Source organism: Lissotriton vulgaris, chromosome 3_1 (assembly GCF_964263255.1).
Source record: "Lissotriton vulgaris chromosome 3_1, aLisVul1.2, whole genome shotgun sequence".
Lineage (NCBI taxonomy): Eukaryota > Metazoa > Chordata > Amphibia > Caudata > Salamandridae > Lissotriton > Lissotriton vulgaris.
The window spans coordinates 2030594245-2030666333 of record NC_141689.1 but is presented as its reverse complement, the minus strand read 5'-3'; positions in this window follow the sequence as shown (position 1 = coordinate 2030666333).

Here is a 72089-nt window from a genome sequence, read left to right as displayed (position 1 = left end):
GGAGATATGGATGTTGACGCCTGGACTCGAGACTGAGGGGCTACTGACTTTCACACTTCCCATACCCCCTTACCTGAGTCGGATCAAAGATCTAGTGCTAAATCGATTACAGTTTCCGACTTTTGGTCATCAAATACCAGAAGAAGAAGAAAAAGTCATTCGTTTTGAATTATTGGAACATGTTATTAAAGCTGCAGGTACGAGAATAATTGTAGATGCATAAAGACTTTTGTGTTTAAGCCATAAAGAAGAAGATAACCTAGAGCCGAGTGGAAAGAAGAATAAAATTAGGGATTACATTTAGAGGACGGAGAAGGGTTAGGGTTGTCTGTTGCAAAAAGAAAAAGACATTGTTGCGAAAAAGAGACTTTGTTGATAAAGAGCACTTTACAGACTGAGAAAGCAAACAGCAAACAAAGACCTGAAGAAGAAAACTTTTCTCGCTAAGGAAGGAGTGACGCTGTTTGATAACATGGAGAACGGCAACCCAAACCGAAAAGCAAAATGCATAATAAGTACACTAATAGCATTAGTAATTTTTCTCATAATTACAGTAGTAACCATATCATACATAGTAGGACATGAAAGTGAAAAAGAAACAGCAGATGTAAAGCCTGTAACGACTTTAAAACCTGCTCTTGTTGGGAAGAAGGAGGGGAGCAATGTCATCCGTGAAAAAGCGTTACTGGCAGATGAAGCTCGTAGGTTACACGTAGACGAGTCACAGGGAAATTTTAGATCAAATGCATATGCCAAGCTATTGTATGAGTATATTGATGCCATGGAGGCCAAAGAATGTTATGTTTGTATGCAATTGCCGGCTTCCGTAGACGAAGGTATCAGATATCATCATCTCCCATTGACTTATGGGATAACATGTAGTTTACTGCTTAGTATATTTTATGGTAGAGAAGGATTCGAGTACTACTTTTCAAATTATGATTCGGTACTGCCTGAAGTCCCGAATTATAAACAAATGAATAAGTGGGACTATCACAAAAACTAACTTGCAAAGTGTCAGAAATTGAGAAAAAGTTCATAGGACAAGTAGATGACCGATACAGAAGGCAGAAGATTCTAAAAATGTCAGGACAGTGGAAAACAGATTGGACCGAAGAAGAAAAGGCACATAAAAAGAAAGGTAGCAATGGTCCAATAGCTTTGGATAGAACGCAGAAAGGAAAGTTATGTTTAACTCGAAGCAAGACGTATTATGAGAGTGTATTTGTAGGTGAAGTAAATTGCGAACATGCTTTTCGATTAGAGTATTATACGAAAGATTTTATGAAAGGGATGCAAGCTATTCCTAATGTATATTTTGTATGTGGAAGAAATGCCTATGTAAAACTGCCTGACAATTGGTATGGTTCGTGTTACTTGGCAATTGTCTTCCCCAAAATATATCATGCAAAGGATTTAGCGATCATAGAAGGAAAGGCTTCGATAAGAACGAAAAGGGAAATAGGAGATGCTGAAGTAGTTGGAGACATATTTGGAGCAATGTTTCCTATGTTAGGTTTAATACTTAACGATGTTAAGATCAGGAGACTAGCTACAGTTGTAGATAGATTATCTGCAAGTACTGCAAGGTCATTAATGCTAGTAGAAGGAGAGATGCAGTCGATTAGAGCAATGGTTCTTCAGAACCGTCTTGCTTTAGATGTTCTGCTAGCAAAAGAGGGCGGAGTCTGCAAGGCTTTGAAGGTCCAAGAATGTTGTACTTACATTCCAGACAATTCAAAACCACTTGAGAAAGTCATACGGAATATTACACAGATACATACAGAAATCGAAGATTTAACAAAAATAAATGTTTGGGAAAAAGTAGGTCATGGAGTAGGAAAGGTTGGAAGTTGGTTCGCCAATCTTGGTAAAAGCGTTATATGGTACATATTAAAGCCTGTATTAATAGTATTAATTTGCATAATCACATTGTTAGGTTTAGAGAAATTGTATAAATGGTATAGGTCGAACTGGTTACAAAGGTCCATCAGAGAGCAAGAAAGGAGATTAGCTGCTTTACAAGACCAACAGTATAAGAGTTTAAGAGCTCTCGAAACGATAAAAAGAGGGAATCTTGTAACTAGTTCTGTGTGAAGTGTTATTCACATTGCATTTTAGTGATGACTCCTAAAAGTCATCAAAGGGGGGAACTGAGAGAGCGTAATTTGAATAAAAAATATGTATGAACCATATTTACAAGCATATGACGCAAACGTAGAATCTATAACGTGAAGTTAACACTTGTAGCGTAAAGTTAGCCGATGTAACATGAATAATAGGAAATGTATTCTGTATTCACTTTAGAATGTATTAGGATTTAGAAGGCCCGTATACATAGTGGGCTAATGTAGTAATGTGTAGAAATGCTTACGAACAGAAGAACGTGCAAACAGAATCCATGTACGTGTAATTATCAAACGGAGAAAGAAGACGACGAAAACGTAAAGCGAAGAAATGTGTAGAATATGTATAACACGGTGTAAGCACGAGAATATAACTTTGTATTCTATGTAAAATGTATTCACTTATAATCATTGCTTTGCTAAATGCGATTATATATAGAAATGTGTGTTAAAGGTTATAATGTGTAGAAGAGTTTGTAGGAATGTTAGAGAATGTTTAGGTCATGTGTGATTTTAACCTGACTGACCAAGGGTTCGCAGGAGTGTAGTCCGCTGTATGTAATTTAGTGGGCTCACAGGAGTCGTGAATAGCTTGATCTGAATGTGCGAGCCGAGAGTCAAAAGGTCTAGTTAGATTTAAGGTGACAATGTTGGACGAAGTTTATGGCCTGAACGTGATAGGAGACGCTTGGAATTTGAGTCTTGTTTTGAAATGACCATTCACAGGACCAAAGAAGGTTACGAATACAGTCGTAAAGAGTAGAGTTCTGCTGAGGTGATAGACTTTTGCTCTGAAAGTGTCAAATGGAATGTCAATGAAGTCACCAGCAAGAAGACGAAGATGGCGCCGGAGAAGAGGGGTCAACTTAACGGACGAAGCGAAGAGATGAAGTAATGGAAAAACCCAAGATGTGTAAATGTACACGTGGTGGGCGTCACGGGGCGTTCCACCCATACTGTGATTGTGTATTTAGGGACAGCAGCCTGGGGAGGAGAAGTTAGGAGCGAGCGCTGAGAGAGATCAGAGCGCAAGAGAGCAGTAGGCCGAGGACCCTTAGAGAGCGGATGGGTAGGCAGAGAGGGTACTGCTTCTTGATATAAGTTACCATTAGAGGCTAAGAGAGTTTGAACTTCTTTGGAAGTCAAACTGCTGACACCTTTTAGGTAAGGAACTTGCGAAGTAGGGATGTCACCTAGCATAGAGTAGGGACAGATTTAACTTGTTTATTCTCTCTCTGTAGATGACGCAACGGAACCACATTGTGTCTATGCTTTAATCTGTAAATTCTGGAAATTGATATTGATCGTATACTTGTTGATTTTATCCTGAGAGGATTGTAAATGCCCATAACTCTGATTTTATATAAAATCTTAAAACTTCATCAGTTGTAAGTGGTTCTTCAGAGTTGTGTCCGTTATTGGGGTTTATTTGACCTATGCGGGGTTTGTCTTTTACTCAATGACAGAAAACAATCGATCCAAATTTGACGAATGAGATAGGTATCAAAGTGATCAAAAAAGGGTATCAAAATCTCATTCCCAGCACCTGTACAATTGTTTAACGTCACCTTATAAGACCAAACAGCTTTCTGTATCTCCAATTTCCAATTTAAATTCTTGTTGTTAGCCACCTGCAAAATGCCTTTAATCACCCTGTTAAAGCGTTCTACAGTTCCATTTCCGCTAGGATTGTACAAGGAGGTTGTTTTATGTGTGATACCACACTTCTCAAAATATTCTTTAGCCGCATGAGACAGAAATTGTACTCCGTTGTCCGTTAGAATATTCACTGGTAACCCTTCTACCACGAAAATCTTATCCAGGAATTTTAACACTGCTTGAGTGTCCACTTTATCTACAAATTTAACCACTGGCCACTTGGTGAAAAGATCAATAGCAACCAAACCGTATTCTTTCGCATCACCAAACGGACCAAAAACTGTCCACAGCGATAGTTTCCCAAGGCATACTTGGAATAAGTCCCTCACTCATCGTTGGTCTCAAAGTCCTCAAGGATTTATCTGCAGAGTTACAAACAGAACAACCCTTAACAAAGGTTTCTACTTCTTTATCAACCTTCGGCCACCAAAACAAATTCTTGACAGACAACTTAGTCCTCACTATACCAAAATGTCCTTCATGACACATTTGTAAAATCTTTTCCCTTAACCCAACAGGTGGAACAATCCTGTCCCCCCTCAACAAAACCTCTTTCTCAAAAGACAACTCCGACCGTACCTCCCAAAATGATTTCAACCCATTTGACAAGAATTTTTCTTTGGGCCATCAAATAAACTTTGAAACTTCCACTAACTCCTTGTCCATATCATGCTCCTTTAACCAATCCTCCCTGCTGATGGCTGGAACACCAGAATCGTGTACAAACGCTACCCTGAAATTCCCCCATGGGTCATCTACACATTCTTCTAGTGGGGAAGGAAGTCTTGATAAACAATCGGCTACTACATTGTCTTTCCCTGGTACATAAGCGATACTGTATATGTATTCCTTCATACGCATAGAAATCCTTGCCAGCCTAGCAGAAGCAGTTGCAGTACCATCAGTAGATAAGATGTTAACTAATGGTTTATGATCTGTCCTGATGTTCACCATCTTACCCCATACAAATGCACGAAAATGTTCTAATGCCCAAGCACAGGCTAAAGCTTCCCTTTCTATGATAGGATATCTGCTTTCTGCTGGTGACAAAGCTCTAGACGCAAACAAAATAATTCTTTCTTTCCCATTTTCTCCAACTTGCGACAATACTGCGCCTAAGCCTTTATCGCTTGCATCAGTAGTTAGAAGACAATCCAAATTGGGATCAAAACTAGATAAGGATTTAACTTTTTGCAGTTCCCATTTAATCTCAGCAAACTCTCTTTCACACTCCTTGGTCCATTCAAACTTCACATTTTTCTTTAACAAAGACCTGATGTTATACACCTTGGAAGCAAAATTCTTAATGAATTTGGCACAGTATTCTGCCATTCCCAAAAAGGATTTGATTTCTTCCTTAGACTCAGGTGCAGGCGAAGCAACAATGCTTTCAATCAGCGACACTTTTGGCCTGACACCCTCCTCACTAATGATATGGCCAAGGTATGAGACGCTTCTCTCACCAAATTTGCATTTGGATAATTCAACCGTCAAACCTGCTGAATTAAGTGTGTCAAATACCTTCCAGAGTTTAGCATCATGATCTTCTTTGTCAGTACCTGCAATTAAGACATCATCTTGGAAAAAACAAATGCCATTCATATCACCAAACAGTTTGTGCATTAAAAGCTGAAACACAGCTGCGGCCGACGCAGGGCCAAATGGCATCCTTATAAACTGGAAACAGCCAAACGGCGTGATGAAGGCTGTTAGATGTCGTGACTCTGGTTCCAAAACCACCTGGTGGTCGGCAGCAGAAAGGTCTATGGTAGAAAACCAAGTCGCCCCTCTTAAGGAAGAAACCATCTCGTTAATTTTAGGCAACGGAAATCGCTCAATTACAATATTTTTGTTAAGATGGCGTAAATCAATACATAACCGAATTTTGCCATTGGATTTCCTTGCTACGACCACTGGACTAATTCACTCAGAAGAATCTACTTCTTCAATAACACCTTTAGCCAAAAGACCTTGAATTTCTTTTTTAACTTCGTCCCTTATTAACAGAGGAAAAGGTCTGACCTTGTGTACTTTAGGTTGCGCATCACTCTTGAGCATAATTCTATGCTCAAAACCTTTCAACTCGCCTAACTGTCCACTCACAACACTGGTGAACTTACTTTTTAAAGCGTCTTCTATTCTGCTACACTCATCTAAGACTAGCACCTTCTCCTTGCTGTTAGGGTCTAAGATGATGTGAAGATTCTTCTGGTCATACCAGCCTAGGGCAGATGGTCCCGTTTTGGCTATGTATTATTTGCCTCTAGTTATTCTACCTTTAAAAAGGAAAGTGAGCTATCTGAAACCCAACAAACCTATTCTTTCCCCAGTGTAACTCACAGGATTAACATCTGAGGCATTCAACTTGTCCCCTATTTTATGTGTAAATTTCTTCCTCCATACCTCTTCATTAACAATCGTGTATGGAGATCCAGAATCCGCATACACATTCACTTTAATGCCACCTAAAGATACTTCGCAAATTGGTTTACCCTCCATTGCTTCATCAGTAATATTTAGCATATAGTTCCCTCTCACATTTTTCACACAACCATCCTCATCTTCACCGCTTTCACAAGGACTCACATCTTCATTCCAGATGCATTTAACATTACTGCGTTTGCGACAAAATTTGCTAAAATGACCCATTAATCCACACACACTACATTTTTTCCTCAAGACAGGACACGATTTGCAGTAAGCCATATGTTCCTTGCTACCGCAACGGTAACACCTTCTGTCATCTACTCTGTTGTCCCTTCCTTGATTCCTGAAAGGTTGACTAAAAGTTTTGTTCTGAAACTGTTTAGTCTGAGTTTCCGTTGTTCCTTGAATCTTGAAAACAGCAGATGACGCTTTGTCTGATTCCTTTACCGTGTCCTTGACAACAGTAGCACACCTCCCTGACATTTCCGACTTCCTCATAATAGCCAGTACGTCATCTAAAGGTGCGTCACCATTTACCCAAAGACGATCCTGAATGGGTGAATTGTCATTGTGCATAACCAGTTGGTCTCGAATGAGGTCATCGTGCAAATTTCCAAACTTACAGTCTATGACCAGTTTTTTTAAGTCATCTAACCATTCATCAACCAATTCTTCTTTCTTAAAAAATAAAAGTACAACATAACAGTGCCCTGTCTTCCCCATGTGCTTCCTTCGCTCTGCCCCACTGTCAAGTCACTTCAGGCTATTCCCATGAACCCCGCCACATGCATCCCCAATGGCGCCTTACACTCACTATGCCTTTCTAAATTTGCATCCCCGTTCTGCCTCCTGTGTCTCCATTGCCACGCCCCCTGCGTCTCCATGACTGTGCCACTGTGCCTGTTATTTTCTCTTATCCCAACTATTCCTTGAAACAGTCCTTTCAGCGACCCCTGGTATTTTCCCTGCCACCATACACCTCCCTGAGCTAATCACTGACCCTCGACATTCGGGGTCCATGTGACCTGTTCTAAGAAATTGTGTTGTTGGTTGAGGGGGGAGAGGCGGGGAGGAACCCTATGCAAGCAGCAGCCACAATCCTTCTCAGCGTGAACCACAAAAAGTCCCTAAATTAATCCGTGCTCCACCCTGTGGTAGCTTGGCTAAAAAGCAGTCAGGCTTAACGTTGAGGTAATGTGTTAAGCATTTATACAGCACACAAATGGTAATGAAGTAAAACATAACAAAAATCCCACACCAATTTAGAAAAATAGAGTAACATTTAATAAATGATTTCACATTAAAACAACAAAAATCCAATTAATAGAACCAGAGATATGCAAGGGTTATGTACATACAGTGCTTAAAAGCACCAAGCAGCAACTGTGGTTAACTGGTTGTGCTGGATCTGGAAAAATTCACCGGTTTAGGCAGACCTTGGTGACGAGTAGGCTGGATACAGGGACCAGGACAGCCTCGCTGAGAATTATACATTATATCCTAGATGTGAGGCATTGTGCAGCAGCGATTCAGAGGAGCAATGCAGGGTCCTGCTGTAGTAGTGGGCCTTAGCAAGGTCTACCAGTGCTAGGGGTTCTCCCTGCTCTGCACAGTGTCCTCAGACCAATAGAAAGAAATTGGCACAGAAGCTGGAATAGAAAATACAGAGTTTATTAAACCTCATGATGTGGAACTACATTCACACAGCACCCTTTGGTAATGTATGAAGTAGCACACTGAATGGAAGGAGCTTGGTCCTTTTATACCCACATAGGGGCTCAAATGAAGGCGGTACAAGTACAAAATGCTGGTTTTAGGTACATATAAGGTCATACAGAAAATGCACAGTCAACAAGTGGGAGGAGCTAACAGTTGCTAATTCTAGTGAACACATCCTGACAGTTACAGACTGGGGACAGCTGCAAGGACAGCTGCAAGCTCAACTGAGCATGTGGGGAGCAGAAAAGGCTAAATATATATCGTCTCTAGGCAGATTTCAAGAGCAGTTAACAGGAAGGTAGGACAGAGCACATGGTGAGCACATGGTAGCACATGGCAAACAAAATGGCTGACAGAAATACAAAATGGATTCCACAAAACGGACAAGATAGTCTCTAAATACAGGATGGCTTCTGCTAATGCTAACCCCATCGCTGCCAAATTACAACACTGCATCGAGGAAAAATTGTTCCGATAAGCAATCCACTCGTTTAACTCATTAACAAGTTATTAATAAAGTTTGTGAAAACTAATATGCAAATTACATGAACATGTGTGTTAGTGAAGCTTGCGTATGCATGTACTAAAGTGAATAACAATGAAGTAGGGCTAATACCGCTTTAAACAGAAAAACTGTTTTGCGCATGCGTCAACTACATCTCCGTAGGATGACGAGGTAATGCTTGGAGAGAAATTCTTGCACATGAGCAGAAGCTATTAAAATGGAGTCCTGAAGACTCACGTGCAAGGTACCTGCTTAGTTGAAAATAAAAGTTAGCTATTCTATTAATGCTAATGCGGGAAAAGTATTATTAAATAAAATGGGATAGAGTAGAGGTGGGTGGTATACAGTGCAAACATTTTCTTTGAGAAATTAACATTTGTCTTCTGACTTTATCATTAGTGCGTATTTGGGCCTTTCTTGCATAACTGAATTGAGCTGAGTGACAAAAAGTCTGGCTTGCCATACAATTGTAGAGACTGATAATTCTGAGATGCCAATTGTACAACCAGTAAGTCTCTGAAAGTCCAGTGACATGGTGTCTGCATTTAAGGCACAAGGCTTTTGCTTTTAGTATGGGGCTTGATCATTGATAGGGTCCTTGCTTAGTTTGAATCTCTGAATGCTTTCCAGGTTTTTCATGTTACGAGGAAGGAATCTCCAGACGCTGGTAAGAAACCGTATCCATTTTGGTCTACATAGTTCCACCAACATACAGCTTAAAGTCAATCAATCAATCAATCAATCAATCAATCAAAGACATTTATATAGCGCACTACTTACCCGGAGGGTCTCAAGGCGCTTGGGGGCGGGGGGGGGTGCTGCTACTGCTCGAACAGCCAGGTCTTGAGCTTCTTCCTGAAGGAGAGGTGGTCTTGGGTCAGGCGCAGGTCGGTCGGTCGGGAGTTCCAGGTCTTGGCGGCCAGGTAGGAGAAGGACCTTCCTCCTGTTGTCGTTCTTCAGATGCGGGGGACGGCGGCGAGGGCGTGACTGGCTGATCGAAGATGGCGTTTGGGAGCGTAGAAGTTGATGCGGTTGTTGAGGTAGCTCGGGCCTTGATCGTGTAGGGCTTTGTGTGCGTGGGTGAGGAGACGGAAGGTGATTCTTTTGTTGACGGGGAGCCAATGCAGGTCTCTCAGATGTCCGGAGATGTGGCTGTGTCGTGGGATGTCGAGGATGAGTCTGGCTGAGGTGTTCTGGATCCGCTGGAGTCTCTTCTGGAGCTTGGCGGTGGTTCCGGCGTAGAGGGCGTTGCCGTAGTCCAGTCGGCTGGTGACGAGGGCCTGGGTGACCGTCTTCCTGATCTCGGTGGGGATCCACCGGAAGATCTTCCGTAGCATGCGCAGGATGTTGAAACACGACGAGGAGACGGCGTTGACTTGTCTGGTCATGGAGAGGGAGGAGTCCAGGATGACGCCCAGGTTCCGTGCGTGGTCTGTCGGTTTGGGTGCGGTGCCCAGGGCGGGGGGCCACCAGGAGTCGTCCCAGGCGGAGGGCGAGGAGCCCAGGATGAGGACTTCCGTCTTGTCTGAGTTCAGTTTCAGGCGGCTGGTCGTCATCCACTCGGCTACGTGTGTCATCCCTTCGTGAAGGTCGGCTCTGGCGGCGGCGGGGTCGTTGGTCAGGGAGAGGATCAGCTGGGTGTCGTCAGCGTAGGAGATGATGTTGAGGTTGTGCTGGCGTGCGATGGCCGCGAGGGGGCTCATGTAGACGTTGAAGAGGGTGGGGCTCAGCGAGGATCCTTGAGGGACGCCGCAGATGACTTTGGTGGCCTCTGACTTGTACGGTGGTAGTCGGACTCTCTGTGTTCTTCCGTCGAGGAAGGAGATGATCCACTCCAGTGCCCTCTCCTGGATTCCGACATTTCTGAGGCGCTGCACTAGGGTGCGGTGGCAGACAGTGTCGAATGCCGCGGAGAGGTCTAGGAGGATGAGGGCCGCTGTTTCTCCGTTGTCCATCAGGGCTCGGATGTCATCGGTGGCAGCGAAGAGGGCGGTCTCGGTGCTGTGGTTGGCTCGGAAGCCAGACTGTGAGGGTCAAGGGATCCGTTCGTCTCGAGGAAGGCGGCCAGCTGCTTGTTGACGGTCTTCTCGATGACTTTGGCTGGAAAAGGGAGGAGCGAGATGGGGTGGTAATTCTTGAGTTCGGTGGGGTCTGCTGTAGGTTTCTTGAGTAGGGCGCGGAGTTCGGCATGCTTCCAGTTCTCCGGGAAGGTGGCGGTGTCAAAGGAGGTGTTGATGATGTCCCGCAGGTGGGGTGCGATGATGGCGTCGACCTTGTTGAAGACGTGGTGAGGGCAGGGGTCGGTTGGCGATCCGGAGTGGATGGAGTTCATCATGCGGACGGTGTCTTCGGTGCTGATCGGAGTCCAGGCGCGGAGGGTGGTGGTGGGGGGCGGTGGTTCGGTCGTGGCGTGCGTCGGTTGAGTGCTGAAGCTGTTGTGTATGTCCGCGATCTTCTTGTGGAAGTAGGAGGCGAGGGAGTTGCAGAGGTCTTGCGATGGGGTGATGTTGTTGCCGGCGTTGGGGTTGGAGAGCTCTTTCATGATGTTGAAGAGTTCCTTGCAGTTGTGTGCGTTGTTGTCCAGCCGGTCCTTGAATGCAGTTTTCTTGGTGGCGCGGATCAGTTGGTGGTGCTTCCAGGTGGCAAGCTTGAGGGTGGTCATGTTGTCCGGTGTTGGTTCCCTTCTCCAGGCTTTCTCGAGGGCTCGGCAGTTCTTCTTGGAGCTCTTGAGTTCGTCGGTGAACCATGGGGCGTTCTTGCTGCCGGGTCTGCTGGGCGGGGTCCTCAGTGGGGCGAGTTCGTCCGCGCAGTTGCTGATCCACTTCGTGAGGTTGTCGGGGGCCTGGCTGGGGTTCGCTGAGCTGGCGGGAGGGTGCTGGCTCAGGGAAGCGGCGAGCTGGTCGGCTGTGATCTTGTTCCAGCTTCTTCGAGCAACCTGTTGCTGGTGGTGGTGGATTGTCGTTCTTTTGAAGGTGAAGTGGACGCAGCTGTGGTCCGTCCAGTGGAGTCCGGTGGCGTGGCTGAAGACGATGTCTTTGCAGGATGAGAAGACTGCGTCGAGTGTGTGTCCGGCGAGGTGGGTGGGGGTGGACACCAGCTGCTTGAGACAGGACCACTGCGTTATCTCTCTCGATTCCCAGTGTCCGGCTCCCAACATTCTAAGGCAGCCTCACGGCCAACAGAAGGGCAATACCAAAGAGGGATAGGAGGAGGGGGGGAGAAAGAGAGGGAGTAGGAACACATGGAAAAGAAATACTATATTGATAACGAAAATATGAGGAAGCAGAGAATAATAATAACAACATTAGGTAAGGGAATATAACACATCTTCCTCCCATAAACTTGAGGAAGAAATGTACTAGGTTTGTTTCATAACAAAGTCTTCGTGCCTTTTAGGTGTTACAACTAGTCTCTTTGTTGCCCCTTGGTGGTAGATAGGGCAACCTAGTGGAAGACTTTTGGATGAGGAGCTTCCAGATGGGTCATCATCCTGGCCCGCAGCTCTCGCTAGTCTGTCCATGCTCCAGTTTTGACCATTCTCAAGGATCATGGTGTTATGTTTGATTTTTACTAGCTTCTTGGGAACATATAACTTGAATTCATTTTCCCCACCATGTGTTGGTCTATGTATGCATACCCAGTCTCCTATGGGCCACTTCTGAGGTTTGGCCACATGCTTGCAATCATAGTAACGCATGTACTTGGCTTGATGTGCAGGAACCTTGGTTCTTACCGCTCTGGCGTTATGCTCCACTACTTCCCCCCCACCAATCCAGTTAGGGTATAATTTGGTGCTTGGTTTCCTCCCTTTGAGGGATGAGAATGGGGTGATACTCATGACTTGGTTGAGAGTAGTATGGTATGCCCACAACATGTCTAGTAGAAGCTGTTCCACAGTTAAGTGTTTGATACATGCAAGTTGAATGTTCTCTTTGATCATTCTGTTCACTCTATTGACTAGTCAGTGGCCGGAGGACAGTAAAGTGCAGTTTTGAGATGTATTTTTTTTTTTTTAAACATATTTATTAAATTTTTCCAAAATTTTTTCCACATATTCCACCGTATGTATTACAGCACATTCCAATTTCTCAGGTGGTTATATAGTACATATACATTTCATTGTTTTATACAAATTTTCATATCATAAGCAGATATAATAAACCAAAAAACAGCCCTCTAAAACAAATCAAATCAAACTTCTCTTGCACTATTCTAGATTTATCCTACTAGTTTTCCACGTCGTAATTGGTTGCCATATTTTTTTGCCTAAGGCCTTAGCCCTTCTACCTTTCCTGTCGTATATTGCCTTTTCTAAATTATAAATAGTGAGGAGGCTAGCAATCCAATCTGAAAATAGTGGAGGAGCCTTATTCAGCCAATTCCTTGCTATACAGATACGGAGCACTGCTATTGAAACAAAAATAAACTCTACTGGCATAGCTTCTATCGTGCTTACCACCCCTAAAATGATTAATTCATCTAGAAGCTTAATCTTAATCCTAAGCGTTTTATCAAAAAATTCTTCAATCGCCATTTTCAAAGTAAATAGTTGTGGGCACTGCGCAAACATATGTACAATATCTGCTCCACTCGCATTACATCGTGGGCAAGTTATTCCTGTTGTTCCACCCCACTGGGCGATTCTAGCCGGTGTATGGTAAAGTGAAAATAATGTTTTGAAGTGTTGCGATTGAAGGGTTGCCGAGCATAGCACCGTTCTACCCAGATCTAATGACTCCTGAAAAATTTCTGAGCCTGACCCCAATTTTTCCATCCATTTTTGTGAGAATTTTGCCCTTTCATCTGACTTAGTTCCTTTCAATTCTGCATAAAGATATCTTATTGTACATTTGGTGGTTGTTTCTATATAATCAATAATTTTGCATTGCACCAACCCAAGCGGGCCGCCTTGTTTTTGTGTTAAGAAACTCCTCACTTGCAAGTATTTATAAAAACTATTGTGCTCTAATCCAAACTTTGTTTTGAGTGCTCCAAACTGCATGATATTGCCCTGCACGTCCAGTAAGTTCCCTATCTGCATTATGCCTTTATTGTACCAATCATACATAGTGGCATCCTTAAAGATCTCCCTCGGCATTGAGCTATTTGTATACAATCTTGTATAGTTATTAAATCTGCCTAGTCCTAATTTTTTAGCAACTCCTTTCCACACCCTATATACTGCTTTCAGAGTCTTAAATCTCGTATGTTTAAAATACGTGAAATCAGTTGTATTAAAAAACCCATTCTCAGCTTCCTCCCCCAGCAATACGGCATACACATTAGGTAAGCCCACCTCACTATCCGTTGGGTGCTCCAGCCCTCCCCCACCTATTAACACCTTACTGTATTGTAATACCGCAGCCCAGTAATAGAGCCTAAAATCCGGTGCTCCCCAGCCCCCTTTTTCCCTATCTACCGTCAGATGTCTGTATGCTCTTCTTGTTTTCCCTTTCACCCAAATGAATTTATTCAGAATCAATTCTAATTTGCTAAACCAACCATTTTCAAAAAATAGGGGTATGGATCTAAGTAAATACAGCACTTTTGGGAATGTTATCATTTTAATAACATTTATTCGGCCCATTAAGGTCAAATGCAGATTATTCATTCTTTCTGTGTTTGTTTTAATTTTCTCCAACAATGGTCTCATATTGATTTCTACTAATCTGTCTAACTCAGATGTGATCTTCACCCCTAAGTAAGTGACTTCGGGTGCTATTCTTATATCATGATAATTTACCCAGTTATTTTTAATTATTTGTGTTTTCCCTTTATTTAATGAATACCCTGAAAATGTGCCAAAAAGTGTAGCCTCCTGTTCGATTTCAATAATAGCTGACCCTGGATCTGGTGTGACCACTGCCACGTCATCCGCATATGCAAGTGTCTTATATGCATATCCATGTAAACCAATCGGGAGAATGTTCGAATTTCCTTCTAACCTACGCAAAAAAGAGTCTAGATATAGGGCAAAAAACAGTGGTGAGGCTGGGCAACCCTGTCTTGTACCACGCTTTATATGTATATCCTCTGTATACCCTCTATTAATCCTCACTTTAGCTGTTGGAGCTGCATATAACGCCTTTATGGCCTGTATATAGCCTGTGCCTATCCCAAACCACTCCAAGGCTTTCCACAAATAGCACCAGGAGACCCTGTCAAAGGCCTTCTCTGCATCCAGAAAAATTGCTGAGGCAGGGTCTCCTGCAGCTCCCGTGACATCCAATATGGTAACCATTCTCCTTGTGTGTTCCGTAGTGCCTTTACCTGGTATGAAACCATGCTGTGTTGTGTATACCAACCCCTCGATTACTCTACTGAGTCTTTGTGATAGAGCCTTGGAGTATATTTTTGCATCCGCGTTCATAAGCGTGATCGGCCTATAAGAGCCAGGATCCAGGTGTGGTTTATTCTTTTTTAAAATAACTACTATACTTGCACCAGCCCATGACTGTGGTGTATTCTCCCCTATCTGTGCATGCCTTAAAGTTTCCAACATGTCTAACCCCAATGTATCCCAAAACGTCCCATAAAATTCTGCCGGTATCTGGTCAGGTCCTGCGGCCTTCCCCGAGGGGAGTTTTAATACCGCATTATGTAGTTCACTCAGAATTAGTGGTGCCTCCAGAGTCTCTTTATCTTCCAGGCACAGTTCCTTGTGTGGAAAACCAGCCAAATAGTCCTCTATCTCGTCTTCCTTGCTCCCCACGTCTTGATCATATAATTCAGAATAAAACTCTCTAAACACCTCCCTCACCTCTTCCACCTTAGTTACGACCTTCCCATATTTATTCTTAATTTCTTTAATTTCCCCGGCTGCCAGGTCTTGTCTGGTATGCATTGCGAGCATGTGTCCAACCCTCTCGTTGAACTCGTAACACTTTTCTTTTTTTGCTAAATAATTAGCCGCAGCTTTATTAGCCAATCTCTCCCCAGTTTCTGCCTTCTTCAATTCTATTTCTAGTAAAACCTGCTCAAGAGGTTCTTGATTTATAACATGCTGGATAAGCTGTTGTTCTAGATTCCTTAAATCCTGTAGCCTACTGGCTAACTCCATTTTCTCCTTTTTACTCCTATGTAGAGTATAAGCCAGTGTTTCCCCCCTTATCCCTGCTTTGAATGCATCCCAAACCATGCCTGCGGTTGCCGTACCTCTGTTTACCTCCCAGAACTGTGTAATCCATACCTTCATTCTGCTAACATAGTCATCTTCTCTGAGCAGCCCTCTTTCAAATGTCCAATAGTATTCTTTGTGACTAGTATTGTGGTTCCGGGAGATAGTCAACACCAGTGGATTGTGATCTGAGGAAACTCGAGGTAATATTTCTACTTTCACTTCTGATACTAATGGGCTGGAGACTAAGAAGTAGTCTAATCTGGCTATACTTTTATGAGGGGCAGAATAAAAAGTACTCCCTGTCCCTATAGGATTATATGCCAACCAAACGTCTACCAACGCATTATTATTCATTAGATTGAAAATGGCTTTTCTTACTCTCTTCTTGCGCTCGCCCTTCCTCCCCCCTCCCATCATACCCAGCCCTGTTAGTCCATTGATGTTAAGATCTCCGCACACAATTATTGGTTCAGGCCATAGAGGCAATTCGGTATCTAGATAATCAAATAAATCAGGTTCGTCTTCATTGGAGCCATATACAGAAACAATTGTGTAGCGGCATCCGGCTATTTCTCCTTCTATCATCACCCATCTACCATCCAGGTCTTCCTTCTTTCTCACTACTTCCATCAAACCTTTTTTTGCCAGTATGGCCACTCCTTTTGTTTTAGTATCTTGCTGCGTGTGTGCTAATACATCAAACCCTAGCTGATCCATAAGATACCTATCCTTCCCCCTCACATGTGTTTCCTGTAGACATATAATATCCAATTTTAACATTCTGCACATGGCCGCTACTTTCTGCCTTTTACTTCCATCATTTAACCCACATATGTTAATCGTAGTAATTCTTAATGCCATCTGCTTTTATAAAAAAACCAAAAAGCAGTTCCTCAGGATATTTTACTGCCACCTTTGTGTGTCTACATACCTTTTTATTTTGTGCTGTACAAATCCTTATCTCTTTACCACCCCCTTCCTGCCCCCCCTCCCCCGACCCCCCCTTTCCCCCCCTCCCCTTGCTAACCCCCCCCGTCACAGGCAAATAGGTCAATTTTGACCTATGTGTGGCTGCACTCTGCTGTAGTGTCGCTTTCCTTCTCCCACCCTAGTTAACCATATTACCATCGTGAAACCCAATATATACAAAATGCCTAATATTTTCCTTGTTTATCCTATGCTGGTTCTGAATTCTTACTCTTCCTGCCTTTCTGAAGCTCTGTAATCTCTGCAAGATATTCTCCTGCCTTTATTTCCGAAAAAAACATTCTGATGCGGCCCCTTGTAACCACTTTTAACTTAGATGGGTACATCAAGTATGCTTCTGAGCCCTGTCGTTGAAAAGGAGTGATAAGCTGTCTGAGTTTCCACCTCCTTTCCACAGTAGTGTGGCAAAAATCGGGCCTCGTAAAGAAAGTAATCCCTTCAACTGATTTTTTCCTCTCTGGTCTTGCGGTCTCAAAAATTTTCCTGCCTAGCCAAGAAATTTCCAAAAAAGACCAGCATTGCCCTAGGCAATCCATTCTGATTACTGCTATTTTGGTTACTACCTCTTCCCCCCCTTCTGCATCAATGGAAATCTGTGCGCTCTCTGTACTTCCACTTCCCACTGCCACTGCGCCTCTGGGTATGCATCTTTTAACAGTTTAACCATAAACCCCCTTGGGTCCTTCCCTTCCAGTCCTTCCTCTATGCCTAGAAAGCGTAGATTGTTCCGTCTTTGGCGATTCTCGAAATCTTCCAGCTTCCACTGCAAGTCCTCTATCACCTTCCCTTGGTCTGTTCTTGCATTCTGCCAATCTGTAACCTCGTCCTCCAATTTTCCAGTTCTTTCTTCTACTTGTTCCACTCTACTTTCCACTTCCTGATATTTTTTGTTCATTTTTCTGATGCTCGCTTGTATTTTCTTTGTATCCTGCCTTGCTCGTCTGCTTTCTAAGTGAGCTTCTAAATGCATTTGCTTCAGCATAGAGAACATACCCTCCAAGGTTGCTTGAGGCGGGATATCATTTAAATCGTTGGGGGCATTTAAGGGATAACTCTCGGGTGCCACCCCCAGATCTTGATCTTGATCCTGATAAATTCTGGAAGCACTACCATAGTCCCATAACAGTTTCCTGTTAGTACTTGTTGCTGCTCTGTCCATCTCTCTATCTCGCCTTATCATTGTCCTCCTTCTTCTCTTTTGTGTTTCCCTGTTTCTGTGCTCGCTAGAGAGAGATCTTTCAGACTCTGTCCCAGATGATAGGTCTGTGTTAGTGTCCTCTTCCTCCTCTGACCCCAGCAATGAAGAGTCTGAGCCCTCAGTCACGGAGTAAAACTTTTCCCTCTCCGGGGAGAGTACTCTCCTCCCTTTTGCCCCCTTTGTTATGTGGCTATGTATGCTTTTCATACTACCCCAAGTAGACTGTGCCATTATACTGCTGTCCACAGGTGTTGGCGCTATGTTTACTTCATTTAGTGCTTCGAGCATTTGGATAGTGTTAATGTTTGTTGTTTCAAATGTTTCCTTTGATTGGGCATTACTAAGCTTACTTGAGTTATTCGCCATCGCCGTCGCCGTCTCTGATCCTGCTTCTCCGCCTGCATTAACGTCCTTGTTCGTGCTGGCGTCCTCGACAACCTCCGCTGCATTCTCAAGCCCTTGTGCGTCTCCCGCTAGAGGCGTGAGCGTTTCAGACCCCGGTTGCTTAGCAACCGCCGTGCTTGCGTCCTCGCGGTCAGCGAGGAGAGTTTCCGCGTTCAGTCTTGGCTTTGGATCCGAGGCACTTCCAGCGGCCGAGGTTACCTGCTGATTTCTTCCCGCGAAAGCCTCCGTCACAGTCGATTGCCACAGATCCTTACCAGCGGCAGGTACAGTACTCGTATGCTTTGTTGTTCCGCTTTCAGAGTGAGAGCGCCTCTGTTGTGCCTGCCCTTTACCTCCAGGAGTCTCCGGTTGCATTACTTGCGGGACTGTCTTAGTCTCCGCTTTGGAATCGGCTTTTTCTTTTTCTTTATCTTTGTCTCTTGCAGATCTCTCGCTCTTCTTGAACTGCATTTTCTGGGCAGTGCCGCTTGTAGCCGTATTTGTTGTGCGTTTACTCAGCGTGACCTTTGGTATCGCGCCAGAGCGCTGCGACATCCTTAAGGCTATATCGATACCGTCCACAATCATCTTCTTAAAATGCTCACAATAGTAGCGCCCCAAGGTTGTGAGCATCTTTTGTAATGTCTTGATGCTAGTACCGCCTTCAGCCCAGAGTATACTCCGTAGAATCAGCATGCTTTAATCCATATCCAGCCTGTTTAGTCCCTGGGTCCAGGAGAAGGAATAAGTGCGACTGCACTCTACAGCAGCATGGCGGCCATCTTGCCAATCGAAGCAGTTTTGAGATGTATAATGACTAAGTTAAATAAGAAGGTTGTCATAGCTGAGGAAGTGAACGGCACTCCTTTGTTGGTAACAATGCTAGATGGAGTGCCTTCCAAGACGAATGTGTCCCATAGGAAAACTGAAGTAAGGATGTATTTTGCGGTCGAGGAGTTGTTCCGACAGATAAGCCCTGCTCAACTGGGGTCCCTGAGCAGGCATGCTCGTTACTTACTTCAAAAGTAACAACAGAGGGTCCCTGGAAACGGATAATATGAGAGGGAGGCAGGGAAATAAAGGTATGAACAAAAACAGAAACCTCTCCCAGAAGTATAATTTAAATTAGGTAATATATTCTAAATTCACAAGAAAAATAGCATTGTCCCACAAGCAGAAATTATTGAAAAGATATTGTCATATTTTTATTTACACAGTTGTCTGATGCATAAGAACATAATAACAAAACAGAATTATACACGTGACAACAATATAATACAAATGTTCTATATATATACATATTTATAATATATACATACAGACCCCCAACAAAATGATAACAATCAAACATACTCAGTCAGTCAGAACCACTCTTACAATTCATCTGAACACACAGTCTCACCAAAATCACAGGCTCACCACCACAATTCAAAAGATAAACAACATAAAAGCTGCACAAAACAAATCATATCTATATACAAAACAGAAACAAGGGAGAAAGAAGAAAAAGCGCTGACGAGCATTTCGGAAAGGAATTCTTGGTCCTAAATTCCTTCATCAGGGCGCAAATACATCATTGTTTCCATAAATATATTTATTTTTCTTGATTTTGGGATGCAATATTTTCCATCCAATATTAGGGTCATACGGGGGTACAATCAAAATTCAGAATAATAATCTGAACCCAAATCCTACGAGTCTAACAGCCAAGTGTAATTCATTCAATCCCTCGGCATATGGAATCTTGGGTAATGCGCTGATGCAGGGGACGGACTACCCAGCTATATAATGTACGAACTAAACGTCGGTTCCAATTACAGTAGATTAATACATAGAAGGCAGCTTCTCCAGAGGATGACTCGGTGGGGGAGAGTACGTTAAACAAGATAGACTCCCGTCGGTAGTTATTGCGCTGGATACATTGTAGCAATCCGTCTGCACATAAGTCAAAATGCCGGGATGGTTACTTACCCCATAACCAGAATAGTGAGTGTTCCCCCGCACCCCAACTACATGCAAACTATATCTGGCACTTCTCTACCCATACAACAATAAAGGAGCAAAATTCTCTTTTAAGCTGAATGGACAGGTATGCAACAAATAGTTTTGAGGGGAGCAGGAACAGGCCTCAGCATTGAGCCCTTCGTCTGTAGTTCAGAGGGCTAAGAGGAAAACTGAGCAAACATGCACCCTGGCAGTCAGGAGCGAGAAAAACTCTTTAAAAAAAATGTGATTAGCAGAAAAATCTCCGAAGCAGTTATCCCCAGGTCTTTCGAACAGTGAATGCTCTCCCCCTGTGTGCTGTATTAGTGCCCCCTAGAACTATCCACTAATGATATGGACTCTAGGGCAGAACCCAAGATTGCTAAAACTCTAAGTATGTGGGGGCGGAAAATCTAAAGGGCACTATCAACTCACAAAATGACAGTATGAGTCGACCTGTGCCAATAGCTACACCTACTGGACCTGAAGATGGGAATATGGCCAATTAATCCCATATGGACTATCCACTACTCGCAAAAAGCTGCAACCCAAGGCTAGAGGGTTTTGCTCTACCCTAAAGGGTCAGGCTACAGGTGATGAAGTTTCTAACAACACTGTTGTAGTCATTTCTATGGAGAATTTGGCAGGGTGTAATATTGGTCCAACAGGGCAGAGAGATGTTCCTGCTGTATTCTCCCCTAGTCACATGTGCTCCCGGAACCACGGGGCTTCTGCAGGATGCGGTACTCCAAGGATTCCAGCTGGTGGACCATGCCAATGCCAATGTAATAGGACATCAAACTCAACAGCAACTTAATGAGATTTAAACTGGGTTACCTAAGGATAGGGGACCCTTGATGCACCAAGTCCAACAATTTTTTTAAACTATTTTAGCTGAGATTCGTGAATGTAAATTTCACAGGCCCAGGAAATTGCCATAGTTTATAAAAGGCTAGATACAATTGAGGGCATGATACAGCAAATTCCAGAAAGAATGAAAGAACTTGAGCAACCAGTGTCAGATACCTTGACTTGGGACAGTGATATTGCTAATCTGAAAAAACCCTATAGGACTCTCAATTAAAAATGGATGAAAAGGGAGAATTAAGCGAGGCAATCAAACCTGTGCTTCACAGGGATTCCAGAGAACAAGGAACATATAAACGGCAGGTCCAATCCTGTGCTATTTATAGAAACAGTGATTAAGGAACATATACTGGAGAATGCACCATACTATCTTACTATAATGAGGGCACACAGGATTCTGGCATAATGTTCAACAGGGGCTAAATACCCAAGGACAATGATTGTAAACTTTGCATATTTTTCTATAAGAGAAGCCATTTTAAGGAAGGCAATTAAGAACAATGGGGCATATTACCAACAACTAGCGATAATTTTTGTCTCTAACTTGTTTAGAGACAAAAATTATCGCCGCACATCGGCGATTTTTATCGCAGATAAACCTTGCTATTAACAAGGTTTATCGCAAATGCGATAAAAAACGGCCGAAATGCATGAATATCGCTGAAAAGTCAGCGATATTCATGCATTATCGAGCAAATGCTCTTAGCCATGTTATCCACCTCCCATTGGATAACATGGCTAAGAACTGCTCAGGGCAGGTGTTAGCTTTTGGAGATATTCGAGCTTAGCGCGAATATCTCCAAAAGTTGGTAATAGGAGATAGCGATGTTAGGGACTGTTTCCAGTCGCTAACATCTTGGCACGCCCACTTTGCATGTCATTAGTGATAAATATCACTGACATGCAAAGCAAGGCCCAAGATGGTCGCTATCTCCTATTAGCTGTCACTAACTGGTGTTAGCGACAGCTTGGTAATAGGGAGATAATTTTATCTCCGCTTTCTTGGCTTTTAAAGCCAAAAAAGCGGAGATAAACCCCCTTGATAATATGCCCCAATGATATTGTGTTAACTGATGGGTCAAGGGTAAGAGTTTTCTCTGATATGTTGGCACTTGCTGCATGTCGGCGAAGAGCGTTTGTTGGGCTAATTGGTCAATTTAGGTGTGCTGGAGCACAGGCTTCTATCATCCAACAGTCCAAATTGAAAATGTTATTTAAAGGCCAATTTAATCATAGTGCCACTCTCGAGAAAGCTAATACTGTACTACAAAAGGTGGCATAAACAAGTAAAGGCTAGTTCTAATCAGGGATAGATTAATTGTAGAGACAATGTGATAATATGAGGGGTAAAACCCAGGGAAAGAGGGAAAAGGTAGCAAAAGAAGAAGGAGAAAAAAAGTAATATTTATTGTGCTCTATGGTGGAGCTAGGTAAATGAGATGGGATGTTCTTCACAAGTTACCATACTTAGAACCTCTGCACTTCGGTACTTGATACATTTCCACATTGCACTTTCAGATTCTAACATTTTCTTAGAATGGTTTATGCTTGGTATAATTGCACTTTAGGAGTATCTTCAAGACTATAATCAGTGCTTTGTAGGTTAATAAACTGCTAGAAGCTACTTCAAGCACTTTGCACACTGCACTTTTTTCTTTGCTAGTAGGCTAATATGCCCATATACCCAAGGAGTGTTCCTGTGTTACAAGGGCTCTTCTGGGATTAGGGAATATGGGTCTTATTGAGTTTAAAGAAGTGCTGCAGAAGGATGAGTTGTGCATATGGCCCTTCCAAAATGTTTTTATTCTCCATCTAATTAGCAAAGGATTATGGTTTAGGATATAAGCTGATACACAAAAGAGTATTCTCTGGGCCTGTAGTTATAACAAGGGTTGCACAAACACTTTTTTGTCTATCTGCCAACACTTTACAGAGGATTTGGTGATGTGGTGAAGTGGGTTCCTCAAATTTCAAAAGGGAGGGTGAGCAGAAGCTTGTAGGCAGGTGTCAGGTCGAGTTGCCTAAAGGGTGGGGGGGGGGAGTGAGGAAGGGAGTTAAGTGCCATTCCCCTCTTCGGATGGGACAGAGGTTGGAGGATTGGTAAGGCAGGGGTGGGGACTAGGGATGGGCAGCTAAAAAAGAGTGAGATAAGAACAGGTCAGAATTGGGCAAGGCATACACACAGAATGGGAGTAGGGGGTGTAGGGGGTGAGGTAATTGTGGTAATTGTGGAAAGTAGGGTTTTGGATAAACTACAGGAACTAAAGTTTGGCTATGTTATCACAAGGCAGAAAAATAAAAATAAGGGTGTAGGAATATTTTTTTAGATAATCAATAGGTTATGGCTACATTTTGGGAATATCACAAAGAATAAAGATAATCTCCGGTAATGTAATGGCCTTTTAAATGCATGTAAAAGAGGGGCACTGCTAAAATTGTAAAGACCCTTGTCTCCTGGGGTCATATTTTTTTTATAGGAAACACATTTTTAGTCCAATACTCCCAAACTATTACTGCCAAGGAAATATTCATAAGCATATTTTGTCTTGGTCAACAGCGCAGTTCGAGGAGTTGGTATCCTGTTTTTGAGTACATTAGACTGGGAGGTGAGAGAGGTGTACCCGGATGGTGAAGCAAGATGGATCTTGAACGAGGATAAAGTTGCTGGGGTCCTTCTTAACTTATTTTAATTACTATGGATCAATCTATGATGACAGTAAAGCTCTAGAACAGATTTACAACCTGCTAACAAATGTGCAAGGCCCACAGTCATTGGGAGTGATTTTCATTTCATCCAAGATCTGTTTTTAGATACGTCCAAAAAGGTTAAGCAACAGTTAAAACCAAAAACCTCAAATTGATCAAGATTATGAACAAAGATTTTGCTCTATTAGATCCATGCCACACAGATCACCCAGCCCTGCCTTAGTTTACACGTTATTTGGTAAGGTTTAAAACAGCCTCAAGACTGGAATTCCCTTGATAGATAAGCAACTAGAGAGAAGGGGGTCGGACATCGTTTCCAACTCATTCTTGGACCACTCAATAATCTCCCTAGTAATATGAGTAAGAACGTCTTGAAGAAATAATGCTAGATGGCAGTTTAATAAAGCTCTGCTTATTGTCTTAAAATGGATTGAAGAAACATGAAAGTTTGTACAACTGTTTTTTCAGGATAATATAAATACAGCCCCAATCTTTCTGGTATGGGAAGCTTTTAAAGCATCTTTTTTGGGGTCAGGTTATCAAAAGATCGGATCAATGAGCAGAAAACACAGAAGATAGAAATACTACTTAACTTAGTAGAACGGGCTGGGAAAGAGCTTAATTCCTCAAGTTTTAGAGAGCAAGATGAAAAGGCACTGCAGCAAGAATTGGCATACATGAAAGACCAACTAAGAAACTTCTTTATTCTTGAAGATATTACAGGGAGTGAGACATAACAACAGAAAGTGTATGAAGAAAGCCAGCACATAGGCAAATATCAAGCATGGTCTACCAAGATGCAGCAGAATAGGCAAATATATAATATCACAAATAAGAAGCCCTAGTACTGCAATTATGGTAGAAGATAGAAATAGGATAGCAATTTATATTTCGTCTTCATTTTAAACACATTTATGAAAAAGCACAGGTAGTGGGTCTACAGGAATTATAATACTACTTAACTACATTTCAGATAACACTAATTACTAGGGACAATATCTAAACATTCTCTTGTCTCTTGCGCCTGTAGAACTAATTGAAACCTTAAAAGGTATGGCTAGTAATAAGGCTAGCAGCAATGATGGCATCCCTGTTGAAGTATACAAGATGTTTTTAAACAAGCTTTCCCCATTTTTAATATTTTGGTTAAATCAATTTATGGAAGCGATTTCCATCTACAACAGATTAAAGGAGTCAGTTGTGATTTCCATTCTTAAAAAGGATAGAGATCCAAGCAATCCTAACTCGTACCGCCCAGTAAGCTTATTAAAAGCAGACTACAAGTTTTTTAAGAAAATCTCGGTGAATAGGATTGCTTCCTGTGCGCAACAAGTGCTTCATGCTGACCAAACAGGATTCCTCCAAGGTGGCAGCAAATGCCTTTTTTTAAATTCAGGCTACTGACTATTTTACAGTCAACACGGACAAAGCCGCAATTTTAATGATGGATGCAGAGAAAGTGTTTGATCTGGCACACAATGTTTTCTATTCTAGGGAAGTTTGGCTTTACATCTCACTTGAGAGTGATGCTAAAGGAAATATACAAGGGGGCCTTAGCAAAGATAATTATTAACGCGTAACCGGTGGTAGAGGTGAGGATCAGGCATGGCACCAACAGGGATGCCCATTATCCCCACTACTTCTCTCTCTCTTTATCAAGCCTCTCACGCTCAAAATTAGTTCCAATCTAGCAATCCTGGCCCCTATAACGGGAATGACAAAAATTTAACTTTTCGCTGATGACATAATCCTATGACTGAAGGCGAAAGGGCAAATATCTAGGGGGCGCTGGAGGAAATAAAGGTCTTTACAAGTCTGGGTGGCAACAAAGTCAACTAGTCTAAAACAGAGCTACTTCTGTTCAATTCCATAGCTGCCCAGCTCCAGCAGGGTTACAGACTTTGTCACAACGACCCATAAGCTATTTAGATGTATATGTAAGAGTCGATTTTACACAATTGTTTTTTTTAAATTATGGGAATACCCTTACAAATGCAAAAAGGCTTTTGGAAATGTGGATGTTATTACCCTTGACATTAATGGGTAGAGCTTCATTAGTTAACATGTTAGTACTCCCCTTGTTTGTATTGTTGTTTTTGAATTTCCCTTTGAAAGTGCCAAACTCATATTTCAAGGAATTAGAGAAACCCATTTATCAGTTTATGTGGGCAAAGGAACCGGCTCGGGTAAAACTCTCTATCTTTTAATTAGACATAGAGCGGGCGGGCCAGCACACTTTTCTACATACTACCAAGTGTCTTTAGTTAGCCAGGAAACAAAACTTAAAGCACCGTCATTGAAATACAACAATTTAATTCTACATCATGTGTTAAAGAAAGTGCAATTACTCTACCAGTTTTTCTTCGGTCAACGAAATTACTTAAGAAAACAAGTTATAAGGCCATAACGATAATAGCATTAAGTACAACGCTATTCTACAAAGCACATAATATTCCGGCATGCCATGCACCTACCCCTTTCAAAACTGTGCGAGTTGGGGCTTACATATCTCAAAAAGAGGTTCTGCAGTCGTGGAGTGAACTTGGTTCTCTGAAACGAAGGGACTTTTATAATCTTACTAATTTAATAACATGGGAATCTTTTTTACAGCAATTTGGAGGTAGAAACCAAGCTTAATGGTTAAGGTTTATCCAAATAACAAATTCCCTTAAAATAACTATATAATGATTAATGTTCTAGCAAGACCAATAATAAAGGGTATTAATGATATGAAATTGTGTGGAATAGGAAACAGGTACCGGTTGCTACGCCAGGAATGTGACTAGTAAGCTTATTGAGGAGATGCTTCCAAAAATTCTACAGGAAACATGCCGCAAGTTTAACAATAACCAATGGCAACTACTGAGTGTGATTGGTCACAAAGTCTTGAGAGCGGCAAATTGCAAGAGAATGTCTTTTTTATCTATATGGTTGACAAATTACACGCCTATTAGATTACATAAAATGTTCCTGTCAACTCCGGATCAATGTTTCGGATGTAAGAGGAATGGGGCAGGTGGGTGAGTACATATTATTTGTATGCGCCCTAGATTACAGTATTTTTGGGGAGATGTTTTTAAGTATATTAGTCTTTGTATATCAATGGCAATCCTTCCATCAACATCGTTGACCCTATTTAGATTCTCACAGGCAGCGTTAAGGCTAACAAAATATCAGCAATATTTTATCTTTATGGCAATATCAGTAGCTAGATCCGCGCTGCTAAAGAATTTGGAAATCATCCAAGGTACCAACAATATGGCAGCTAGCCCAGACCTATCAGTTTGAGGAGGCATATGCAAAGAGGATAGGGGCACTTCTTAGATTTAAGGCCACGTGGGAAAACTACTCTTTTCACTCTTCCCCAATATGAGTAGGGTACACTTCCGTTCTCGGCAGAGGAGGATAATGCTGCTGTAGAGATGTTAGTAGGGATTCTATGCATATTTATTGTCACCGTTTTTTAAGGATTATTGTAGTATGTGATAGGATAAAAAGATTTTAGATGTTGTCATAATGTGTAATATGTGCTTACAATATCTAGAGGTAGATGAATTTGATGATGACACTTTGCAAAATGTTTTTATGTGCCTTTTACCTGCATTTTCTGAAGCAATGTATGACTTTTTTTCTGCATGACCTGGTTCTTTTTCTTCCTCAATAAAGGAAAAAAACATCAGTTTCAGTCCCACAGAATAGGTGTACATGGCTGCAGAGCTAATGGCAGATCTGTCACAGAAACACTTCTCAACACTATCCTCAAAATATTGAAACTATGCGCAGAGTATCACAGATGGGACATCTGCCATTTTTTTGTAAAATATTCATAACCACTCTCCTCCAAAGAAATCCTTAGTCATCGTTGGTTTTGACAGAGGTGGTATAATTAGCAAATCCTGGAGAAGTTACTCAATGGGTGCATCATGTCTAAGTCTGGTAATTTTAAGGCTATGTCCAACATTCCAACTGCATGCTTTGGTTAATTTTTATTTTGCGCACTTGTGCACTTCATATCTTGTATCAAGGGATGTATGCATTCAGAGTTTGCTTTCTGCCATTTGATAAACTGTTAGAGTTTAGTTAAAGGGTACTCTGCCATGTGTGAGGTCAGTATGGAGTTGAGTGGACCATCATGTTTAAGACAGTGTCACTCTTGCTGGCCCTGCCAGCAGAAACCTTGCATTGACAGCCTGATGAACATGGGGCTATTGATGGAAGCACCTTCACCTCATTAGGGGCATAACTTCTGATGTAATTTTTTTGTCTGTCCGAAAAAGTTTATTAGTCATCAAAAGAAAAAAAAAAGAAAAATTACACCTTAACCTGTGAGAAAACTCCAAAGGTGGAGGAACTTCAGAGTGACTGCATAAAACATGGTGCCATTCAGCAAATTTTCAATGCCTCCAGAGGAGTCGCTGAGGCAGCGGCTCCTCGGAAGGCAGTGATGTCTCTGCCAGGCAAGTGGAGAACTCTAAATATCGCACGGGGATGGCAAGAGTTATGCCCATTGCCCCTTGGTACATGGGTTGATGCTCATCTGCTATATTTCTTAATAAGGCCAAAAGTTTTACATCTGACAATCCCTGACGGCCCCTCTGGTATTTGTGAAACTAGGACCTAGTTAAAGAGAAAGTTTACAGTACACATTCACAGCAAATAGTGTTGTGGAATAATTATTTTCTGGTGGACTTTATCAGTATTGACAACTCTCAACAATGTTTACCTCACTTTAAGGTACCCATTAAATATGGCTGCCATCCTTAAACTGTATATTGCAGAAGCGGTTGTAGTACTAAATGTGTATCATGGCTTTGCACTCAGAACCCATCATCCTGAACATGTATACCCATTTAATTTTCTGCAGGAAGGTAATTGCTCATATTATTACCGAGTTGCTTTCTGACGCCTCAATAAAGCAGTGTACCTCACATGGGGTACCTGCTCAAGACAGAGACCCATCGTCCCCATTTTCTCCCCACTCCTTTCTTCATACTAACCCTCTACTTGTTTGTGAAGCATGAAAGCATTTAGTTTAATACAATTACACTTTTTAGCTTCATCTTCTATTAAAGAGATACTGTTTGATTTAAAAAATGTGTTTGTATACAAAGAATTCTTTGCTTGATTTATGCAATTATGAGCTATTTCTTAATTGCATTTTATCATAAAATGTATTTCTATTCTTTAGGGGATACAATGTACTGATAACTGCATTTTAAGTTTTCTGTCATATCCTGCTCTGGCCTCTTTGTTTGTGTCTTATCGTAGGCGAGGAGGAATGTTAGGGAGTTTAGCAATAAAACATCTTTTCTGCCCACGCGGAAGTTATATTATGCTAAGTTACAAATTCATCCCTCGAATCTCGAATTGCTTAAATACTTTTTAATAGACATATTGCAGTGTTATCTTTAATCTCCCACTTTATTGTGCCTAGTTAAACGTCGATGAATACTAGATTGCATGCTCATTCAACCACAGCAAAATGCTACATCCCTTGTTTACGTAGAGATAAATAATGTATTTAAAGTGTATCCACACCTCATCGTTTAAACATGAGCCATGTACATGTGGTTCTGTACGAAGAAAAAAATAAGCTATTTTCCCGTATCTACCATGCTTACAATGTACACGTATTCAAAGCATTACACAAGATTTAAAGTAGTCCACGGTGTAATATGTTCATTCAGTCAGACTTGTTGAAATTAGTTAACACAGTTATTTGCTCTGTAATTCAAAGAGAATACATGTGCATTATTATGTGGTGACCGGAAAGTGGTGTGGTACTTCATCCCTCTTCTTGGGTGTGGTTTTGTGAATGCCACTTACAGAGTTGCTATGGCAACCTGTTTTGGACATACTATAATAAGAGACAAGGAGTAATGCAAGTATCGTTGTAATTGTTTGAGCTGCAAGTGCCTTGAACCAGAAACGTAGTTTAGCTTTTGCAACATAACCTTAATGCAATGATCTTGATGAAGGCAGCTATATTTTATCATGTGGTAGTTCCATGGAATGCCAATGCACTTCCTTGATGACTAGGATATACTTATTTTATCTTATGGTTGCAACAAGCAGGCCATGCTGCTTGCAAACAAACAAAAAAAAGCCAAGACATTTCACTAGCCCCAATTCAGCGCCGATTACTCTCAAAATATTAGTGACTTAAGTGTTGTACACCTGACTTTTATAAAAACCAAAGATCTCAAGACTGAAGTCGTAACTAAATTAGGGACTCACAACATCATATGAAAAAGCTGCGAAAAATCATCAGCTCATCAACATTTATCAAAATATATGCATGTTTAAGCAAATGTCCATAAAGTAAACAAATGCCATAATTGCCTCCATTAGCATCGTTGTATCCCCTGCTGAACTTGCCTACCATATATATTCAGGAACATTCTTGACGTAACCATGGCAACCACATCAGGCAGAGAGATTATTAACAAATCACTGTCATCAGGAGTATTCCCCAATGATCTAAAAATATCCTTGATCAAATCTGTCTTGAAAAAGCAAGGACTGATTAAATGACAGACCTATATCAAATTTACCATTTCTGAGCCAACAGCGTGATTAAGCAACACCTACCCTGGTTTCAGAATTCATCAATTAATACATGCTTCTTTCTGCTCAACTGAAGGTTTCAGCCTGGGATGAAGCACAGAATGAGTACTGCCGCTCGTAGAGGAGACTTTGACCCGTTTGCCTGTTGCTGCAAGGAGCCCTGTAGGGCATTGTAATCAGAGCTTGGAGCCCCGTTGGGCATTGTAATCAGCGCCTGGAGCCCCGTTGAGCATTATCATCTGTGTGGGAGAGCTGCTGCGCAGGAGGACGGGACTGCGAGGCCCAGCAGGCTGTGCGTGTGACATCGAGCACACCTGCCGCCTCTTCCCGTGCCTCCGCCCCCTCTATTTCCAGTCAGCATAAGCTCCGGACTAATTACGCGTTAGCGGGACGCGTGTGCGGGACATCACCCGGGACAAAGCCCGGACTAAGGGCGTACCCTCTGAGACCCTCCGAGAACCGAGGAGACTGGACTGGACATAAAACTCTGGTATTTATTCTGTGACTCTTGTTTGTAAATTGTCGTGTCTTCGTGCCCTTGGAAAACATCATTGTGATTTTATAATTGTAGCTAGCATGTCTGAAAAACAGGGAGCATTGTTAAACAAAACTCTTGATGATTATTTCACCAAAGCTTCCCCAGACATGCCTTTGGAAACTGTCCTGGCAGAGCGTCGTGCCGAGCGCCGCCGCTCTGTGGAAAGCTTAAAAAATCGGCGCTTGTCGCCATTATCCATAGCTCCCGCGAACACTAGTGTACATTCCCAGCTAGCTGACGTCATTGTCCACACAATGGACAGTCAACATGTGGTATCAGCAGTTAGCACTCCCTGTACAACTAACTCTCTCCAATTGGACACGATTGGCCTTGATGTCATTACACATACGAGCACCCCTAATGCTCTAAGACCTCCCACTCCCATACCATCCAAAGTAGTGCGCAGTAGAGCAAAGAAACCCACGTTAGTTCCAAGGGTACATGGCCCACCCCCATGCAAAAAACGACGAAAAGGGGGGGTTCAAGCGCAATCAAAACTAAGTCACTCAGATTTCGGGAAAAAGGCTAAAGGTCCTGTAGTCAGCACTGTTATTACACCTGTTGCTAACGAAGGGCCTATCACCATTGCTTCTCCGCCATCTACTGCTGTGGCCATAGACACGGAGGACATTATGGAAGTCTCTGTGCAGTCTAAGGCGCCTATCATAGCTCGTGATTCTGCTACTTTAGATTCTATAGAAAACTTAATCAAAACCTACTCTGCATCGATCTTGGAGAGGCTGCTTGAAGTAGAATCAAGACTAAACTCACTTGAACGTGCACTGGGAAATAAGGGCGAACTGGTTTCAAAAACATCAAACCTAATAACGCACAAAACATCTAGCGTGACTAAGCCCAGCCCAGTCGCCCCAGCTCCATCAGTTAGTTCCACACCATTGGTGATCCCCTCTACTTTGGTGCCTAAAGGGAACACTACAACAACTGTTCAATTAATCCCACCCCCAAAAAACTCACAAAACAAATTGGCTTCTAAACCAGCTACTGTCATAAGTAAACCATCTAATGAAGCGGCTAGCATCCCAAATGGAAACCAACCGACGGAAGTGAGGGGACAAAAACCAGGATGGGGAAGGCCCAAACCAATCCCAAATCCAGAATTACCACCAGAGGCAGTGCCCTTTGTGGTAGTCCTAACAGGGGTTCCGGTGTTACCAACTAGTAAGAGGGAGGGCTTTGCACAACTAAAAAATAAGATCATGCATTGGCTGAGTCTATACAGGCCAATAGCACCTCATATAAATGGAGAAATTGTCCATGTCCGACGCCTCCAATGGTTGGGAAGCAGACCAAAAAGCATTGAGGGAGACGTGGTGGTTGTAAACTTTAGGGATCCCAATGCAGTACAATTTGTACTAAATTGGCCCCCGGGCATTACAAATAACTGCATAATACCCAGACCATTGACATACTTTTACCCTAGGTCTGTGGTTTTTCCCTCCCAGCAACAACCAGCCTCTCATATAACATCTCAAATTACATCCTGTGCCTATCCATCAGTTATGCAGAGGGCTGGTAATACACAACCAATGATGCAACCACTTATTAGACCTAATCCCATGGAGCCCTTTTATCCCCTAAACCCTCTACCTGCACCTGAAGCTTTTGGTTGGAATTGTGTCCCATATAGGCAAAACAAACCCAACAGAAGAATGGACCATCTAAAGCCCTTCACCCCTTTAGAAACCATTAACAGATTTGACATCTTTAGCGGTCTAGATGACTGTGATTGATGCCAAATGTCTAAGGGGTTGGATGGAAATGAATTGTTGAATGTTGAATTGTTGGGGGCGGGGGGGAATCGGGAGTGAACCTTGTTTACAAAGAGCTGGTGTTATCACTAATGGAACCACATCTTTGGAGGATGTAATCGTATTACCTGTGTTGGTCCCTATAATTGGGGACAGTCCAACAATAAGGGGAAGTGTTGTAGTCCAAAATGATTTGGTGTTTTTAGAATCTGATGTAACCAGCCAAGAATGCCATATCATAGTGCCTGAGGTGGTGGGAGGTGCACTGACGCAAAAAATTCAGGAACCATGGCAACTCATAAAACTGGTTTCCTGGAATATAGCTGGGGTTTCAAAAAACCTAAGGGACCCGGAATGGTCAAGCTTTATTGATACCTTTGATTTCTGTATGATGCAAGAGACCTGGTTGGTTGAAACCACACACAGGCTAGGTTACAAATCCTATGGTATCAGTGCGATTCCCTCTAGGAGTGGAAGACCCTCGGGAGGGTTGTTGATCTGGGTAAGGGTTAACCTAAAAGTGAATATAGAAGTGGTGGATACCAACTCCCCTGACATACTGATCTTGAAAATTAATGTTTACAAAGGGAAAAAACTTTATTTGGTTAACGTTTACAACAGACCAACACCCATGGCAAAAGAATCTTCTTTACTGACCCATCTAGATCTCCTATTGGGTAACTTGGACACTAGAGAGAACTATGTGATCATGGCCTTGGATTTCAATTGCAATTTTGAGCCCGTTGTGGGGTTCAGTGACATCTTCTTAGAAGAAGATGAGGCAAATGGTATCCCTGTTTTAGATAATATTAAAACAGTTAAATGCTGCCCCCAGGCCCTCCAAATGAACAGACTATGTGCCGAACACTGCACTAGAGCGTGCAATGGACGGTTACCATCAGATGTTAAGAAAAAGCCTACCTTCTATAGAGGGAACTATAAAAGTAACATAGATGTCATTATTGCCTCAGTGTCATCTTGGGAATTCCTTCTTGACATGGAGGTAATAGAAAGATTAGAAAGCGATCATTTCCCTCTAGTCCTCCAAATCAAGGACTCCCTATTAGGAGATTCAGTTTTCCCTTTGACTGGAGAAGTAACCAATAGTGACCAAAATGAGATACATATCAGCAATAACAGACGTTCACTCAAATGGCCACTAATATTGGATAATGGTGAAATTATAGTAGAAATCTGTAAGCTTTTTGCTAGCATCTTTGGAGGTTATTTAAATGACAACCCAAAGGAGGGGAGTGGTGGTCTTTTTATGAAATTACATCAAAAATTTTTTGATGCCTTAAAGCCCCTAGTTACTAAGATGCCGAAGAAAGGGCAGCAGAAAACACAAAATTTGCCCCATAGCAAACCCTGGTATAACAAGGACTGCAGGGAGTCCAAGAGGGCACTTTTAACCGCGATAAAATCAAAGGTTCGAACAGACATTTTGTCAGCCAGGAATAACTATAAAATGGTCCAAAAGACATGTAAAATGGCATGGGAGGAAGCAAAATGGGCAGATCTGCTGCACGCAGCAAAAACTAGAGATAACATAGCCTTCTGGAGGTTGATAGCGAATGGGAACCATCAAGGCAGAGTGGTCAAGGACGTCTACTTAGACGAACAGACATGGGTAAACCATTTTTCTAACCTCTATAAGGAATATGAGGCACCAATTTTAGATAGAACCCCAAGTAATGTTATTCCGGGGGATACCCTGGATTTTACTCTAGGTGAGACAGAATTGGCAATAATCCAGATTAAGTCTGGTAAAGCCCCTGGGTTAGATAAGATTCCGGGAGACTTGTACAAGCACGAACCCAAAATTTGGGCTCCCTATATTAATCATCTGTGTAACGAGTTATCCCGGAGTCTGGACTTCCCAGAGAGCTGGAAGGGGGCTGAAATAGTTTTAATATATAAGAAAGGTGACAGGATGGACCCCTCAAACTATCGCCCAATAAGCCTTATGGATATCTTACAAAAAATCTATTCAAGACATATCCTATTTCGAGTTAATGATTGGTTGGAGGAAAAAGCAATTCTGTCAAGATATCAAGCGGGATTTAGATCCAAAGTTAGTACCATTGATCAAATTTTCCGCTTTTGTTGCCTTTATTGGAAGTACATCAAGATTAAAAAGGGACAACTATATGTCGCGTTCGTCGACTTAAGGGCGGCGTTCGATTTAGTCCCACGTAACTTATTGTGGGAAACATTAAGCCTAGTAGGGATGCAACCCACCCTGATAGCGCAAATAAAAGAACTCCATAGAGGCAACTTTGCCAGAGTACGATGGGGCCCTAAAGGTGAATTAACTCCAAAAATCCCAATCGAACGTGGTGTGCGCCAGGGGTGTGTACTGGCCCCCACATTGTTTTCGCTATTCGTGAATGACATCCCTACATACTTGGAGGGATGTAAAAATGACTCTCCTAAGTTGAATGGCGAAAAAGTTACTTCCCTATTGTTTGCGGACGATACTATTTTGATCTCCCAGACAAAAAAAGGTCTCCAAGCTCTTTTAAACTCCTTTAACGATTACTGCATTAAGAAAGGATTGGAGATAAATGGGAAAAAAACAAAATGTATGGTCCTAAATCCAACCAAGACTGACAAGGGCTGTCTAACTTTGAATGGACTAAAATTGGAATCAGTTCCACACTTTGGATATCTAGGTGTAACCCTGGACTCGAATTTTACCTGGAAAGCCCAACTGGAAAAATGCAAGATGATGTTTAACCAGAACACCAAACCCATCCTTAGAGAGCAAGGTCAAAGTACAAGTAAGGCCGTGTCTCCTGCAGTTGAACTTTTCAAATTTAAGGTCCAACCTGCAGTGCTATACGGCTCAGAAATCTGGGGCCCAGGGTCTAAAGATACCTTTAGGGTCTTGGACAATAACTTCTTGCGAAGTCTGGTCAGAGTCCCTAGAAGTACTCCGTTGGTCCCACTTCAGCTCGACCTAAATTTCCGTAGAACGGACCATCACGTTATTCTACGTCCTTTATTATTATGGATTAGGTGGTGGCGTGTACCTGAGCTGCAAGTATACAAGGATGGGTTAATAGAAATCATGGAGCTTGACATCTTTAAGGTGATACCCTGGTTCAAACATATTAAATTCTGGCTTACCCTACTAGGTTTGTCGCATTACTGGGAACATCCTGATTCACTTCCGTCCCAAGCAAAAACTATGGTAAAAAAGTGCTTTTGGTCGTATATTATGGATATGATCAAAAACGCTTCTTCTAGTGGGTCACTTGTAACAAGGTTTCTTACCTTTAAAGATGATCCATTCTTCGAGACCTTTCTTGATGAAATAGAACCACCCTTAGCAAAGACCCTATTTCTGAAATTCAGATACGGAAATCTTCAGATCGGTTCAACATTAGCCCGATGGTCTGGTGGTGCAAACTTGGAGAATCTTGTAGAAGATGAACTGTGTACCATATGTGGATGTAATCAAAAAGAAAATGAACTACATATCCTCTTCTTCTGCCCAGCATATGTCCAGGCTAGAAAAAGATGGATTAAACCAATATGTTTAACATTAGGTGTAAGATCATGTTCCCAGGCTTTAAGGATTCTTCTGTCTAATACTAGTCATTGTATTTAGTGTAAGCAGATTCTTGCATAGTATCTTTTTCCAAAGAAGAAAGTTGGGTTACAAATTGTAAAATGTTGTTATGTCAAAATTGCCGTTTAGTATTAATTGAGGGTTAATTAATGAAATTTTATCCCTGCTGCCTATAAGTGTTCTCACCAAGTATTGTGGATGTTTTAAATATCTTGACTCAACTTTAAAATCGACATGAAAATCGAATGTATTTATATAGTATGTTGTGCATTTTTAAAAAGAAATGTTTTATTGTATTAATGTATCTGTTCTTTTATGGTATTCATGCCAAAATAAAGATTGAAACTTGAAACTTGAACTTGAGTACTGATAGCAAACTGGTCCGACCTTAGGAATACCATAGACCCTAGCTATTTACTGAACCAATCAGCAGCTCTTGATAATGTAAACCCTAAACTCTTACTGAATGCAGGATACTGCATTAGAAAGGATTGATTCATGCCTCAATGAGCAAACACAAATTGTATCACCACCTCCATTCCTATCCCCAACATACTCACAAAATGAGTGTCCCACACGGATCAACAACTACACCTCTCCTTTTCAACATATACCTGACCCCGCTCCCTAAGCTAACAAAGAGCTTTAAACTAACATTGCAACTATTCAGACAACACCTGGATTCTGCTTACTCTGGAAAAATGGCACACCTTTGCACATCTGGACAGAAAGAATGCCTGTAGACAGTTGAAAACAGGATGCTACAAATCATCGTGAAACTAAACCTATCCAAAGCTTACATATTGACCTGTATATTATGGAAATACTATTACCCACCAACACATGGGATTTCGAACATTGGATCTTCTATAGCTACATCAACAGAAGTAAATAATCTGGGCGTACGCATGGACTACAAAACTATCACCTAATAGCCAGGTAAGCAAGGTACAAAGTGGTATTCAACATAATGAAAAATCTATAACAGATTTCTCTAGCGGACCTACCCCTGCCGGCTATAAACTCAACAAGTTCAGTCCTGTCAAGGGTACATTATTCCAATGGACTCTGCTTTGGACATACAAATCACTTGATCAACAACTCTAGGACATTGAAGCCAGACAACTGTTTAGTCTGAACAGATGTTACCATATTAGCCCTGCCCTCAAGGCCCGTTGTGGTCTACTATTCTACTGGTTGCAAGACTAATATTATTCAAAGATCTCTTTCTTGCCAACAAGGCACTCCATGGTGCTGGACCATGTTTCCTTCAAACAAACTCTAAATTCTACAGCCAAAAGCAAAACCTCACTCCACTCAAGAGCAGCACCACTACTACTGGCTCTATCTTTCAGAAGATCCCAGGTAGAAGGCTGCTCATTCTTAGTACCAGTATGCAAATCATTGAACATTCTACCAAAATAAAATAATAACAATTGCCAACTATTTTGACTCCTAAAAGAAATAATAGGTGGCTTTTCCTCTTAAATGAAAGGCATTGAAAAACAATTTAATGGCACTCCACATGTACTAACAGCACAGTAAGTGGTTGTTCTCATAGTGAATGGCTTCGATTAAATGGGTCTTTTTTAGGATATTAGCCATCCAGTGTATATGCAGAGTAAAAATAATTTCATGAGATATAGCAATGTAATTTAAAGGCTAAAATGTGTCAGTAAGTTAAGTTGTCATAGTGTAAGATACCGAATGGTAATGGCCACAAAGCAGATAAAGCATATTGTCGTATTAAGGTGTTCCACAAAGAAACATCCCTTGTCTTTTCTAATATAGGTTCAGAACAGGATTCGATAAAGAGGATTTCCATCCAGGGAGTAGAGAAGGTGTAAGCATAGAACCGAACCTCTGTAGAAGTTCAAGGAAATAGCTTGCAGTTTAGGCTCAGGGAAATCCCAACAAAGAGAGATCTGTTCCCTCTCTGAGTCAAAGGAAAGTCTAACAAACTATAGAAACACCAATTAAATATGAAAGTTGTTTAAAAAAAATCATATCTCTTTTTCATCATCAAAAACCAACCAAACAGCTGAATGTAAGTGGAGTCAGCATACGCCCTAAGCTGCCATCTCCTTGAGACGGACTCTGCAGCTGCAAACCTTGAACACCTCATCATCGTGGTGCGCGGTAACTGGATAGCCTCCTTTGACCATTATTTCTCTGAGTTCACTGCCAGCTTCCTCCCCGATGGCCTCACCATCAGTTGTCTGATACAAACAATACGTCTTCCTCTTGCTAACGAGAAAGATAACACACATGCAGAAGGAAAAGTTAACACAGTAGCAAATTAAAGAAAGCAATTTCAACTGAGACCCTATGTCAAGTTAAGCTTTTCAAGATCAAAATAGATGTGGGCTACAATAAGAAGAGGACATAAAATGAGAACAATAATCAGTGTTAAATAGGAATATGCATAACATAGACACAGCAGCCAATTGATCAACTTAATACACATACACACTGATAGCCCCCCGTTTATTAAGAAATAAGACCTGGGGAGGTGGTGGCCCCTAGGGCAATAAGCAGCCCCCTCACTTATTATCACAATGCCCCCAGGATCTGGCCCTTCCAGGGGCCATTAACCAATGAAGCACGGGAATCTGTGCTTTAAAAAAAATATATATATATATATATATTACCTACTGGCGGTCGCCAGTAGGTATATATAGCTAGGATTTTTTCCTATGGGATTTTTGAAAATTCTATGTCGAATAACTTTGGCGTTTGAGGACGGAATTGGCTGAAATTTTCAGGAAAATGGCATATTTAGTTACTGAGCAGCCCCTAAAAATGTGGGGGGGTTTCGTCAAGGGGGGGCTGAGAAAAAAGGGGGGTCCCAAAACGCGTTTTTAACATTGAGTTTTCCATAGGGCGGTTGGACTCACTTTTAGCGCGAACGGCTGAATGGATTTACACGAAACTTGGCAAAATTGTAGATATGGTTTGCCCGACGTGCCTTTGCTATGTCTCAATATATGTGCTCCAGAGGATTTTGAGAAATTAACGTTTTAAAAAACAGATATATCTGTGACAGCGCTCTGGTTAGCACTCCGGTTCGCGTACCTGATGCGTAACGGAACTTCGCGAAGCGAAGCTGATTGGCTCTCCGGTGTCTGTCAACATTCTAAACAGTCCGGACCGGCCACCATCTTGTCTCTCGGTAGGATCGAGAGACAAGAGGAGTAGAAAAACGAAGGGGGAATTTAATGAAAGGGGGCAAGGTAGACCCCTCTTGACCCCCTAGGAATGATGTTGGGGTTATTAAAGGGTCCCGTGGGGCAAATAAAAAAAAAATGATTTTTCGCGATAGAAGCGCTTCTCGGTACGCAAACCGGGTCGCTCACTGGTAGCGTAACGGGAGTTCGCCATTTTGTGTTTCGTTTTAATTAAATCACAAGATGGAGGAAAAACAATGTGGGATATGGGTGTAAGGGGGCACGGGAGACGTATCCTGACCCCCTAGGTTTTCTGAGGGTGGCTGAGGAGGCTCATATATGTTGGAGTAAAAAAATATTTTAATTTTTTGCGCAGTTAGGTGCCGGTACGCGAACCGGGAAGCGGTCCGGGAAGCGTAATATTGGGAAAATAGGATGAATGAATGTTCAAATATTGTATGTTTATTGATTGTTATTTTGTTTTTTTTAAATTTATTTTATTTAAGTACCAACATGTAGGTACCAATGCAGAGTCTAAAAATAAAAATACATTGTTTCCTTTGTAGATATCTTGCAGGTTGTTTCAGAATGTATTGAGGTATATGGAATTCATAGCGTAGTCTGTCAGGAAAGCAGAAACACAATGGAGGCAGGACATGATAAAGAGATGTTAAATACATATTGGAGATGATATAGTGGAAGAAAGGAAGTAACTATGAGCAAACTTAAAGTTGCACAGTATATTTAAAGTCTGATTTTACATTAAAATCAATTTGCTACTAGTTTAAAAAATACATATAAAAATGAATAATGTCTCAAACAATTTTTGAATTATTATATATAAATTTATTTTTCTGATTTATTTCCAAAATTAAAAAGAACTTCTAATAATTCTTGGTCAGATTTTGTCTCATTTTCAATTAAGAAATCCACAGCTTCAACACATTGCAGAAGTTCTATGTCCATTGATTCATCAAAGAATTCTGAATCATTTTCTGTGTCTTGGTTGCATACTGCAACAATATCCACATTATTTTTCTGCTCTCCTTCCATTTCTATGCTGTAAAATGAATTTTAAAAAAATATATCAGTACAGATAGGGCACTGTTGGGTTTAAGTACAGACAGGTAGTTTGGTTTTTTAAACAGTGATTTTTTCGTTGGGCAGTGTATGGTATCAAACTGGAAGTAGAAATATCAAAACATTTATGTGATAAAGTCTAAGTCAATTCTTAATTATACAAGACAAGTCTAACTCCATCCATAACTAAAAAAGAGAAGTCTATTTTATTCTATAAGTATTATAGAGGGATAGTATATAACTATCAGAAAATGTTTTCCAAATTAACTTACAGTACAGAAAATACTTCAGTTTTTAAAATAACATCTTACCTTTCAAATAGAAGTTTAAGTTATCAGTTGAAATGTACTTGATATGTACTTCAAGAAGTAGTAGTCAGAATGGATGGCTGTGTTTCTCTCTCTTTCTTTTTATATATTCAGGTACATAACCAATCAAATGTCACGAAATAATAGAAGATATTGAAAGTAGCATTTTGATTGGTTGTCAATTCTAACACTTCATAAGTGTTTTGGTTAGGTAATTTACCTCAGGATATTTAATCAGGCTTACAGCATAATTTTCACAATGAAATTACATCAAATTTGGGGAAATGGTAGGGACTGCTATGTAGTAGGGGCTATTCTATATTTGATGAAAGTGTCTGTAGTGATTTTTCTGTAAATTACTTTCCCACCTTTTTTTATCGAGCGCTTACCGGTGCGCTCCCCGGTACGCGAACCGGCAGCGTTGCGGGAGCCCTCCAATTTGAGTATTGGCAGAATTGAGACACAAAATGGAGGACAAACAATGTTCGGAATGGGTAGAAGGGGGCACGGTAGGCACTTTGTGACCCTCTAGGTTTTCGGAGGGGGGATTAGGATGCTGATACATGCAAAAATAAAGAAAAAAAAATGTAAAAATTTCGCGGGGGAGCGCCCGGTACGCGCACCAGTAGGCGAACCGGGGAGCGTACTTTGGAGAAAAAATAAAATAAATTTTACAGCTTTTGATATTTGCTATTAAAAAACCATTGAAATTCACTGACAAAACCATAGGTTATAGACCATGTATAGTTAGGAATAAGCATTTACAAAACCTTGAAAATTCACTGAAAAAATCATAGGTTATAGACCATATATAGTTAGGGAATAGCATTTTCAAAACCTTATTTTACTCGCACAAAACCATTGAAATTCGCATATATAGTTAGATGCACTAACTATATATCGTGCACACGCAATCCACTGCTGATGATGTCATATATTACATCATTCATGACATGCTCAGTGACATCACTGATGACATCACTGATGACATTTCAAATGACATCACTGATGACATCACTGATGACAACATCCAGTGACTGTATGTTTCTGTAAAGTTAAAATATGTCTTACATATTGAAGAATGAGTGGATGTATAAGTGTCTGGATGAAGGATTTAGTAGGTCCATGACTGACTGTATGAGTGAGTGATTAAATGTGTCTCACTGAGTGCATGGGTTAGTGACTAAACTGTCTTAATTTGTGCATCATTATGTCTGTTGTTCTGTAAACTGCTGCATGTGTTAATCAGTAGCTATATGAGTAAGTATATGGGTTATTGATTGGTTGTCCAAGTATTTGTATGGGAGACTGAGTATGTGTGTGGGTGGCTGGGATTGGTACGACTCTGTGCATAGATGTGTGAGCAGTTGATTCACTAGATGTATGAGTTCAAAAGTGCATGTGGAAACAGCTGTATGGGCGGTTGACTGTGTGCATGAGTGTATTGGTGAGTGAATGGATATCTCAGTGCTACATGTCAAAGTGAGTACATATGTAAAACACAGTGCATGTGAGAGTTGACATATATAAATAACTGTGCATAAGAGCCAGTGAATGTGTGAGTGGCTGTATGGATCATTGTGAACTTGTGTCAGGGATTGTATAAGAGAGTAAATATGTGTAAATATGTGTTAGTATATGTTTGAATAAGTAAGGTGTGTATAACTGTATAGTTGAGGAAATGGAGGTGTGATTGATTCTTTGCATGACTGACTAGGTGTGTGAGTAACTCCATGGATGAGTGACAGTCTGTGAGTGTCTGTTTACACTGAGTGTATCTAAGGTTATATTAGAGTCTGAAGAGGTTCATCGTATTATCACATGAATGATGTCAAATGAGATGTCATCAGTGATATCATCAGTGATGTCATTTGAGATGTCATCACTAAGTTACTACTTTATCAATAAAATAATACAACATATTAATAGAGGGGATGAGAGCCTGTGTATAGGTATGTGAATGGGTAAAACAGTGTCTGTACATATATCTCAGTAGATGTGAGAGTATCCTCACTGGCATGTAAATGGTTGTGACAGTGTCTGTTTAGCTACGTAAGAGGGTCTCATAGTCTATGAATTGATATGTGAAAAGTTATAAAAACCTGTGTTTGGGTATGTAAATGGATATAAGGGTCTCTACATGAGTATATCAGAGTATGTGAGTCTCTGTATGACCATGTAAATGATTGTGACAATGTCTGTCTAGCTATGTGAGAGGGTGTGAAAGTCTATGCATGAGTATGTGACAGAATGTGTGAATCGCTATATGGATATGTGAATGGGTATAATAGTGTCTACATGTGGAGTGGTGTGGCTCACTGGTTAGAGGTGGCAGACCCGGAAGCAGAGAACGGCCCGGGACCAGGGTTCAATTCCCGACGCGGCAGGGTCGTGGTCCAGGGTCAGCGGACTCGATAATTCTCGCCTCGGTGCCTATTCTAAGCAGGGATCACACTCGGCAACTCTGGGCATTAGCTTGCCTCATCTCTACAACGGCCCCCCACATTCACCGGGGATGCCTGGTTTCACCTTGGAGATACATAGTAGGGACCATCTCACAGGGATAGCTAGGACGGGTTCCCCAGCGGTCTACAGCGCCACGACGCCTCAGGGCAGCAGTGCGCTTTACAAGAACACATACATTACATTACTTTACATTACATCAGTATGTGAGAGGATGTAAGAGACTCTAAATGGCTATGTGAGAGGGTGTGAAAGTCTCCACAAGGGTATGTGAATAGGTGTGAGAATGTATGCATATGTGGATAGGAAAAATAGTCTCAATACTTATGTGACAAGCTGTAGCTTGTACATACAAGCATTTAACAGCTTGTGACAATCTCTCTATGTGTATGCTACATGATGTCAAAATCTGTGTATTGATATGTGAATGGCTATAAAATGTCTGTCTGGATATCTAGCAGGGTGTAAGACTATTTGTGTGAGTATGGGAATAGATGTTATACTGTCTGTATAAGAATGTGAACGGGAATAAAACAAATTCACAATATGTTTGTGTAAGGGTGTGAGAGATTCTGTACAGGTATGGGAGAAGGTGGGAGAGTATCTATGTGAACAATTTAATGGTTGCTAGACTGTCTGTGTAAGTTGTGAATGGGAATAAAGCAGGCCTCAATATGTATATAAAAGAGTCTCAGAGTCTGTATGTAGCTATGTGAATGGGCATAAGGATGTGTGTATGGATATGAGAGGGGGTGTGAGAGTATATGTATAGGTATGCCAATGGGTATAAGTGTACCTGTATGGGTTGGAAACATGATCTAATGGTGTATATGAATATTTGAGAAGGTCTGAAAGTCTGTGTATGGCTTTGTCAATGAACATAAAGCTCTGTACATGGTAAGTGAAAATATGTGAGAGTCTATGTAGACATATAAGGATTATTATGACACTATCTGTATGGGTATGTGACAGGCTATGACAGTTTATGTATGGGTGTCTGACACAGTGTGACAATCTGTCTATAGATATGTGAAAGGATGTCAGAGTCACTGTATCAGTATGTGAATAAGTATTACACAATCTGCAGGGGTAAGTGAGAGAGTGTAAGAGTCTCTCTATGACTATATCAGTAAATGTTATACTCTGTATAAGTACATGAATTGAAATAAAGGAGAACTGTATAATTATTTTAAAGGATTTCAGAGTCTAAGTATAGTTACTTAAATATATATAATGCTGTATGTATGAATACGTAAGAGAGTCGGTGAGTATTCTTATAGGAATATGAATAGTTGAGGCAGTGTCTGTATAGATATGTGACATGGTTTCACAATCTATTAATGGATATCTGAGAAGGAGTAATAACCTGTGTATACATATCTAAATGGATATGAGGCCGTGTATGAGTGTATTAGAGTGTGTACCAGGGTGTGTAAACCTCTGTATGCATATCTCAATGGATATAAGGGTCTCTACATCAGTATGTGAAAGGATATTAAAGTCTAACTATGGGTATTTGACAGAATGTCTGAGTAAACACAAGGAGATGATGGACGGAGCGCTGAAACTTACCAGACACTCACCCCAGTCACAGATCTGTGTTAAATCCATCATCATTCTTTAGCTCTCTTTGCCACCCCAGGTCAGACCCATCTATATACAAATCAGTCTTGACACTGTACCTCATGGGAACAGTCCAGCCCAAAGTGCCATGCCAGGTCTTCCCTGAACCGGAAACAAGCATCCTGGGACTGGTTTTAGGATAAGACCCCCCATCAGCCAGTCTAGCTTGAATCCAGTGGCAAAGTGAGTAAGGGACCCACGTCTGGGCATACCCTGCCAACTAAGGGCAAACAAAGCAAACACTAGGAGATGATGGATAGAGCACTGAAACTTTTCAGACACTCATCCCCAGTCATAGAGCTGGGTTATATTCATCATCATTCTTTAGCTCACGTCATCACCCTAGTTCGGACCCAGCCATATGGAAATCAGTCTTGACCCTGTTCCTCATTGGAACAGTCTAGCCCGAACAATGATGGATTCAACCCAGATCTGTCCCTAGGGGTGAGTGTCTGAAAAGTTTCAGCGCTCATCCATCATCTCTTTGTGTTAGCACACTATCAATATGCAAATGGATACTACAGTATCTCTAATGGGTAAGTGAGAGGGTGTAAGAGTCTCTATGAGTATGTAAATGGTTGTAACGGTCTCTATAACTATGCAAATAACAATTCAAGAGCTCTATATGAGTATCTGAAAGAGTGTAACAGTCTATCAACAGTTATGCAAGTGTGTACAAGGATGCATGTATATTTACACAAGAGGGTGTGAAAGTATCACTAAAGGTATGTGAATGGTTGTGGCAGTGTCTGTTTAGATATGTGGGAAGATCTAACAGTCAGTGTGAGAGGGTATCAGACCATATGTATAGGTATATAAATAGATACAGCGATTTCTACATGAACATCTCAGTGTATGTGATAGCCTGTGTATGTCTATATTAACGAATATCGTAATATTTGTATGACTAAGTGAGGGGCATAAATATCTATATATGTGTATGACACATGGTGTGTGAACCTCTGTATACATATGTCAATGGGTATATTGAGTGTCTACATGGGTATGTGAAAGGATGTAAGAGTCTCTATATGGGTATGTTGGAGACTGTGGCATGTGAGAGCATCTGTATGAGTATGTGAATAGGTATAACTGTATCTACATGAGCATATGATAGGGTGTGAGAGTCTCTGTATGAGTATGTAAATGGTCATAACTGTATCTACATGGGAATGTGAGAGAATGTGAAAGTCTTTTTATGGGTATGTGAGAGGGGGCTGACTCTTTAAGGATATGTAAATAGGTGTCAGACTGTATAGGTATGTGTATGGAAAAAAAGGAAGTTTAAATGGGGTTGGTTTAGGGTGTAACAGTGGTGTAACAGTGGGTGTCTGCATATGTGATAGACTGTGAGAGTCTCTGCTTTAGTTTATGAGAGGATGTCAGAGTCTCTCTATCAGTATGAGAATGGGTATAACAGTGTCTGTAAAAGCCTGTGACTGAGAATAATGGAGGTCTATATTAGTATAGAAACACATGCACACATCAGCTTACTTCTGACTATTTAAATCTTTGCATCATTGTACCTTTTGATCTGTTACTATATGCATAGTTTTATCATTATGTGTAAAATGTAATAATATTTAACTAAACCTTGCTCCCTTACTAAAAATCATGAGTGTGAACCTGCTCATCTTAATCTACATTTCTAAGTATATGTAATTTTATAACTGTATACATAATAAAAGATTTTCATATCTCACTGCATACATTAGCATTTCACTCCTTGTGTCACTCCCTACATTGGTGTATACCTCTGTTTTGTTTTTCTTCACCAGTTGTTATTTATAGTTCCTAATTAATACATGTTAATTTATTTTCATCTTCCACTCCCTCTGAACTTTTCCTTTTACTATTGTGAAACATCTTACTCATTTTCATCCACCTTACTCACACTCAGTCCTTCTGTGTCAACTTTTTGTTATGCTACAGCTTAATACACATACCTGTTAAAAGTGATAGTTGGTGAGCATTTTTCTTTCTCACTATCAGGTTGTCAAACTTGTCTCAAGAAATCACAGAAAAACTGAACAGAAGAATGGTAAACTAGTCTCACTCATAGCAACTAGCAATGGCACCCTATTCACTATTGCTTTCAAGGTTACAAAGACTGCAACAAAAAAGAAAACGTGGTTTCTTTTTATTTCCTCCCGTTACTAATCATACAGCTCTTCTGAATGGTAACATTTCTTAACCCTTTGTTTAACTCCTCTAAAGAGAGGCCAACTCAGTACCGAGTTTGGGTGGGATCCGTGGATTTGCGAAGAAATCCGGGGTTGCCAGTGTAGCCCCCATGTAACGTTGTAAAGAATCCGCAGAAATTGAGATCTATTTTTAAAACTATTTCTAAACACTACTATTTACACACCACTTCAAAGCACAACCTAAGTTTAGACCCAAACAAATTGTATTTACTATTTCCCGTATAAACAATGTATTCTCATATTAACATTCTAGCCTTTTCTTCTTCCCTTCGCCCCATACTCCTGTTAGCAGTAGGTCAGAAGTTCACAACTAACTTCCAAGGCAAATTTTACAGGAGAGGTTGACTGTATACAATTACGAACACATTCCTCATAACTAGTCTCACATGTTCCTATTTTAAATGTATTGCACAACCTAGTTTTAATCACTACCCTAAATTCGCCATCTAATGAAATGTGTTGTATTAAACTTTACTTGCTAGAGTTTGTTGTAACTGACATCCCATTGAAATCTGCGTCATTGAGCTTCAGAGGTCTCTTTTGTGCTACTCCTCCATCCTTCAAAATGGTTAGAGTATGGATTGTGGTTCACAGTTTTGTGTTCTGGATGAGAGAGTTTGCTAGAAACAGAGGTATCGACAGGGAACTAGGCTTGCCTAATATGTATTTTAGTTGGTTTGGCCTGAGAGGGTTAAAGTGTCATTTATTGAGTCTATTGCTTAAAACATTATGGAGAAGCAACATCCAGACCTCATTATTGTGCACTGTGGTGGCAATGACCTGGGCACAATGACTTGGGTAGGACTACAAATCCTAATGAAGAATACCTTTGAACAATAAATGTAAATATTCCCTCACACTGTTGGGTGTTTTCGAACAAATGCCAGAGGAGAAATGGAACTGGTCTTCAGACTTTTGTCCACAGCTAGAAAAAGCCAGAAAACATGTTAATAAAACAGTTTCAGCATTCCTTGCAGACAATAAAATGGCCTCTGTTTGCAATAATAACCTATGGTTCAACATGCATGGAATACACAGAAGAGATTGTGTTCACTTCACAGATAGGCAAAACAGAGTGTTCTGAACAACTTGAAACTTTGCCTTCTCTTGTATGTGTAGTCATCATATACACACAATGAACACAACAGCTCTTATAAGAGCCACCTTATATCCCAGACAGTTGTTATTTCTGTCTGTAAATCCTCTGTTTAAATAAATGTGTTGACTCTGCGGATCCTTTGCAGATTCGCAAACCAAAAGTACATATTCAATGCGAAAGAGCACACCTAATATTTCTAGTAAACATTTCTGAATGCATATCACAGAGGGGATAACAGAGTCTAAATGGGTGTCAGTTTAGGTGCATAAGTGAGTTTCTTGATAGGTGTAAAAGTGTCTTTATGGTATAAACATGTCTGTGACAGTGTGTATAGGTATGTAAATCGGTGTTACAGGAGCTCTATCAGTATGTGAATGGATGTGTCAAAGACTGTATGGGTTTTCTATGGGTGTAACAGTGTCTGTATGAGTTTGTAAATGGGTGTGACAGTAACTGTTTATGTACGTGTATGAGTGTCACAGTGTATGTATGGCTTTGGAAATGCGTGTCAGACTATCTGTATGGGTTTGTAAATAGTTGTAACACTGTCTTTATGGGTAATTCCGCGGGTGTGATAGTGCCTCTTTGGGTTTTTAAATTGGTGTGTGACAGAGTCACTATAGGTATGTGAAAGAATGTGACATTGTCTGTTTAGGTACATGAATAGGTGTAACAGTGTCTCAATAGGTTTGTGAATGCATGTGACAGTGTCCATATGGGTTTGTTAAATGGTGTAACAGCGTCCCTATCAGTATGTGACTAAGTATGATAGTATATCTTTCAGTATGTGAATGGGTGTTACAGTCTGCATGGATTTATAAATCAATGTGACAGTGTCTGTACGGATTTGTAAGTGGATGTTAAAGTGTTTGAGTCGGTTTGTAAATGGGTATGCTAGTGCACCTATCATTATGCGAATAGATGTTAGAGTGTCTGTTTCAGTATGTCAATAGGTGTCACACTGTCTGTATAGGTTTCTAAATGGATGAGACAGTGTCTGTATAGGTTTGTGAATGGAAGTAACACTGTAAGTAGGTGTGACAGTGTATATAATGATATAGGAACAACTGTGGCAGTGCCTCTATAGGTTTGGGAATGGGTATGACAGAGAGTCCATGGGTATTTGAATGGGTTTGAAAGTGACTGTTTAGGTACGTGAATGGGTATGATAGTGTCTCTGAGTTTTTTGAATGGGTGTAACAGTGTCTGTTTGGGTACATGAATGGGTGTGACAGTGTCTCTATAGGTTTGTGAAGGGATATTATATTCTCTGTATGGCTTTCTGAATAGGTGCAACAGTGATTGTAAAGGTTTGTTAATGGATCTGACAGTTTCTCTTTGAGTATGTGAAAGGGTGTGACATTGTCTGTATGGATTTCTCAATAGTTGTAACAATGACTGTATAGGTTTGTGAATGGGAGTGATAGTATCTGCATGGGTATAAGAGTGGGTGTGAAAGTTTCTGTATAGGTATGTAACTGAATGTGACAAATGTGACACAATGTGTATGGGTATCTGAATGGGTGTGAGAGTAAACCTGAGTGTGAAAATTAATATATATGGTCCCTCCAAAATGCATTTTGAGACCCCTTTTTCTTGCCCCCACTTCACTGATCACCCCTAAACTTTCCAGACTCCATCTAAAGTACTGGGCACATTTTGGGGGAAACCTTTATGGAGATTCATCAAGCATTTCCAAAGACATAGATATATGTATATATATGGATAGGTCTATATGTACAAAAATATATAGATACATCTAACTGGAGGGGTAGTTGCACCCCAAAGATGTGCTTGGGGGCCAACAAATCCTCCTGTTACCACCAGTAAGTCCCACACAGCACAATTGTTGAGAGGTCCTCGGAGGCCGCGCTCCCTTTCTCTACCCTTCTGCAAACACACCTCCTAGTGCACTACTGGTTGGCGAATAAAATCCTCTTGGCTGCTGAGGAGAAAGAGGGTGGGGCCTCCGGCAACGTGCGGGTCCAGCATTTTTTTATTTTTTACGGGAGGGGATATTATGGCCCTGGGCCAATGTGGGGCCTGAAACCCCATCCTCGGGTCAGGCCTTCTATTAATGGAGGCGGGGCTGATTTCAGCCCCAGAGACCCCATCCCAAGGGCCTGGATGTTTCTTTCCTTTTTTTATTTTAAAAACAGAGAGGACCCTAAAAGGCCCTCCTCGGCCCAGGGAAACCAACTGCCAGGGCCCGGATTTAAAAAAAATTTGTAGTAGGGAGGGGTCTATGTGGCTCTCCTCTCAGGGTTGATTTCGGTTATGGGGACCCCATCCCCAGGGCCGGACCATTTAAAGTGGAAGGCCCCCCACGGTCCCTATTTCTCTCCAAGTCAGGCATTGATTTTGGACAGAGGGAGCTGCTGAACATGCAGCTCCCTCTATCCAAAAACAATTCTACTTGCTATCAGCAAGCAAAAGCATTTCACTGCTCTCGCTTGTTGAAAGTGAGCACAGTTAGCTATTGCTTGGCAGAAGTAATACTCCCACCAAGCCATAGCAAACTGCAATGCCCTGGGGGTGGGCACCCCGGGACATTGCAGGAGGCGGCCCTGGTGGGTGGCAGAACACACGGCCATCGTTTTTTTTTTTATTTGCCCCAGTAAGATCTATATCACCTACTATATTAACTACTGTCAGTCTCCAGTAGCAGTTATGTTTAGGATCACGTTTAAATAGGAAAAGCATTTTTTGACTTGCCTACATGTTTGTCGCTGTTTGATGAATCTTTAAGACATTTTTCCCAAATAGTGTCAAAGTAGGTCTTGTTGTGCATGTAAAGTTTTGGGGTGCGCCATCAAGCGGGGTCTGAGAAAAGGGGGGGTTAAAAGAAGTGCATTTGCAGTGTAAATACCCATAGAAGCTTTGAACACAACTACAACCTGAACCGCTGAATGGAATTACACCGAATTTGCCTGAAAAGTAGATTTGATTACACAGATCACGCTTTCACTTTTTTGGTATAGATCCACTCAGACACTCATACACCAACTCATAGACTCACTCTGAGACTCATGCATTTACTCACAGAACAATTCAGAGACTCAGACACCCACTCACTGACCCGCTCAGACACTCAAGCACTGACATACAGATCCACTCATGTTCCTATGCACTCACTCACAGACCAATACAGATACTCACACACTCACTCACAGACCCATTGATATTCTGACATGCTTACTCACAGATCTACTCAGACACTCATGCAGCCATTCACAGACCCACTCAGACACTCATGCACTGACTCATAGTACCACAGAGAGACTCATGTACCCATTCACAGACCCACTTAGAGAGTCATGCCCACGCACAGATGTACTAACAGACTCAGGCATCCACTCACATACCTACTCAGAGACTCATGCACAGACTCACAGATCAACTCAGAGGATCATTTACCCACTCAAACCCCACTCATTTACTCCATTACCAACCCGCACACCTACTCAAACACTCATGCCCAGTGTTTGAAATGGGGGTCTCTAGTTGGCAGAGGTAGGTATCTTTTTCCAAATAGGGGCCCTTGCTTCTAGTCAGGGTAATGGGGATACACTCCCAAAATAACCCCTGTTCACCCCCTTGGTAGCTTGACATGAGCAGAGAAGCTTATCTCAGAGGCAGTGTGTAAAGCATTTGTGAAGACATACAGTAACACAGTGAAAACACTACAAATGGACACCACACCAGTTTGGAAAAATACATATTCTTTATCTAAACCAAAGCAAGACCAAATGACAAAAATCCACAGTACAATTATCAAGATATCCTCAAAAATAGGTTATTCACTTAAATCAAGCTTGTAGCAACAAATAACTCCACTTGGAGTTCTAATGACGTTGTGACCGGTGGAAATCCCAAAGTACGGTGCTGACCTCGAGGTGTGCAGCTTCGGGGACCCGCAGTCAAGCAGACCCCAATAGAACAGAAATTTGAAATTGATGAAAGCAAAGACAGTTCACGGCGTTGGGAAGGTATGGCTTCGTAGGCGCTGCATGGCGTAGCCTCCTTATGACCCCAGGGATGGTGCGGCCTCTGTTCCTTACTGCAGCGCAGGGAAGGTGAGATGACGGTTCGTTATTGTGTCGGGGAGATGAAGTCATCATGGCGCCAAAACCAATGTTCCTTACGATGTTGCAATGTCGATGGTTCCCAGTCAACCATGTTGAGGATCGGCTCCACGATCATGGAGTTGGCTTTGGAGTCGATGCGGCCCGGCAGCGGGTCGTTGTACTTACATCACAAGATGGAGCAGCGCTCACAGCTTCGGTGCAGGTTACGGCATCACTCGCTGACGTCAGTGTTGCAATTTCCTTCTGTAGCAGCTGAAACAGCAGTTCCAGATGCAGGGAGACAGAAGGGGTGAAGTCTTTGTGTTACAGAGACTTCAGAACAGGAGGCAAGCTCAGTTTCAAGCACTTGGAGATCTTTTCTTCAAGCAGGTAACAAAAGCAAAACAGCAAAGTCATTTTTCTCCTCTCCTTGGCAGCAAGCAGCCTCTACAGGCCAACCCCAGAGAGCAAACAGCATGGTATTCCTCCTCAGCTTCTCCGGCTCTTCTCCTTGGCTAAGGTTCCCCTGGGTTCCACTTTTTATACACACAAATACTTTTTCTCTGAAGACAGAGAGGGACTATAACCAGCCAAAACCAGTTCTGTCCTCTCTGGTGCAGCTTCCTGGATGGAGGTAGAGACAGCATTGTTGAAAGCAGACCTGTCTCATGCAGGTGAAAGGAAATCTCTTCCCCTACTCTAAATTCAACCCAGGTCCATTCAGCACAGCCCTGACTCATCAGACTGTCGGAGCCGCTTCCCTCTCCCAGCCCTGTCACTCACAAGTCAGACATGTAATACACAAACCTAGCAGATGCACATTGGATGGTAAGGGAAAAAATACCTACTTTCTAAAAGTGGTATTTTCATACACAGATGGTAAACATCACCCACAGTAAACCTGTAACGCTCACACCAGCAACTGCATGAATAAGCAAACACTCAAGATTTTTGCACTTGGTGACCCAATACAGTGTTTTACATACGTTACAACATGAGATTCCAAATTTTTTAGGTGCTCGCCATGGCGGTCCCGCCCTTCATGATCTTCCCACCGGCTGGTGTTGAAGATAAAATAAAGACTAAAGGTAGGCCAAGTCCTCATCACAGGAGCTTGTATGACATGCATTGCTCAGTTTAAATTAAGACCTGAGTTCCACCTTATTTGCTTTTATAGAAACTCGCGCAATTCACGCTGCTGGAGTTGGTCGGATGACAATCTCCACCCCTAAAAATTCAAGAACTGTGTAATGACAGACCTACTACTATCGAGGTGAGCTGGATAGGGTTTTTAATACCAGTCCTTGTTTTAACACTGACATTCTCTAGGCCCTGACCACATTTTATTTTACATTCATAGGCTGTCCTCTCACATTCCAGTCCTGAGGAAGACCCGCTATAGATGCACATAATCGGCGCATTTCTTCTAGGGTCGAAAAGTCGTGTTCTGTCTATATATCTGTCTGCACAAGTTCCAACGAACCAAAGAAATAATTGATTTTCCTGGGACTATTGCGAGTTACGGTGGATAATTTGGATGTATTGTTTTGTCTATTTGTATGATTTGGCCTGTTTTGGCCTCTTTTTCTTTAACCGTTTTCAACGCTCAGTCACCAGTCACGACTTTCTCACTCTATGTATTCTTAAGTACATGTATTGTCTTGTTATTGACAGCTTGCCCAATGCATTTTGAATTAATCCACCAAAAAGCTAAATACTAAAGATTTACCTTCCTTCCATTGTGGTCAGTTGTTGTTTGTTTTCTAAATATTTTGTTCACTGGGAATAATTTTCCTTCTATATATTCAATACGTTTTTATATTCTATTGTGTCCCCAACAGAACCAATTTTGTTGTTTATTTCCCTTACCCAGGTTCTGAGGGTTACTGTGTTACCCCATTACTTTCAGTGGCTTCTTCCTACCTAGGCCTTTGTCTCTGTCCTGAGCAAATGCAAGCACATTCCACCTGAAGGACAGACAGACTATCTTTGCAGCAAATGGCTTGGGGAAACCTGCAAGGCATTGGAGCTTTGTATCTCATGGGGGAACCCACGTAGGGTGGCACCCATGTGCATGGCAGCTCACCCTCAACATGAGACTTGAATTGGACTGAAAAAGCACAGTGTTTGAAACCAAACATGGCACAAATGTGGTTGTTCCAAAATAAAGTTGGCTATCTCAAGTTTCCTCAGTAGGCAGTCCATGTTACTCTATGGAGCACAGGTCACTTACAGTAAAACCTTGTTTTACCGGGTTACAGTAGGGATTTATATATGTAGCATATATATCCACACCTTTAATATAATGCGCTTTACCTCATTGGCTTAGGAAGGCAAACTTAAGAGTGAGTTACTTACATTAAGGCAGTGGTGTGGCTCTGCGACACATGGTGTGTTCAGCGTCACTCTCACTCAGACAGGCAGTTCCTGCCGAGTTACAATGGCAGACCTTCAGACATAATTTTACTCGAGTCACCCAGGGTGGCATAATAAATTGCTGCAGGCCTGAGTACGCCTCCTATCACCCTTGCCCTGGATACCACTGGTACCATCTACTGGGAACTTACCAGGGGTGATAAGTGCTTGCCAATTGGGCGTACCAGTACAACAGTTACAGGTTAAAGGAAAAAGCAGGTCCCAGTGCACTTCCAGACCTACAAAGACAGCATCTAGAGCCAAAAGTGGGAATGAACATGACAGAAAGGGCCCTTTCTAACTTGACCCTCTCCCAGATAAATGGTGATGAGCACTAACCTCCCTCATGGTAGTTCTCAACGTGAAGTGAAAAAACCTGGAAAGGCCATCTACATTGGCATGGTCAGTCACTCATCTGTGATGCACTACAAAGTCCATTCCCTGTAGGGAAATTGACCACCTCAAAATCTAAGGATTCGCTTGTCTCCTCTGCATCAGCCACCTGAGAGGCCTGTGGTTGGTTTGAACTTCGAATTGAGTCCAAAATATGTAGGGTCTAAGCTTTGTCAGGATCATACCATACAACAGATTCCCTCTGAATGGCACTCTAATGTTGCTCTCTAGGGAGGAGTCACCTGCTAATGTAGGCAACTGGTTGATCCTGGCCCTCATTGTTGGTCTGTGACAACACTGCCCCAATTCCATGTTCAGATGTGTCTGTTTGAACAATGAACTGTTTACCATAATGAGATGGTTTCAAAACAGGTGCTGAGCACATGGCTGCTTCTAGGGTGTCAAAGCTATTTTGACAGCCTGTCATCCAAATGACGTTCTTTGGCTACTTCTTTGAGGTCAACTCCTTCATGTATGAATATGACTCAGCCGAGGTCTCAACAAGGGTCAGAAGTTTCTGCCCTTCACTGAGAATAACTTCCAAAGTAGAGAGGCCCAGTGTTGGAAACCTATGTTCCTCATGTTGTAAGCTCTCTCAAAAGCTCCAAACCACTTAGTTATATCTTCTCCATCACTAAATCTAGGAAACATCTCTTTGGGAAATTTGGAGTCTAAAGACTCATCTTTATCTTTGTTAAAATGTCTGCCACTATCTCTGGGAACCAGTCCCATCTTAGCTCTCTTGAGCTCAAGGGCAATAATCCTTTCTTCCAAGTTCAACGAGACCTCTGTCACTTCACACTGGTGTAGGGGGTCTGAGAAAATTTGTGACTCAGGGTTATAGGAGCCTTCCACTACATCAACCAGAGGTGTGACTAACACCTCCCCTACTTCTGCTGGGTGCACAACAGCGGAGTGGTCATCCCAGTCAATGTTTTCTACCTCACAATCCTTGAGGCCCTACTCTAGGTCCTCTCTCTTTGAGGTTGCTCTAAAGCTAATGCCTCTAATCTTGCATAATGCCCTCACATCATTGATCTTTAGGATATAGAGAATGGCTCAGGATATTCTCAATTATGGACTACTTTTTTAGAAGTTATGGAAACCTATTTAAAACCTAAACTGCTTTTTAAAAGTTCTTTCCTAAATTTACAAAACACCTTTTAACTTTTAATTCAATTGGAATACGGATGTAACACAGGGTCCTAGCAATTACAATCAAATCTAGCTTTTGGGAAAGTCTAAGGAATCTTTACTTTAAATATAAAGACAATTTGATTAATTTCTTTGTGCACTGGAAAAACTACTCAATGTTAGGTGGTAGAAATGAAACACAGGTTCTAGATCTGACCACTGAAACAACAATGTGGCAAGGTGGGAGCATTAAGCGGTATGGCTGATGGGCCTTATCATGTAATACTAACTCAACAAAAGTGGCACTCAGGTTCCCCCTTACTAACCCTAGCTCAGTCCTGGTAAAGTGGGGCATACTTAAAGGAATACGTGTTAAGCATTTCATTGCACCTGCATTGATAATAAGTAAGTGACGCAACTTGAAAGAAACCTCATGCACCAACAAAGTGAACTTGATACGTTGCAGATAACCAGAGTTATCGATTTTCAAAGTATTAAAGATAAATATAATGAAAGCTGTCAAACGTTCCATAAAAATCAATGAGAGAAAACACACTCAGCAAAATATAAGTTGCAGAGTGAGTGCAAATGCATCCTCTTGTGGTTAAGGTTCTGCAGGTCCCTAGACCAAGAATCGACAGTCACTACTTGGTTACCTTGCCCAGGGAGTCCAGGTGCAGAGGTTACTTGGCTGTTTCTAGCAATGATGGAATCTGCAGGAGCTGTCAGAAAATGTAGCACTTGGCAAAACCACGCTTTACAGTGAAGTTACACACTACCCTCAGAAAGTGGATGCAAGAACAGCTGGATTTCTTCTACTTTGCTCGGTGGAGCAGAGGTAGCTAGAAGCTGTCAATTAGGCTTGGAGAAGTTCGCGGAGTTCCGCTATATGGAACTCCTCAGAGTGGTTAAAAATCTTCACTGTGCTCTGCGGAGTTCTGTGGGCAGGCTGGGTTTACAGGCATGCCCATTTGTATTGCGATGGACAAGGCAGTGTGTCCTTGTGTTCCAAATCATGCCCGAACGGGACCAAGTGGTTCTCATGTGCGTCCTCGCATTCTAATTCACACATGGGTGCTGCTGTCTTGTTTTTTCACTCTCTGTAAGGGTGCTCAGCATAATTTTCAATCCCTCTTTATTCTCTTTAATCCTCCACCTATCAAACTCAAATACCCCTCATTTTTATTTTTTATATTAGGGTGTCTTTGTGTTCGTGCATTTTATGTTTTTTTGTGATTTCTTTGGTGTTTTTCATGACTTTTTGTATTTTGTTTATTTTTCCTCATCTTTATTTCTTTTTTCCTTCCTTTTCCTCATTCTGTTTCTTTCCATACCCTGCCATGTCAGAGGGTCGCCAGCTTGCAGACCACGCTGCCGCCCAGGTGTGCAACCCAGGTGAATCTTCAGTGAGGAGGAGTTGACAGCACTAGTTTTTTTGTGCACCGCCACCTACTCTATATGGTGGTAGCAGGTGCGAGGCCCGGCAGTGGATACCCCCTATAATAGAGACAGCTGCACCAGGGGAGTGTGTGACAGTGCGGGCGGCACACCAGCTAAGTTCTGTGTACCATCTAGTAGCCAATGCACTGCTGGCTAGATATTCTTGACCGGGATCAGGACCTGCTCAACATGCTCAGTGTCAAGATTCCATGGCTTGATGAGTATTAATTCAGTTGTGTTTCTACAATGTTAAAAACTAAATTTCGAAGAGCAGCTCACACTTATAGGTAAGCTACATTTAGTTTACATTAAGAATATTGTAATTATGTGATACAGTTTCTAGTTTCAGCTAGGCAAGTGCTCAGTGCTACATACTAATACTCATCATTGGTGCTCGTTTTGGCTTATTAATTAAGAAGCCATTTTCCTCCTGTCACAATAGTGAATCAGTGATAGCCATGAGTTAGTGTTTTCTCTGTGACTTTATTTATGTAGCTGGTACAGTTCCAAGCTAACAGTGTATGAGTTGGTCCGTCAAGGAGGTTGAGAATGAGAAATGAGAATAGAATCAAAGATCATTCACTGCAATACATTAGTTCCAAATGTGTTTTTTGTTGAGGACATTTGGAATAGGGATTTCAGGATGTGTATGGGCAACTCAACAATAATCGATAGATTCAAAATTAGTAGTATAGGTCATCTGTTTTAAGAAGTTCAATTATGTGACTGCATTTGCCTGTCATAATAATTTTGTGGAGATTAACTGAATCACCAATCTGTTTTTGTATCTTCTTTATTTCTTACATCAGCACCCAAGGGCAAGAAGAGGGACATTGCAGAGGGTCTGGGAGTTGTTGGTCACCAGGAGGTGCCGACCACCAGCGCCGCTGCCAAGGGCCCTGCTGACCCCAGTAAGTTCTAATATTTAATAATATTATTTCACTAATGTTGAGTTTTATGATTGTTGTGGGCTGAGGGTTGAATTTTGGGTAGAGGAACATTGGTGCTGGGTTCCAGGATGGGAGTTGGCGCCTGGTGGCTGAAGTTGCTGGTGAGAAGCAAAGTTGCTCTGACACCCTCACCTGCGTTCTTCCTTCCATGTGAAGATGAGGTGGAATATGAACCCACTTGTGCAAAGCACAATGGACTACGTTTTTGTTTCATTTTTGTTATACCTGAATCATCTTTCTTTTCCTTATATCACATGGTTTTCTTTTTTGGTAGCTGACTTTTTCCCGGTTCCATTCTCCAGTTCACTTATCTTCTGCTTTGCTGATAATCTTTCCCTCTCTCCTATATATCTTGTGGAACTGCAAGAGTTAGACTAAGAAGAACACATTTTTGGTTCTGTCTACCATGAAGATTGCAGGCCCGAGTAAGCTAGTGTTATAATATTCACCATGTATGTTTGTTGAGAAGGCTTTCTTTTTCCTGCTCATGTTTCAACAGTGTAGTTCACAAGCGAGTGGCAATCGTCATGGACCACCCCTCCAATGACGTGTGCTTTGTCATTCATTTATACAGTATACCAGCAATTTCCAGTACAGTGCAGCATGGCAGAAAAAATAGTATGAGGTTCCATTGCATTTTCCAACCAATACCATATGTCTTTCATTGACAATTATTTCCCCTTTCAATGTGCATCAATGGCTGAGTCATCATGATCCATAATCATCACAGGTTATGGCTCTCTGCCCCTCTATTATGAATTTTTTGGGGGGCTGGCTTCTCTAACTGACTTGTCTAACATTGTGAACCAACCAAATGCCCAGAGTAATATTTTTATTAGAAGATAATGCACTGCTTACCGAACAGTAGTGGTGTATTGCACTTGTATTTCTTTTGATTAAACAAAAATATGTGGAGGCGTATCTGGCATCTAAAATATTTTGCATAATGTTTTATTATAGCCACTTAGACCAACAGTGTTGCCTGCTCAAGTAGTGCCACTGGAAGAGGAGACTCAGTTAGAGGGGGAGAAGCAGCCGCAGGGACGGGCACTGGTAAGTCACATAATTGCTTCCTTATTGACAATTACTATTATACTCACTAACTACCCCATCCTAGCTTCACCAGATGCAGCAGTGGTTGAGTTATTATGGCCTCTTCTATCTGCAACTCATCAAAATCTCACATAATGAGTGTTGATGGCTTGAAGGAAACATGATTAGATTGGAAGGTTAAAAGAAAGGAAAATGATATGAGTGAAAGGTTGGGTGGATGAAAGGGTGCATGGGTGCGTGGGTGGGTAAAGGGATAGATGGTCGAAAGGATGTTCAGAAGAAAGGGTGGATATTGAATTAAAGGATTGGACATTTTGGTGGAAGACTGGATGAGAGAAAATGAAGCGTAATCATGGTGGCTACTGGTGACTTAGGATGAAAGGATGAATGAAGTTTTGGATTGCTTGGATGAATAAACAAGGCAGCTATTCTCATGGAGAGGGGAAAAGGGATAAAAAACATACAAAAAAAGCACAGAGTTTAACTAGACGGCAGGGCCAGTTTAAGGGAATCAGATTTAGAATGTTCCGTACTAGAGTAAATCAGAATCTAAAATGAAATATGAAGAAGTAGAAAAGCTGTCAGACAAAAGGAACATGTTGAGGTTGTAGTTGATAAGTACTTTGCTTTTAACAAAAACATATTTACTTTGATAACAGGCAGAATAAAATAGTTTTGTGGATGAGGAAAAGCAGCCAAAAGAAAAGACATCAATAGAACTAACCTTTGCAAAGTTTTCAGCGGTGAACGGAGATAAACTTCTAGTACTGAGTCTTTATTTAATGTAGAAACCTACTTCCCAGAGAACACATTAGTGCATGCAGTTGATGAATCTGGACGATGAAATGAGATGAAGGATGGTATTCCTATTGCAAAAGAGGTGAAGGTTGCTAAATATGTAGAGGAAGTCATAGCTGAAGAGGTATCGAAAAGGCATAGACGGGCCCCTGTATATAAGTGGAACTGTTGCAGTATTTGTACTGTTGGGCAGGAATCTATTGATATGTTGAGAAATGTCCTACTTATGTTTCCTTTCAGAAGTTTAAAGTAGAAAATAGGTACATTGCAATAATTCGATTCATGCAAAGTAATATAGTTTACTAATTTGCAGAGCCACTCACTAGCATATCTATTTGCCCCACGTCCCACCTTTGAGGATCTGACATCAAGGCCATACCTGCCATACGGCCAGTTCCCGTTATCTCTCCCAGATCATACCACCTCTGTTGTGTGCTGGGGATTTTCCTGTTACCAGCACTTCTCCCCATTAACTGCCCTCCCCTCCTCCTCTCCTACTTTCTTCCCTTTCTTTTCTTCCTTTTTTCCCTACCCTCATCTCTCTTGCCCGCTCACCTCCCCCCACCTCCCCATACTGCCTAGGTCAGAGACACCTCCCATATCCTACACTCCGCGCCCGTTCCGAAGTCTCTCTCTTGCACTTAGGTCCCCATTAACCCCCCCTCTCTCTGTGCCAGAACCTCCCTACCCGAGGCCGCACTACCCTCTTCGCCGGTCACCCTGGTTACCCAACTCCCCACACCTTCTCAGTGACCGAGACCCGCCCCTGACGCCCCCAATAATCCCCACAAAACATCACAGGACCTTTCCCATATACCATTGACCTCCTGCTACTGCCCGACCTGCCCGTTCTTTTCAACATGAATACCACCCACCCACTCTGCGCGGGCAAGTGGAATGTCCATAGCTTGATGCACTATATCAAGCAAAAGAAAACTCTCTCCTACCTGCAATCTAAATAGGTGGACATAGCACTGCTCTAAGAAATGCACCTGGATGCCCTTAAGTCTGAGAAATAACGCAGAGACTGGGTGGAGAAGGTGATTCACAGCAGCACACCTGGGAGCTGCTGTGACCCGAGCAAAAAAATCGTTCCTCCACCACCTGAATCGCCTTCTGGTGGAGATAGATGCTTCAAAATATCTTATCGGGGGTGATTGGAATTTGGTACGAGACCCAGTGCTGGACAAAACGGGCCCCAGCAATAAGGGGTAATGCTGTGGACAGAGCTCTGATGGACGATATACTGGCAGACACTGGCTTGGTGGACCACTTGCGCCTATGCCATCCAACCAACTGAGAGTTCACCTTCAGCTCCCTGACACACAGCACACTCTCCTGCTTGGATTATTTATTAGTTTCTCAGAGGATGGTACAACATGTCCGGGACTCACACATCCTAGAAGTGGCACTCTCTGATCTTTCCCCAGTCCTCCTGTCAATGGAGGTAGGACTGGCTAGACCTGCACATGAATATACAGAGCCACCGGACCCCTAAGGGCATATCTCAGCTGAAAGCGCACCTCCAAGTGTACCTCTCTAACAACCAGCAAGACTCTATGAGCAGCAGCAAATGTGACCACCTGGGGCCAACTCATGCGGGACCCGGCAGAAGAGAACAGATCAATAGCTAGTCGGCAAAAGGCCCTGGAGAAAAACATCCAGCTTCATACCCACCTATATACGATATGGCCTACTCTATAGCATCGCAGAGCCCTGGAACAGGCCCGCATGGCCCTGAATGGCTTCTATACCTCCAGGGCGGAATATGCACTGTAAAGGATGAAAGGGAGACACTACGAGCAGGGGGAAATGGCAGGGGGACTACTGGCAGCTAGCTTCGCCAGTGAGAAGTGGCTGTGTCCTTATCCGCCCTACAATCAGCTGAAGGGGAGACCCTTACACGCCCCAGGATATCGTGAATGAATATGCTCTGTTCTACCATTCCCTTTTTACCCTGAGACAGTCGTCGGGAGAGGTGCAAATGGACAACTTACTCACAGAAGCAACCCTCCCCCACCTTTCGGGCGAGGGCAGAGAGCTCCTCAATGGTGAGATAAGCAAGGAGGAGATCACACATGCCATGCCAATCTCCCCTACCAGAAATTTCGAGGTGAGTACGGCTTCCCGGAGGAGTTCTATCACTGGGCAGAGGAGTGGATAGTGGGTGCCCAACATGCTGCATTTAAGGAAGCAAGACGGAAGGGCCTCTTTGGGCCCCCTGTCCAACAAAGCAGTGATAGCCATGCTGCAAACACCTGGGAAACACCCCTTACTGTGCAGCAGCTACTGCCCTATCTCTCTGCTACATTGCAACATTAAAAGCTTGGCCAATGTCCTGGCCTCCCGTCTCCGTAGAGTTATACCTTCCCTGATCCACCACACAAAGGTAGGATTCGTACCCCGCCACTCCTCCAGGATCACCTACACCCCCTGGTGCACATACTATGGTCCTTCAAAAACCTTTGGGCCAATGTTCTGGAACTCTCACTCGATGCGGAAAAAGTGTTTGATCACAACAAGTGGGATTTCCATTTAATGGAATGTTTCAGACTGGGTGAACAATTTTTTGCCAAAGTACAGATCTCTATGACAACCCAAGAGCACAGGTGAACTGTGAATTTTCATCTTGGACCCATTTCCAATCTGCAAGAGGATGTGTCAGGGCAGCCCACTCTCCCCCCTCCTCTTCCTCCTGGCCATGGAGCCCCTGGCAGCCACCATACACAAATCGGCTGAAGTGGCAGGCATATGCCTCCTGGCGGGAGAATCAAAAATGCATCTTTAAGTGGATGACATTCTATTCACCCTCACAGAACTCCACTGTTCCTTGCTGTTAGAAATGGGAGTCTCTAGTTGGCAAGGGCTTGCACCTTTGTCCAAGTATGTACCCCTCTTCCTAGTCAGCATAAGGGAATTACACTCCTAAAATAACCACTGCTCACCCCCAGGTAGCTTGGCACGAGCAGTCAGGCTTATCTCAGAGGCAGTGTGTAAAGCATTTGCACATAACTAGCAGTAATACAGTGTAAGCACTAAGAAAGGACACCACACCAGTTTAGAAAAATATACAATATTTTTATATACTTAAAACAAGACCAAGTATGATAAAATCCACCATACAGTACTTTAAAAAAGTTAATTCCCAAGATGTCTTTAAATGTCAAAAACATACATTGAAAACACAGTTTGTACGAGTCGGTAGCTCGGTTCAAGCCTACTGTAATGCTGAAAACAACAGAGTCTCACAGTTCCAGCTAACCACATCAGTACCAGCCAGCAACCTCGTGAACAGACTCGTTAACAGTACCTTTCTTAGTGCGGCTCACAAAGAGGTGCAAGTCGGACTTGGCATCTGTCGCGTGGCGATGCAAAGTGGAAGTGGTGCACAGTGCGGTGTCCTCGTTGCGGTGCGAGCAGAGGCCTGGTGACGATCGTCAAGACGGCGTCTGTGAGACCAAGGCTTGCAGTGTAGGGCAAGACGGTTCTTGATGCAGTACTGGCTGGTTGCAGTGCAGGTGACAGAGCCTTTCGTGGCATCCGTCGCAGCTGCGATGCAAAGTGGAAGTGGTGCACAGTGCGGTGTACTCTCGTTGCGATGTGAACAGAGGCTCGTGACTATCATGTAGACGGTATCGTTGAGACCAAAGCTTGCAGTGCAGGGTGAAACAGTGCTCGATGCGGTGCTGGCAGGTTGCAATGCAAGCGACAGAGCCGGTTGGCGGAAATTGGCACTGCTGGAGCTGGACGGCTGTGCGTGATGAGGCTGTCACAGGTGTCGAGCCAGCATTGATCGTGTCGGTGAGACTAGGCCAGCAAAGTGAAGTGAGGCAGTGCGGGCTGCGCTGCCTCTCGATGGGGTGCAGGCAGCGGCTCAGTGACGATCCTGCAAACTGAGTCGGTGACAACAAGACGTACAGTGCAGGGCAAGACGGTGCAGCCTGCGGTGCCTTCAGGACATCAGGGCAGCAATGAAGTAGGTGACAGAGTCGGTTGCGGTTCTCTCTTCTCTGTGGCAACTGAAACAGCGGTTCCAGGAACGGTACCCAGAGGTTGGTAAAGTCTTTGCAGTACCTGAGACCTCTTAAAAGGAGGCCAGCTCGGTTTCAGGCCCTTGTAGATACTCAGCACAAGTAGAGAAAGTTCAGTCCAGTCCTTTCACATCCCAAGGCAGATGCAGCAGCTGCAGGCCAACCCAACAAAGCAACAACATAGCAAAGGGGCAGTACTCCTCCTGGCAGTTCTTCCAGCTCTTTTTCTTGGCAAGTTCCTTGACTCCAGCGAGTTCTAATGTCTTGGGGTCTGGGCCCCAATATTTATATCAGCAATTCTTTTGTCCTCTGAAGGCTGAGGGGCCTGGACCTAGTTCAAACCAGTTTGGTGTGCATTCTGCCAGTGTGCACCTTCTTTCTTTGTAAGTGTGGGCCATGATCCTCAGACGCACCACAGGAGGTGGAGCCTGCATTGTGGAAGGCAAGTCCAGCCCTATTCAGACCCTGGTGCTACTCCTCCCACCCATCTATGTGTAGATGTGTCTATTCAGCCCTGTGCTGACTCACCCTGTCACTCGCAAACGAGACAGACAATACACAAGCTAGCAGAGGCAAGCTGGATGGTTAGGTCAGATAAATATCTACTATCTAAAAGTGGTATTTTCAACCACAGAATGTTAAAACCAACTTCACTAAAAGATACATTTTATCATTCTGAGTTCATCCATACTAAACTCGATTTTCCACCATGTTGCCTGGGTCAGTTAGGATTATAGGATGTTATATTCAAATTGCCCATCCTGGCCTACGGGGAACAGGTAGCCTTGCTATACTGAAAAACAAAGTAGGCTGTAATTCACTATCAGGACATGCCACACACACCAGGGCATGTCCTACCTTTCACATACAATGCACCCTGCCCATGGGGGTACCTTGGGCCTACCTTAGGGGGCGACTCACATGTAGAAGAGGGAATTTTTGGGGACTTGCAAGTGTGTGCATTTGCCATGTCGATATTGCAGCCCCAGGCTGCATACAGGCTCTGCAATGGCAAGCCAGAGTTACACCTTAAGGGCTCTTTGCGTGCATGGCACAATCCAGTGCTGCAGCCCACCAACAGCATTTGATTTATGGCCCTGGCACTCGCAGTGCACTTTACTAGGGACTGACACATAAATCACATAATTCAATCATGGAAATACCAATCCATAGCACATTTTACAACAGTAGTACTTGCACTTTACCACTGATCATCAGTAAGGACAGTGCGCAGATTCATGACACCAGCAAAAACAGAGTCAAAACCTTGAGGTCAGAAAGCAAAAAGTCAGGGAGAACACGCCAACAGATGCCAAGTCTAACACCTGCCATCACTGCTCATATTATAAATGACTTCTCATCTTTCTCCGGTTAAAAAATTAACTGGAACAAAAGTGAAGCACTGCCCATTTCAGATGACACTACAAGAGCTGCCATAAATGGGTTACTCTTCCTCTGGCAATCTTCACACCTCAAAAACTTGGGCAACTTGGAGAACAAGGGGATGGAGGTGATGGTGGAAGACTATCTAAACCCATTACTCACCCAGATGCAAAGCGACTTTGAAAAGTGGAAAGTGTTGGGACTTTTCATGTGGGGTAGGGTACATACGTATGGCAACTCTCCCATGCTTTATCTGCCCCCTCGGAATGCTCCCCCTCCAGGTCCACCTTACCACGCTCCGCCTGATTGACACCAAGATAAAATATGTTGTGTGGGTCTCTTCGAAACCATGCTAGGCAGTTTCAAAACTGAAGGCCTGCCATTCCTCTGGCGGTATAAGCCTCCCATTAATTGAACACTTCACCCTGGCCCTACAGCTCTCCCAGGTGACATAAATGCTGCCAGAGACTCCGGAAGTACCACAATGGATGCACATAGAACAGCACCTATTGTCTACAGGAGTGGGTCTCTCCGCCCTCTATGGAACAGGGATCAGACAAAAGGACCCCGTTTACCCTGTTCTGTTCTCCATGCACAAGGCCTGGCACCACACACACTGCCTCTTGGACTCACACCCGCAACTCCATGAAAAATCTCCAATATGGGGAAATGCTAGCGTGCGCATCGCCGGACAGACATTGTGCTGGCCCACTTGGAGGGCGGCCGGTGTCCACTCCCTGGATCCGCTTCTTCATAACAGTGACCGTAAGGCATTTGCACGACTGAGGGAAGATTTTGGTCTACCCCCGCTGCAGGCCTGGAGGTACAACCAGCTACAGCACTGCCTCAGGAAGTGCCTAGGGCCACGCCCTTGGTCCCTGCCAACCTCACCGATGGCAAAATATTTGCACACATGGGAAGAATTTTAAGGGGTGACGTCTGGACTGTATGCAGTACTCGCAACCCACCTCTTTTCCCATGCCCTGCTCAATCCCTCCGTACCAAATGGCAAGCCTGGTTGTCAGTTTCCTAGGAGGAAGATGAATGGGAAGAGCAGGACCTCGACCAAGGTGCCCGAGAGACAAGATTAAAGTTTTCCTTATTTAAGATCTTGTACGATTGGCACTGGTCGCCAACGAAACTACACAGAGGAGGTTTTCTCCCGCATGCCACTGCTGGAGAGGCCCAAACACGAATTGAGATATGACTCACATCATATGCGAATGCCCGATGGTGCATCCACTATGGTCTTATGGGGGTCAGGCTCTGTATATGACTATGCCATTGCATTTGCCACTTACTCCCACTGTCATTGTTCTGCATGACCTGCAAAACTCCCTGTAACTCTCAAAACCACAACACTGCCTTCTCCACATGGCATTGGCCACTGCAAATATATGCATCCTGAGAAAATAGAGGGCACCGACCCTGCCATCGCAAGAGAACTGTCTAATGGCTATGCTCCACATGGCCACTCATGAGTGAACCATCTACCACCTCCAAGACCAATCCGACGGTTCCTCCAGGTGAGGGCGCTCTTTCTACACATTGAGGGTGACAATGTAGAGAGCACTACAAGGGAGGACTTTATCCAGGTCACAGCCAGGCCACTAGATACAGAAGAGAGAAGCACTGCATGGGTGACTGCCCAGTGAGTTAGTGTCACCCCTCACCAGCACTGACAAGGACGTGTCCAGTATTAAACCCCCCTACTGCACGCACACATCTCATATATCTGGGACGTATACAACTTGCACTGTGTCTCTCATCCCATCCCTTCCCCCCTCACCCCCTTACATCTCCACATTCATCTGCTTCTCCATCATTCGGACCCTCCCCTCCCGCTTCTCCTCCTCTGCTCAGCCACATTCCTATGCCCCCACCACACGCTCCCTTCTTTCTTCCTCTCCTATCTTCCCCCTTGCTCATACCCTCCCCACCTTCCTACCGGCACTCATATTTATCTCATACCCCGCCATGACCTACCTCCCCCATTCTCCCTACTAACCCTCCCCTTCCCTCTCCTGCTATCCCTTCCCCTTCCCGCCCCTCCTATTTTCCCTTTCTCCCTTCCTCCCTGGCACTACAAATAAGCGGGAATCCAACCTCCGTAATTTGATGGCTTAGAGATCTCAAGAACGACCTAGATACTGGCAGGCATCCCCTAAATACCCAAAAGTCCCATACGCCCCAGAACCACTCTGGCCCTACCACACTTGTTCACATGTTCATTCTTGCACCCCCGGGACCTACTACCACCCCAACATTACTGCTGGGATAGACTCTACTCCACTTAATGCCCAGACCAAGGACACCCACACAGATATTCTTGTCTACATGTCCAGTGAGTTCTTAAGGTTGCGTTAAAATAATCCACAGTTGCATCACGTTTTAGTCAACAGTACCTTTAGATGCGACAAAATTTCCAAGTGAAAGCTGTAGCGTTGAAAAGCAAGGGATGCCTTACTCCTGAGCCCTGGGGAGGCGATGCGACAACCCCGCTGGACGTACCAGGCATGTTGCGGTGACTCTGGTCTAAAGGGGGAGGGATGCGATACCTTGCGTGGATTCCCGTGAACAGGTTTCGTAGAAACGGCTTGCAAAAGGGATGAGGCGACAATCTTTGGGGCAGTGACGATCTCCGATGCGGTGACAATGCGCGGCTCAGCTACGATCTTCTACTCTTGCTGCCCCTCGATGCGATGGCTCTGCGACGATGTTCGCAGCGACGTGATGCGGTCGGCCAGCAAGCGGTGCGACGATCTCACCCAGTGACAACAGGCTCTGCGACGATACTCGCAGCAATGGCAATCTTCCCGCCTCGGACGGGTGCATCCCGCAAACGAAGGATTTGATGACTCTGCCATTGGCAACAGGCGCTGCGACTATCTCGGCCTTCGTAGTGGCGGGAATTTCCTGCAACGATGTTCGCAGCGACATGATGCGGTCCGCAAGCAAGCGGTGCGACGATCTCAACCAGTGATTACAGGCTCTGTGACGATAATCGCAGCAATGGTAATGTTCCCGCACTGGACGGGTGTGTCCCGCAAACGAAGGATGCGATGACTCTGGCAGAGGCAACAGGCGCTGCGACGATCTCGGCCTTCGTAGTGGCGGGAATATCCTCGCACTGACCGGGATGCTCTCTGCAAGCGAGCGATGCGATAAAACTTGCAGAAAGTCTTCAAAATCTTGGTTTCCCGCTTTCCCACACTGGTACAACTTCCAGAGGCACCACAACTGGCCCAAGCACTCTAGGAAAGACAGAACTCTCTCAGCAGATTTCAGGGAAGCTGGGGGTGAAGTCCTTTTGTTCCTGGGACTTCTTAACATGGAGCCAGCTCTTCTCAGGCCCTTGGAGATTCCTTCAAGCAAGGGGACACAGCACAAAGCAAAGTACTTACCCTCTCCTTGGCAGCAAAGCAAACGCAGGTGAGTACAGCAGAGCAACAGCAGGACAGTCTTACTTCTTCAGTTTCAGCTTTCTCCTTGGCAGAGTTTCCTTCTTGATTTCAGGATGATCTAAGTTGCTGTAGTCTGGGGTCCTGTACTTATACCCCTAAAAGTCTTTGTTCCCTTAGTGCAGGATGGCCCTGAGCCCGGTCTGAACCAGTTCTGCGTGTTCCTTGAGCACTGTGTTTTCCTGGCCTCTTCCTTCCATTCACAGAGAAGGGCAGGGTCGTCAGCCGCCCAGCAGGAGGTGGAGCCAGTATTGTGGAGGGAAAGCACAGCCCTGGAGCACTTTGTTGACATGATTCCTTCTCTCCTTTCACAGTGCAGGGCAGAGACATCAGACGTACCACAGGGGGTGGAACCAGCACTGTGGGTGGCAGGCACAGTCCTATTCAGGTCCCAGGTGCTACTCCTCTCTCCCATCTAGATGCAGATCTCCCTATTCACCACTGGGCAGACTCATTCTGTCTCCTGGAATTCCCCAGCCCTGTCACTCACAAACCAGACAGTCAATTCACAAACAAGCCAAGGCATACAGAAAGGTCAGACAAGAGAACAGCCACTTTCTAAAAGTGCTTTTCTCAAAAACAAGATTTAAAAAACACCTTTTCTAAAAGATGTGTTATTAAATTCTGAGTTCAGGGATACCAGACTTTTATGTCCTATCTTGCTCCTATGGGAAGATATTGTAGTGTAGTTCCTATTTTCCCAATAGGCCCTGCGCATTGGAATAACATAAACAGTAGTATCGACGTAGAAGTGCGGATCTTCCAGGCCTCCACTGACTATGCTAAACTTAATTGGGTTTGTTACCAACTAGCTCAGAGGTCACTGGAAACTTTCTTGACTGAATAGGAAGTGATCAGCTTCCCTGGCACAGCCAAGAAGGGATTCAGTTTTCCAACAACCGTGCAACATGACAACTTTGCTCCTCAGATCAGAGTCAGTCTCTAGGGTTGTGTGAAACAATAGACAGTTATTTTACTCAGTCAGTGGTTGTGCAGTTTACTTTCACAATATGTAGAGAATAGAGAGACGGGCGTTTTCAATAAAAGGTAACATTTATTGAACAGTCTTTCTTCTCGTACAAGAGAAATGAATTGCCACAATTGCAAGACTTGTTATTATAAAAAAGTATGTACAGTAAGATGAGTATTGCGAAATAATACTGTAAAAGCATTGATATGGTTTCTTAGCCATATAATGGTTTAAAATGAATAAAACATATATACATTCATATATACATTAGGCTAAAATACTCAACTGGTGCTTCTAACTACGCCTACCCCAGTGTACCTGACCTAAGCCTAATACTTGGGAGGGGAGTAAGTAAGTAGCTTTAAGTTAAGTTGATTTTGCCAAGGTTTGCTTCAAGAATTCTCTCTAAGGGTTTAGTCAACACCATACCTCTGGAATAGAATGATGGATGTCTGGTATCTCCTTCAGGGTGTCGATATCCCAGTCACCCGCAAGGGTAGACTAGAAACACCGGAGCTGGATTTCTCTGCAGGAGAAAAGACAGCATCTCTCTCAGCGCGTCGAGGAAGAGGAGGGGCAGCGTCCGCGGGCAGCTTGCATCTGCTGGGCTCTTGAAGGGGACGGCTGTTCAGCTCCTAGGTTCACCACACCATTGTTCACTAGTTAGCCGCGATAGCAGTAGCGATAGCAGCTATGGTATCATCAGCATAACAGCAGCTTCGTCAGCAGCGATGGCATTGAGGCAGCTCGCGTTTGCTTAAGGCAACGTTGGTAATATTCATACCTGAAAGGTGCCTTGTTTGACGTAAGTTTTTGGGCATAAGACGTCAATAAAGATGTCACTAGGAAGTGATCGTCTATCAGTGCTCATTAGAGTTCTATTACTAATCAAAACATAGCAAGCGGGGATTTCCAGGTTGCTGAGTTTTTATCTTGTTGAAGAACTCGGAGTGTTAATCTAGGAATCTTAGATAGTAACTTCTGCTTTGTCATTGCACTAATTGGTTGCAAAGGAAGTGGCAGAGAAAGCGATTCTGAAATGTGGCTCTGTTCGTGTGAGGCCAGAGACGAGTTTCTGAATATTGCACTTGAACGGTTATGCCAATATAGGGAATAAATGGATTTATAGCCGTATAGGGGCATAAGGTCAAAGTATCGATCAGGGTCCTAGATTAGAATGATACACCCACTCTACGAATTCATGTCCATCAAATTACTAAAACTAAAGCAATAAGATGCATGTGTAACATTGCCCACCCCAAAATACATATATGCATTTGAAACAGGCGTATTTGTAATACGTGAGAATTTAGGTACTGTACGTTTTTGAAGCATAGAAATCATTCAAAAATTATAGCATATGAAATCAATGAACGATTATGCAAAAAGAATTACACATGGAATATCTCTGAATACAGAAGAAGGGCGAGATAATTTCATCACATATAAATGCATTGCAGTAAAATGTGCTAGAGGCTGGTGTAAAATATTATATCTCTAGATGTACATAGAAATAGAAGTAGAAGCTTCTGTTCTCTATGAATAGTTTTACTTTAAGCAAAGAATTTTTCGTGCCAGAAAAAAAGGTGAATATTAAAAAGTGTTCAATTCAAAAAGAATTCTTGCTGAACGGGGAAATAGAGTTCCAACGCTTTTAGCAGTTTTTGTTGTTCAAAACTGAAGGCCGAATTCAGAGTTCATGGGAACGCTGTGTGTCGGAATGCTTCTCTAAAGTTATTGTTTCTGTTCGGGTGAGAACATCATATCAGACAGGCTCTCAAAGAATTGGTCTACAAAATCAGGTGACAGTTCGACCAAATTCGATAGTGCTGTAACTTGGCAGGTGTGAGAATCATTGCTGTCATCAAAGGCTGGATCAGCAATGCTCACAGAAGGTCGTACCTGGGTGATGTTGCTT